This window comes from Cannabis sativa, chromosome 6 (assembly GCF_029168945.1).
Source record: "Cannabis sativa cultivar Pink pepper isolate KNU-18-1 chromosome 6, ASM2916894v1, whole genome shotgun sequence".
NCBI classification, from domain to species: domain Eukaryota; kingdom Viridiplantae; phylum Streptophyta; class Magnoliopsida; order Rosales; family Cannabaceae; genus Cannabis; species Cannabis sativa.
In genome coordinates this window covers 45,717,370-45,789,458 of record NC_083606.1, presented here as the reverse complement: position 1 = coordinate 45,789,458, position 72,089 = coordinate 45,717,370, and positions in this window count along the sequence as shown.

The window sequence follows — 72,089 nt, the reverse complement described above, 5'->3', positions numbered from 1 at the left end:
GAAAGCGAAGCTGTATTGTATTAAAAAATTTATTTGGAATCTAAAATTTAAAGTCAAAGACTTAAATTTATACCACATATAATGAGTAATTCTTTCTTGGACCACCACTACTAATTTGACTCTAAGTCTGATTTGCCCATAAAAGTAGGAGATTTCTAAGATTGAGGATTTATAGAATTTTGGGATTGAATTTCGGGAATATAATTATATGCGCCATTTAATTTCTTAAGAGAAAATATAGAATGACATGAAATGATTTATAGACTATTCATCCAATGATATGTTATTGAGCTAATTCGAAATGAATAAGCTAAGAGGAATTAGGATAATTTCGTATTTAAATAAGAATCCAACGATGCTTCGATTAGCGAGAGTCAAAGTAATCTTATTTATACAATCTTCTTGTTTCATATTGTAAATACTAGTCTAAGGTGTCATCAATTGATGAACAGCTAGATGTTGCATTTACAATATTTATCTTTCGAGATCTAACAATATTATGTTTGTCTAATGTTGACAATCCATTAGGGATTTATCTCATTATAACAACAAACCAAGTTAGACCAACAATGAAGATTCGAAATTAAACTACAATTTAATAACAGAAAATAACATGGTTCAATATAAATTCATACACAATTTAGAAATTATTAAACATATAGCAAGTAGGAATGACAAGTGAAAATAATATAACATACAATCCTAAATAATTTCCAAGGTCTTCAACAAACTGATATCAGTGTCCCATTTAGGCGAGAGTCTGTGATACCATCCATTGAATAGAGTTGTCAGCTCATCTAAAATGATAAACATTCTACCAACCTTTTATTCGATCAAGATTACAATCTAGTGTTGTCCCGTTTAGGCGGGAGTCAAGGTCATTCTACCTTATGAGCTTCCACCATTGTTTCATACTTTTGTAAGTCAAATACAGTCGCCACCATTAGGGTGATCAATACTAATATAAAACACTTACAAATAATACTTATCTTTTGAGGTTCTACGGTCTTAAATTGCTAATGAACGTTCCTCCATTAGGGAGGATTACTCACTAAAATAAGAACTATATAGAATCAACAATGGAGATCGAATGTCCTAATAATAAAGCTCATTATTTAAAGTGTATTTTCTTCTATTATTTATTTTAATCTATTTATTTTAAATATATATTTATTTAACTGATATATATTTATAAATTATACTTAGATGGATATGAAAATAATGTGAATTATTTCCATCTTAGTGATAATTTCTAATAAATATTAAGAACATTATTTAATTTAAGTTGTTTCAAAATTAATTTAAATTAATTTACAACTCAGATTTAATTTTCTATAAATATATATTACATTTCAAAAAAAAAGAAGTATATAAGAATACTACTTTCGAAAAATGCTTTAAAATAAAATAAACATAAATCATGAAAAAATTATTCTAATTTTATGTTTGCCCAAAATTAATTAATAAAAATTAATTTTCAACAAAAAAGTAATTTTCCTATTTAATTAAATATTTAAGAAAAATTTCAAATATTTAAGTATCATGATTAAGAATCAACTTAAATATTAATTTTCTATTTAATTAAATATCACTAGAAAAATACTTCAAGCAAAACAGATAATTTCCTTTAATTAATTAATTAGTTCATTGACTAATTAATTCTTTTTCTAATTATAATATATTTTAGTTCATTTACTTTAATTAATCATTAAATGAAAAAAATCATTGATTTAAATTGGTCCAAAATTAATTAATAAATAATTTTCAACTTTAATCTATTTTTCAAATAAAATTCGAAATTTCTGCATTTAAAAAAAATGCCATTTCGAAAATAATAAAAAAAATTAATAAAATAAAATATATTTAGAAAATTATTCAAATTTAAGTTATTCTGAAATTTTAAAGAAATAATTTCCAACTTAAAATAATTTTCTATTTAATTAAATGTCATGAAAATGACAATATTTAAGTATCATGATGAAAATCAACTTAGATATTGAAATTTTTAATTTAATTAAATGTATTAAATTCAAGAAATAAATAATTAAATATAGAGGAGACTTAATTATTAATTCTAGTTTAATACTAGGAAAAATACACTTAACTTAGATTGTACCAAAATTAATTATTAAACAATTAATTTCACAATCTATGATATTTTCCTAATTAAATATTAGAAAATATAATTAGTACTAGAAATTACTATCTAGAATATATATCATTAACTAAGTGTTTTTCTAAAATTAACTTTAAAATATTAAAATGAAAAAAAAAATTCATATATTTTAAAAGTTAATTATGTTGCTAATTCAATTTTAATTAGGTTATACTAATATAATTAACCTAATACAATTATTTAAATAAGGCAAATGGGCCTTCACAATTGGGGTAGTTCAAGTGAGGGGGAGCTGGGTTCAGTATGTCGTACCCACTTCTATTGGCCCCCAACTCTCACACAAGGCCCAAAAGAGAGGAATTTAACCTTTAAATAAACAATTGTTATTCATTGAATAAGCCCAAATATAATTGGGCCTAAATAAAATTACTTATGTCAAATTTTATTTTAACAACCTAGTCCATTTACTTAGTAAGAACTTAAATGGACTTCCTATATGCATCTAAGCCCAATAGCAAACATATAGGCTCACACAGGTCAAATAATTTGGATGGGCCCTATCATGGTACTAGGTTTACACAGATGAAAGAAGTACAAAATTTACCTATTACAAATTATTTTTAAGATCTATTGACAATTGGACTATGATTAAAATCAGATCATTGGATCTGTCAACAATTTAATCATACCAATTTAGATCAAATAAATAATAAGTTTGTTAAAAAAAAGTTTGGAATAAATAATATAAAATTAAACAAACATTGTCCATGTAACAAATGTGAAAGTAAGATATTAATATAATTAAATTATTATTCTTAAACTAACCAACTAAATTTTAAAAAATTTAGGGTTGTTAAAACAAACCTTAAAAATCTCAAAATTTAAATTTAAAATATCTAGGTTTATTTCAATTATTTTTATCAAATTAAATTAAATATCAAATAAGATCAATGATTTGAAAAAAAAAATCTTCAATATCACTTTCAAATCTTATAATTTAATAAAATTAAAATAATAAAATAAACCAATTTTAAAATAGATATGGTCAGATAGTTATTATTTTAAGAATAAAAATAATAAATAATTAATAATTACCATAATTATATGTCAAAATATCTCAAATTAAGCAATATTCAAATTTCTACAAAAATATCTAAGTTATTTAAATATTAAAAATATAAAATTTATAAATTTCCAATAAGTAAAAAAAAATGATATAGAAAATAATATCATTTTTAAACTTATAATTTATAAATAATTAAATATTTAACAAAATAACAAATTTTTGAATTTGAAAATATTATGGTTGAAATATCTATAAAAATATCTAGGTTAATTTCAAATTTATTAATTATTTAATTTGTCATATAAGATAATTTTAATATAATATTTCAAATAAAAAAGATAAAGTTATCTTTTAATTTAAAATATGTTAGATATCAAAATATCTAATCTTATAATTAAATAATATATAAATATTAAAGAAATTAACAAATTTTTAAATCTGACCATAAAATAAAATAATGAATTTTTAAATTTAAACCTCAAAATATCATGATTAATAATAATTTATTGAAAAATAAATATTATCAATTTAAAATATGATATTTAAGTTCAAATATATTTAAAATAATATTTTATATTAATTTTGGGGTTTGAAAAAAAAAAACAAAAATCCGAAATTGGGAAAGAAATCCCTAAAAAATCAGATTTTGGGGTTGAGGCAGCAGCTAGGTTGCACGTGCAGCCTTCACAGGCTGCAAATTCCCCTATAACGCTCGCGGACAGAGGAGTTGCTGTTGGAATTTATTTTATTAGGATCTTAGATCTACTCACAAGTATGTTATTTAACACGCTAAATATGAACTTTCTAAAACTATAAATTAAACACATATAAAGTTAAGAAAACCTTACATTGATGCAGCAGAATTAATGTCTCCTTCCACTCAGATCTCTAACCCTTGTATCCTTTCTGTAGCAGAGTATAATCAAGATCTGAGCCCGAATGTCCTTCTTCTTCAAGTTTGATCCTTCACAGTCTTCCAATCTATGATTGAGTTACTGCTTGTTGTGTGTGGGCACTTACTCTTTCACTAGGGTCACGAAATTTATGAAAGGAAAAGAGAAGGATGATTTCGGCCAGGTATAGAAAGTAGGGAAGGCGCAGTTTTTCTGAAGAGAGAAATTTCTATCAGTAAACTAATGAAAAGCATGTGATTTGACTCAGCCATCACTTTTTATTTATAGGCAACTACTAGGTTTAGGTTAGGAATTATTTGGCATTCAAATAATGAAAAAATCAATTTGAAACTCCACAATTAGTGGCCGGCCATGGTGTAGTTATGGGCCCCACTTGATTTTGCAGTTTTATCAAATTTTATTTCTATTTTCTCAAAAACGCGAATTTTCCAATTCGAACCTTTTAAATGTCAAAAATAATCATTTAATAACTAAAATAGATTATTAAATAATATTGTCATTTAATTTAATTATTAACTAGACATATAAAGTCCATTAATAAATAAATAAACCTAGAATCTCTTTTCTTTACAATTTCACCCCTGTTTAGTGAAAATTCATAAAATTAGACATAGTCTAACTTTAGAATTATAATTGATCAATCACGAATCAATTAATGAGTCTTACAAGCAGAATGTTCTCAACTAGAATGGGGACCATGGATCTATATGCTGAGCTTCCAATAAGTGAACTAAATTTACCAAGTAAATTCCTACTTATTAATTTTTCGTTGAATCCACTTTTAGAACTTAGAATTGCACTCTCAAACTTATATAGAGCATATTGTATGTTCCACGATATCAATACACTATCTCATTTAACCATTGTTATAATCTTATTGTGATTTAAAGATCCTCTATATAGATGATCTACATCGAGATGGGATATCTTTACCGTTCTCACCCCTCAATGTATTTTGCCCCTTAAAACACTTAGCTACCTGTAAATGGTGTTTAGTGATCTAATAAATAGTCAGTTAAACAAGAGCTCATCCATTTACTTCTATTTGCTAAGCTCGAAGGGAATCATCACTTGGCTTCTATACACCAGTAGAAGCTATAGATTCCATATTTATGTTCAGCACTCCCACTCCATCATACTATCATTTTCCCAAAATATACGTATCACCCTGACCTAAAAGTAGGCTTAACTAATAAATCAAAGAACATGAATAGCACTCCTGAGTTGAGCCTAAGCATATCAGGATTTAGATTCTTTTAATCTTAAGATCAACTACTGATATTGACTTGGAAAGATATATATATAACGGTAAGTTTGTAATATCTTAACTTAGTTGCAATATCGGTCCAGTCCAATGTATACTCCATACATTCGAAACTAGTATACTTTACTAATGTCCTGGAAAGAACATAACACTTACTCCAAGTGTAAGTATACATCATCGCTGATTATCACATTAGTGTAAACCCAATAACACTGATGAAACAGGAACCAAGTCTTTTGATTCATATGATCACAATCACATTCCACTGTGTTGATGATACTATAACTGTGAATAAACATATGATCTGGATTAAACTGATTCTGTGTGTGTGAATGTAATAAACATATTAAACCGTTAGCATGTAAAATTCATGCAAACATCAATCACTTCAAATTTCTTATATTGATAACTAATCAGATTGTAAAGAGTTTTATTTAGGGCATAAAACCCAACAGTTGCAACCTCCTTGATCGAGAAATCTCGGTCAGCTGCACTGTGCGTGTGCGGATGAAGTGGGCGGGCAGGAGGATCAGACACGGGTGTTTGAGCGAGTGAGCATACCGTGTCTTTAGACACGATTCCCAGCTTCCGCGCGCGTATAGGCTTCTTGTCCGAAGCCTGGTGCGTGCGATGCACCAAATCAAACCCGAAACTTTAAAAAATCAAATCTTTTTAAATTTTTATCGGAATCGAACTCCGTAAAAAATAAAATTGCTTAATTTTTCACAAGGAATTCAAATAAAATATTTTGAGAAATAGAAAAAAAATATTTAACATGGAAAAAAAATTCTGTACAGCACATAAACCACATGAAACCATCCAAATCAACACACAACATCGTTTTAATTCATATTTCATGAAAGTAAATCATTACCATGGCTTTGATACCAGTTGTTAGAAATATTTGACCAGGATCTAGATTTACTACCATGTATGTTTCATTAACATCCTAATATGAATTTTAAAACAATGAAATAAACACATACAAAGATTAGGAAACCTTACATTGGGTGCAGCGGAATATAATGACTCCTTCCGTTCAAATCTCTAGCCCTTGATTCCTTTCTGTAGCAGAGCATCACCAAGATCTGAACCTAGATCTCTTTCTCTCCTTCTTGTTGGTTGGATTCTTCACAATCTTCCACACTATGTTTGAGATACCACTTGATGTGTGTGGGCACTCACTCATTCACTCAAGGTTCGAAATTCAAGAGAAGAAGAAGAAGAGAGGGTGGCAGCTATGAATAGAATAGGAGGCTCAGGTTTTTCTCTGAAAGAAATTAGATGCAAGTCTTACTTTCCTAAAGCCCTCACTTTCTATTTATAGAAAGCCATCTAGGTTTAGGTTAGAATTGTATGACATTAAAATAATTAAAATATAAATGGTAAAATACTTGCATAGTGGCCGGCCATGATATGGATAATGGGCGTCACTTTGCAATTTTGCCATTTTGTCATTTTCAATACCATTTTCTCAAAAAATACCAATTTAAATGCCAATTTTAATTATTTAATAACTAAAAATTAATTATTAAATAATATTATCATTTAATATATTTATTAATTTAGACATATAAAGTCTCTTAATTAATAAATAAACATAGAATCTCTTTTCTTTACAATTTCGCCCTTGCTTAGTGAAAATTCATAAAGTAGACATAGTCTAACTTTAGAATTATAATTGATTAATTAAAATCAATTAACTGAGTCTTACAAGCAGTATGGTCTCAACTAGTATGGTGACCATGGGCCTATATAACCGAGCTTCCAATAAGTCGAACCGAATTTACCAAGTAAATTCCCTAACTTATTAATTCCTTATTGAATCCACACTTAGAACTTGGAATTGCACTCTCAGTCATATAGAACGCTCTATATGTTCCACGATATAAATACATTATTAGTTATCCAGTGTTATAATCCTAATTTAATCAATGACCCTCTAATAGATGATCTACATTGAATAGGCACTAAATTACCATTACACCTTCAATGTATTTTATCCTTAAAACACTTAGCGCCGTATAAATGATATTTCAGCGAAGTGAAATGAGATCTCAACCATTTATCTTTGTTTAGCCAAGCTCGAAGGATATCATCGTTTCACTTTTAAATTCCTATAGAAGTACTTATAGACTCCATATTTATGTTAGCGCTCCCACACAATTATACTATCATGTTCCCAAAATGTACGTATCACCCTGACCCAAAAGTAGGCTTAACTAACAAATCAAAGAACATGTATAATACTCTCGAGATCGAACCTAATCATATCAGGATTAAGATCATTTGATCTAGGATCAACAGGTGATATTGAATTGAATAGATATTACGGTAAATTTTAACAAATCTAATCAAAGTTCAATATCGGTCCCTTCCGATGTATACTCCATACATCCGATACTGGTAAACTTTGCCAATGCCCTGGAAAGGACATAACACTTATCCAATGTGTAAGAATACCTATCGCTGATTATATCATGCCAGTCTAAATCCAGTGAACTAACAAATCAGGGAATAAACTTTCGAACATATAATTAAGATTATATTCCACTGTGCTGACAACACTATAGTCATTAACAAATTCATATGTTCTGGACTTAAATAGAATTCATACATTATATGCATATAATCATGAAATAAATCATGTGAACCATGCAACATAAAATGTTATTTTTGATCTTTATTAATAAGTAAATCTGATTATATTGAAATGGGTTTTATTTAGGGCACAAAACCCAACACATAGTAGCTTGCCGACTACGATCGTCAATGACTGCTTGCTGAGCCCTCAGCATTTCCATCTCCTTGTCCCTCCATTCGGCGAACATGTGCCTTTACTCTTCAAACGTGAGGTTCACCGCAGTATGGAGTTCCTCCTGATCATGATGCAGGGTGTTGGTATGACCCTACTGTTGGGTTTTATGCTCTAAATAAAACTCTTTACAATCTGATTAGTTATCAATATAAGAAATTTGAAGTGATTGATGTTTGCATGAATTTTACATGCTAGTGGTTTAATATGTTTATTACTTTTACACACAGAATCAGTTAAATCCAGATCATATGTTTATTCACAATTACAGTATCATCAACACAGTGGAATGTGATTGTGAACATATGAATCAAAAGACTTGGTCCCTGTTTCATCAGTGTTATTGGATTTACACTAATGTGATAATCAGCGATGATGTGTACTTACACTTGGAGTAAGTGTTATGTTCTTTCCAGGACATTAGTAAAGTATACTAGTTTCGAATGTATGGAGTATACATTGGACTGGACCGATATTGCAACTAAGTTAAGATATTACAAACTTACCGTTATATATATCTTTCCAAGTCAATATCAGTAGTTGATCTTAAGATTAAAAGAATCTAAATCCTGATATGCTTAGGCTCAACTCAGGAGTGCTATTCATGTTCTTTGATTTATTAGTTAAGCCTACTTTTAGGTCAGGGTGATACGTATATTTTGGGAACATGATAGTATGATTGAGTGGGAGTGTGCTGAACATAAATATGGAATCTATAGCTTCTACTGGTGTGTAGAAGTCAAGTGATCATTCCCTTCGAGCTTAACAAATAGAAGTAAATGGATGAGCTCTTGTTTAACTGACTAATTATTAGATCACTAAACACCATTTACAGGTAGCTGAGTGTTTTAAGGGGCAAAATACATTGAGGGATGAGAACGGTAAAGAAATCCCATCTCGATGTAGATCATCTATATAGAGGATCTTTAAATCACAATAAGATTATAACAATAGTTAAATGAGATAGCATATTGATATCGTGAAACATATAATATGCTCTATATAAGTGTGAGAGTGCAATTCTAAGTTCTAAGAGTGGATTCAACGAATAATTAATAAGTAGGAATTTACTTGGTAAATTTAGTTCACTTATTGGAAGCTCAGCATATACATCCATGGTCCCCATTCTAGGTGAGAACATTCTGCTTGTAAAACTCATTAATTGATTCGTGATTGATCAATTATAATTCTAAAGTTAGACTATGTCTAATTTTATGAATTTTCACTAAGCAGGGGTGAAATTGTAAAGAGAAGAGATTCTAGGTTTATTTATTTATTAATGGACTTTATATGTCTAGTTAATAATTAAATTAAATGAAAATATTATTTAATAATCTATTTTAGTTATTAAATAATTAGTTTTGGCATTTAAAAGGTTAGAATTGGAAAATTGGTGTTTTTGAGAAAATAGATATAAAATTTGATAAAACTGCAAAATCAAGTGGGGCCCACTAACACACCATGGCCGGCCACTATTTGTGGGATTTCAAATTAATATTTTCATTATTTTAATGCCAAATAATTCCTAACCTAAACCTAGTAGTTGCCTATAAATAGAAAATGATGGCTCAGTCAAAACAGACACATCATTAGTTATCTGACAGAAATTTCTCTCTTCAGAAAAACTGAACCTTCCCTACTTTCTATACCTGGCCGAAATCCCTCTTCTCTTTTCTTCTTCATAAATTTCGAACCCTAGTGAAAGAGTAAGTGCCCACACACAGCAAGCAGTAACTCAATCATAGATTGGAAGACTGTGAAGGATCAAACTGAAGAAGAAGGACATTCGGGCTCAGATCTTGATTATACTCTGCTACAGAAAGGATACAAGGGTTAGAGATCTGAGTGGAAGGAGACATTAATTCCGCTGTATCAATGTAAGGTTTTCTTAACTTTATATGTGTTTAATTTATCGTTTTAGAAAGTTCATATTTAGGGTGTTAAACAACATACTTGTGAGTAGATCTAAGATTCTGGTAAAATAAATTCCAACAACTGGCCTCAGAGCCATGGTAATTGATTTACTTGCATGAAATTTGGACTTTAAAACGATTATTTTTTATTTGGATGGTTTCATGTTGTATTGAGTGTTATATGATGATTGATTGATGTTTGTGAATTTTGTGAAAAATAATTAAAATTTTGTTTCTGGAATTATTTTTATTGTATAGTATGGAAAAAATTAAGCAAGTTACTTTTTTACAGAACTCAATTTCGATTTAATTTGAATTAGTTATGATTTTTTGAAGAATCGAAAAAAGATAAGGTGACTGTGCACCTACACGCGCGCGGATTCAGACAACAACGACTGAGCTTGCTGTCTGAATCCCTCATGCGCACGCTTTGTTGTCTGAATCCCTCATGCGCACGCGGATCACTTGTCTGAAGCCTCCCTACGCGCGCGCAAAGGCTGCAGATCCCCTTGTCCGGCGAGGTTACTCGGCCAGTCACCCAGGATGCGTGCGCGGACGGTATGCAACGCATACTGTCCGTACAACTCCCAAAATTTTCGTTTTTCTTCGTTTTTTCATGCTTTTTCATGGATTTTAGTTCCGATTTTTTGTGTAGTTTTGTATTTATACATTTACTATTCCTAATTCAACTCTAATTATCATAATGAATTAATTTAATATTTTTTTTAATTTAATTCATGATATTAGTGTATTTTGAATTTGAAATTAGTAAATATCTATCTTTTTTGCTTAATTATCTATCTTATTTTTAAATTTGATTATATCTTATCTTATTTTTAAATTTAAGGTCAGATATTAAATTTTTTAAATTAATTTTTTTAAAATATTTTGACCTAACTATAATCATGTAATTTTAAATAGATGTAAGATATTTTGCTAACTTTTAAATTTTGTTATTTTATTTATTTAAATTAAATTTAAAATCTGAAAAAGATATTTAAATTATCTTTTCTAATTTTCATTTAACTTTTATTTATAAAATAACATTTAATTTTTAAAAGTAGTTAGAAAATTTTGAAATGATATTTAAGTTAGTTGAAACCTAATTTTTCAAAATTGTAGGTTTAATTTTAATTTTATTTTTAAAAAATAATTTCGAAATTTAAATTTTATTTTTATTTTTTTCGAAAAATAAATTAATAATATTATTTATTTTATTTTTCAAAATTAAATATTTTTTTAATTTAATTAATTTCAAAATTCATTTATTTAAAATTAAATAAATCCTACTTCCAACTATCCAGCTAACCTTGTTGCACGAGTATGTGGTTTTAGCTTGTGTGTAAGTTTTCAAAACCTATTATTACTTGATTGCAAATAGCCATGGTTAACTTGTTGATAGATCCAATGATCTGATTTTAACTCATGGCTCCCTAGGTCAAGTTAATAATTTGTAACAGGTAAATTTTACAATCTTCTTTCATCTGTGTATGACCTAGCAACATGATAGGATCCATCCAAGTGAGTACCTGTGTGAGCCTATGTGTTTATTTTATTATATAGATGCATATAGGTTGTTGCTAAATAAAATGTCACATCATGATAGATTTTATTTATGTCCATTTAGTTATTGGACCTATTCAATTAATAACAGTTATTTATTTTAAGGTTAAATTCCTCTCTTTTGGGCCTTGTGTGAGAGTTGGGAGCCATAGAAGTGGGTACAACATACTGAACCCAGTACCCCTTCACATGAACTACCCCAATTGTGAAGGCCCATTTGCCTGATTTGAATAACTGTACTAGGTTAATTATATTAGTTTGACCTAATAAAATAGAATTAGCAACATAATTAGCTTTTAAAATATATGAAAATTTATTTTCATTTTAATATTTTAAAGTTAATTTTAAGAAAAACACTTTTAGTTTTAGATATTATTTCTAGACAAACTATTTGTATTTTTCTTGTAATTAATTAAATATAGAATTTTAACTAACTAGATTCTTTCTGGAACTTATTTAATTAAATATTCCTATTTAAGTTATAAATTAGTTGTATCAACTGATTTTTCTTATCTAACTTAAATTTGAATATTTTATTTAAATTTTAAATTAAGTTGAGGAATCCTAGGCATTAGTTATTAAAGATTCTTAAGATATTTTTTAAATTAATATCTTTTCGAATATTAACTTAAAATGGAATATTTTAGATATTTTTTAGGTTCTTTTCGAATATTAACTTAAAAAGATATCTTCAAATTAAGTGGTTATAACTTAATTTTTGATATTTTATTAAATCTAAATTTTAAATTATTTAAGTTTTAGATTTTTTCTATATAACTTAAATTAGATAATTTTCAAATTTTTTGTTGAAAAGATACTTAGTCAAATAAGATATTTTCTAGATAGTTATTTCTAGACTATTTATTATTTCTAATATATAAATAGGAAAAATATTATACATTGTGAAATTAATTATTTAAATAATTAATTTTGGTACAATTTTATTTAAGTATATTTTTTCCAAGTATCAAACTAGAAATTAATAATTAAGCCTTCTCTACACTTAATTATTTATTTCTTGAATTTAATACATTTAATTAAATTGAAAAATTTAAATATCTAAGTTGATTTTCATCATGATACTTAAATATTTATTTTTCATGATACTTAATTAAATAGAAAATTATTTTTAGGATGAAATTTAAATTTTCAACTTAAATTTAAATAATTTTCAATATATATATATTTTTCTTTATTTTATTAATCAATTTCAAAATTTGCATTTTAATTATGCAATTTTTTTGAATTTTTTTTCTTGAAAAATAGATTGAGTTGTAAATTAATTATTTTTTTAATTAATTCTTGGGCCAACTTAAATCAATATTTTTTCATTTAATTGATTAATTTTAAATAAATGAATTTAACATATTTATTATTAGAAATTGAATTAACTAGTTAAAAGAAAATCTAGATAGGTGATATATTTGCTTGAAGTATTTCTTTTCTATTTTTTATTATTTTCAAAAATTGTATAGTAATTATACTTTATTTTTCGAATACAATAAATATATTCTCAAGGAAATTTTTAAGTTGCTAATTAATCTAATTTAATTCAACTTAAATTAATTTCCTTAATATTTATATTTAAGATTATAACTAAGATGGAAGTAATTAATTTTATTTCATATCACCATCTAAGTATAATTTTATAAATATTATATTAAATTCTTATTTTGAATTTTAATTCTATGTTCGAATTTAATGAATATATTTATTAGAATAATATAGAAAATACATTTTAAAGAATGAGCTTTATTATTATTAAGATATTCGATCTCCATTGTTGGTTTTACATCACGTTTGTTTTAGTGAGTAATCCTCCCTAATGGAGGAACGTTTATTAGCGATTTCGCACCGTTTAATCTCGAAAGATAAGTAGTTTGTAAGTGTTTTATATGGTATAGATCACCCTAATGGTGGCGACCATATTTGACTTACAAATTGCGAAATAATGGTAGTAGCTCATAAGATAGAATAGCCTTGACTCTCGCCTAAACGGGACAACGCTGGATTCCAATCTTGATCGAATAAAAGGTTGCTAGAATGTTTAACATTTTAGATGAGCTGACAACTCTATTCAATAGATGGTAGCTTTGACTCTCGCCTAAACGAGACACTGATATCAGTTTGTTGAAAAACCTTGGAAATTATTTAGGATTGAATTTTTTAAGTATTTTCTCATATCATTCCTACTTGCTATGTGCTTATAATTTATGAATTGATTTTGTGTTAAACCATTATTAATTTCTATTTGTTGATTTCTATTATTTTGTAGTATCCTGTATTATCAAAATGAATCCCATGTTATCACGGTTGACTGAAAATAAGCTGAATGGATCTAACTTTACAAAGTGGAATGAGAACATTAATATTGCTCTCATAGGAGAAAGTGCCTTGTTTGTTTTAACTGAGCCGTCACCTAAAGTGCCTGGGGACAATGCATCCAAAGCTGTGAAAGAAAAGTATGAGCGTTGGCAGATTGCAAATGACAAAGCTCTATACTTTATGCTTTCTAGCATGGTTGACACCCTCAAAACTCGATTTTCTAAAACCGAGAAGGTTGCTGAAGTTATGACGAAGTTAAATGAGCTATTCGGTAAGGCATCACTTCAGTCACGCTTTGACGCGACTAAGAAGTACATTAATGCACGGATGGAACCTCATCAAAACGTGCGTGGCCATGTTCTCCTCATGTCGAGTTATTTCCAAGAAGCCCAGGATCATGGTGCTGAAATGGACAGTGCTACTCAAGTAAGCCTTATCTTGAATAGCCTGACTCTAGCATTTCTACCATACACATCAAATTATGTCATGAATAAGAAGGAAATTGACTTTCATGAATTAGTCAATGACCTTCAAACTTATGAAAATTTGATTGGACGACCCAAGAAGAAAGGGAGTAAACCTCATAATCCTGGGAATGGTAATGGGACGAACAAACCTGAAGCAAATGTTGCCTCTGCTTCGAAACCCAAATCGAAGAAGAAGTGGAAGAACACCAAGAAGCGAACAAAAGCCACGAAGAATAAAAAGGCTGCTCCTTCTGGTGATGCTACGCTTAAAGGAAAGTGTTTCTACTGCAATGAAAAAGGTCACTGGAAACCCCAGTGTCCTAAATTTCTTGCAAAGAAACAAGGTATTTCTATTTATAAACTTTAAGAGTTTTAGTGAATTATTATCCACTTGGATTTATGATTCTGGACTAACTTTGTTTATTTGTTTTCTTTTTCTTATAGGCCAAGCTACTTGAACTCAGATGAGTTGGATCAGAAAGCTGGACCAAGGGTGAAATCATCCAGATGAAGATGAAGCTCTTCAATTTATTTTTGAATTAATTGTTTTAGTTTAAAGACAATTTGGATTTCAAATTTTAGTTAGGGATATTTATCCCTGTTTCTCTCATATTGTTGCAATACATTTTTTTTTTATTATTAATAAAGTTTCTAATTTTCGAAATTTAACAATTGCAATTTATGAGAATGAGCTTCATTTATTTTATCTTCATCAACTATTACCACATTATATTTATATGTTTGTATGTGTAAGTGTTTTTATTATTGATGCAAATTCTATAATATTTACAACTCTTCATAGAGTTATATTGAACAAACACTAGAAATTAATTCTATGTTTATTAATAATTGTTAATTCTAATACAATTATTAATAATTAGTTTAATAAAAGGATCTTTTGATCTGATAGGGGTGGAGAAAAGTTAAGAAAACTATGCAGTTCAACGATCTTTTATATCTAATGAACTCTGGATAATATTCAACTCCACATAAACTCTATCACACTTAGAGAATCATGATCTTTACAACCTTTAGGGGTGGATCATAATCTCTATATACTTAAGGGTAAAGTTTATCCACAGTACCCTATATGTATATACTTAGGGGTGGAGTATATTCCACAATTGCCTATGTAACACATATTTTCTTTAAACATGGGAGTAATATAATGATTAGCTATTATCAATATAAATTCTTGATCTTGATTGTATGTTCCATTTCGATTTTACTGTTGTAAGTAAAAGTTTGATACCCATGAAATTTCTTTGGAAAAGTTTCACACTACCTTAATTGAGTGGGAGAATTTTAAAGTTCTATACCCATCTTCATTAGGTTGACACTTGTGATAGATACTTAAGAACACTACTGAAAAGCAAATCTAACCATTCACATGGATAGGTATAGCTTATCAGATTATGAAAATAAGACAAAAGAACTCTAGTCCAGTCCATTCGAATGACTTGAACCTAGAATTCTTAATCCTCATAAAATTTTATGGTATCTTAATTTTGATTACTTTATCTCTTGCGTGTATTTTTCACTTCAAATACTAGTCTGCTATGTTGATGACTTAGTCTTAACTTAAAGTTTCAGACCAATACAAAAGTCACAACTAGGTAACTCTCCAAACAATCAGAGGTTAAAAGTATTATTTAACCAGACATCTGCTATTGAGTGGGAGCTATCTGAGATGTAATCAAATAGGGAACATTAGAAGATATTCAAAGAAAGATTTATGAAAGTGATCTATATGTTAGATATTAAGGAACTGTGTATCAGTTGTCCTTGTATCTCACCATCTAATTTCGAGGTTTCATGAGATGGTGCTGTTGGAAATTATTTTACCAGGATCTTAGATCTACTCACAAGTATGTTGTTTAAACATCCTAAATATGAACTTTCTAAAACGATAAATTAAACACATATAAAGTTAAGAAAACCTTACATTGATGCAACGGAATTAATGTCTCCTTCCACTCAGATCTCTAACCCTTGTATCCTTTCTGTAGCAGAGTATAATCAAGATCTGAGCCCGAATGTCCTTCTTCTTCAAGTTTGATCCTTCACAGTCTTCCAATCTATGATTGAGTTACTGCTTGCTGTGTGTGGGCACTTACTCTTTCACTAGGGTCACGAAAAAGATGAAGGAGAAAAGAGAATGATGATTTCCGCCAGGTATAGAAAGTGGGAAGGCTCAGTTTTTCTGAAGAGAGAAATTTCTGTCATAAAGCCTTATTCTAAGATGTGTATTTGACTGAGCCATCACTTTCTATTTATAGGCAACTACTAGGTTTAAGTTTAGAATTATTTGGCATTAAAATAATGAAAATATTAATTTGAAAAATCAACTTAAGTGGCCGGCCATGGTGTTGTAATGGGCCTCACTTAATTTTGCAATTTTATCAAATTTTATCTCTATTTTCTCAAAAACGCCAATTTTCCAATTCTAACCTTTTAAATGCCAAAACTAATTATTTAATAACTAAAATAGATTATTAAATAATATTGTCATTTAATTTAATTATTAATTAGACATATAAAGTCCATTAATAAATAAATAAACCTAGAAAACTCTTTTCTTTACAATTTCACCCCTGCTTAGTGAAAATTCATAAAATTAGACATAGTCTAACTTTAGAATTATAATTGATCAATCACGAATCAATTAATGAGTCTTACAAGCAGAATGCTCTCAACTAGAATGGGGACCATGGATCTATATGCTGAGCTTCCAATAAGTGAACCAAATTTACCAAGTAAATTCCTACTTATTAATTCTTCGTTGAATCCACTCTTAGAACTTAGAATTGCACTCTCACACTTATATAGAGCATATTGTATGTTTCACGATATCAATATACTATCTCATTTAACCATTGTTATAATCTTATTGTGATTTAAAGATCCTCTATATAGATGATTTACATCGAGATGGGATTTCTTTACCGTTCTCACCCCTCAATGTATTTTGCCCCTTAAAACAATTAGCTACCTGTAAATGGTGTTTAGTGATCTAATGATTAGTCAGTTAAACAAGAGCTCATCCATTTACTTCTATTTGCTAAGCTCGAAGGGAATCATCACTTGACTTCTATAAACCAGTAGAAGCTATAGATTCCATATTTATGTTCAGCACTCCCACTCAATCATACTATCATGTTCCCAAAATTTACGTATCACCCTGACCCAAACGTAGGCTTAACTAATAAATCAAAGAACATGAATAGCACTCCTGAGTTGAGCCTAAGCATATCAGGATTTAGATTCTTTTAATCTTAAGATCAACTACTGATATTGACTTGGAAAGATATGTGTAACGGTAAGTTTGAAAAATCTTAACTTAGTTGCAATATCGGTCCAGTCCAATGTATACTCCATACATTCGAAACTAGTATACTTTACTAATGCCTTGAAAGAACATAACACTTACTCCAAGTGTAAGTACACATCATCGCTGATGATCACATTAGTGTAAATCCAATAACACTGATGAAACAGGGACCAAAACTTTTGATTCATATGATCACAATCACATTCCACTGTGTTGAGGATACTGTAATTGTGAATAAACATATGATCTGGATTTAACTGATTTTGTGTGTATGAATGTAATAAACATATCAAACATATTAAACCATTAGCATGTAGAATTCATGCAAACATCAATCACTTCAAATTTCTTATATTGATAACTAATCAGATTGTAAAGAGTTTTATTTAGGGCATAAAACCCAACAAACTCCCACTTGCACTAATATAAAACAAACTGCGCAAATAGGTCAATCTGATGTCTTGATCTTCAGATCAAGTGTAGTATATTTGAATCCACCCAAACTTCTAGAAACTAGTTCATAAAAACTCTTATGAAACATCCTTTACTATATGCTTTACTTATCAAGGGATACTGAAATCTTTACTGTTTTAAAAGTACATCTGAATAAACAGAAGACATATCTCTCATATTTTAAAATATGTAATTGAGATAATACAGTGTAGACTTTTCTTCAGTGATATAACTTTCTGGTATTTTCGAATAGACCAAGTTATAATTCTTCTCTGGTAGAGCTTGAATTATTATACAATAATTCCTCCACCCCCAAAGTAAGCACCATCTTATAGAAATCGAAATTAGATGGTGAGATACAAGGATAACTGATACACAGTTCCTTAATATCTGACATATAGATCACTTTCATAAATCTTTCTTGAATATCTTCTAATGTTCCCAATTTGATTACATCTCAGATAGCTCCCACTCAATAGCAGATGTCTGGTTAAATATTACTTTTAACCTCTGATTGTTTGGAGAGTTACCTAGTTGTGACTTTTGTATTAGTCTGAAACTTTAAGTCAAGACTAAGTCATCAACATAGCAGACTAGTATTTTGAAGTGAAAAATACATGCCAGAGATAAAGTAATCAAAATTAAGATACCATAAAATTTTATGAGGATTAAGAATTCTAAGTTCAAGTCATTCGAATGGACTGAACTAGAGTTCTTTATCTTATTCTCATAATTCTGATAAGCTATACCTATCCATGTGAATGGTTAGATTTGCTTTTCAGTAGTGTTCTTAAGTACCTATCACAATTATCAACCTGATGAAGATGGGTATAAGTGTGAAACTTTAACAAAGAACTTTCAAACGTATCAAACTTTTACTTACAACAGTAAAAATTAAATGGAACATACAATCAAGATCAAGAATTTATATTGACAATAGCTGATTCATTATATTACTTCCATGTTTAAACAAGATATGTGTTTCATAGGGAATTGTGGAATAGACTCCACCCCTAAGAATACATATAGGGTACTATGGATAACCTCCACCCCTAAGTATATAGAGATTATGATCCACCCCTAAAGGTTGTAAAGATCATGATTCTCTTAGTGTGATAGAGTTTATGTGGAGTTGAATACTATCCAGAGTTCATTAGATATAAAAGATCGTTGAACTGCATAGTTTTCTTAACTTTTCTCCACCCCTATCAGATCATAAGATCCTTTTATTAAACAAATTCTTAATAATTGTATGAGAATGAACAATTATTGATAAACATACAAATAATTTCTAGTGTTTATATAATATAACTCTATAAAGAGTTGTAAATATTATAGAATTTGCATCAATAATAAAAACACTTACACATACAAACATACAAATATAATGTGGTAATAATTGATGAAGATAAAATTAATGAAGCTCAATCTCATAAGTTGCAATGGTGATTTCGAAAATAAAAAACTTTATTAACAAAAAAAATGTATTGCAACAATATGAGAGAAACCGGGATAAATATCCCTGACTAAAATTTGAAATCCAAATTGTCTTTAAACTAAAACAATTAATTCAAAAAATTGAAGAGCTTCATCTTCATCTGGATGATTTCACCCTTGGTCCAGCTTTCTGATCCAACTCAATTGAGTTCAAGTAGCTTGGCCAATAAGAAGAAGAAAACAAATAAACAAAGTTAGTCCAGAATCATAAATCCAATTGGATAATGATTCACTAAACTTTTAAAGTTTATTGATGGAAATACCTTGTTTCTTTGCAAGAAGTTTAGGACACTAGGGTTTCTAATGACCTTTCTCATTGCAGTAGAAACACTTTCCTTTAAGTGTAGCATCACCAGAAGGAACAGCCTTTTTATTTTTCATGGCTTTAGTTCGCTTCTGGGTGTTGTTCCACTTCTTCTTCGATTTGGGCTTTGAAGCAGAGGCAACATGTGCTTCAGGCTTCATCGTCCCATTACCATTCCCAGGATTGTGAGGTTTACTCCCTTTCTTCTTGGGTCCTCCAATCAAATTTTCAGAAGTTTGAAGGTCATTGACTAATTCATGAAAGTCAATTTCCTTCTTATTCATGACATAATTTGATGTATATGGTAGAATTGCTGGAGTCAGGCTATTCAAGATAAGACTAACTTGAGTAGCACTGTCCATTTCAGCACCATGATCCTGGGCTTCTTGGAAATAACTGGACATGAGAAGAACATGGTCACGCACGTTTTGATGAGGTTCCATCCGTACATTAATGTACTTCTTAGTCGCGTCAAAGCGTGACTGAAGCGATGCCTTACCGAATAGCTCATTTAACTTCGTCATAACTTCAGCAGCCTTCTCAGTTTTAGAAAACTGAGTTTTGAGGGTTTCAACCACGCTAGAAAGCATAAAGTATAGAGCTTTGTCATTTGCTTTCTGCCAACGCTCATACTTTTCTTTCACAGCTTTGGATGCATTATCCCCAGGCACTTCAGGTGACGGCTCAGTTAAAACAAACAAGGCACTTTCTCCTATGAGAGCAATATTAATGTTCTCATTCCATTTATTAAAGTTAGATCCATTCAGCTTATTTTCAGTCAACAGTGATAACATGGGAATCATTTTGACAATACAGGATACTACAAAATAATAGAAATCAACAAATAGAAATTAAATAATGGTTTAACACACAAAATCAATTCAGAAATTATAAGCACATAGCAAGTAGGAATGATATGAGAAAATACTTTAAAATTCAATCCTAAATAATTTCCAAGGTTTTCAACAAACTGATATCAGTGTCCCGTTTAGGCGAGAGTCAAAGCTACCATCCATTGAATAGAGTTGTCAGCTCATCTAAAATGTTAAACATTCTAGCAACCTTTTATTCGATCAAGATCAGAATCCAGCGTTGTCCCGTTTAGGCGAGAGTCAAGGCTATTCTTGTTGGGTTTTATGCCCTAAATAAAACTCATTACAATCTGATTAGTTATCAATTTAGAAGTGAAGTATGTTTACATGTATGTTATATGTTTATGGTTTAATACATATACTTCATATATGCACAAAATCAGTTAAATCCAGAACATATAGTTATTCACAATTACAGTATCGTCAATACAGTGGAATGTGATTGTGATTATATGATTCAAAAGATTTGGTCCCTGTTCATCAGTGTTTTGGATTTACACTGATGTGATAATCACCGATGAAGTATACTTACACTTGGAGTAAGTGTTATGTTCTTTCCAGAACATTGGTAAAGTATACTGGTTTCGAATGCATGGAGTATGCATTGGACTGGACCGATATTGAACTTGGTTAAAGATATCGTAAACTTACCGTTGTATCTTTCCAAGTCAATGTCAGAAGTTGATCTTAGATTAAGAGAATCTAAATCCTGATATGCTTAGGCTCAATCTCAGGAGTGCTATTCTTGTTCTTTGATTTATTAGTTAAAGCCTGTTTTATGTCAGGATAATACATATATTTTGGGAACATGATAGCATAACTGAATAGGGAGTGCTAAACATAAATATGGAAATTTATAGCTTCTACTGGTGTATAGAAGTAAAGTGATGATTCCTTTTGAGCTTAGTTAAATAGAAGTAAATGGATGAGCTCTTGTTTCAGTGACTATATATTAGATCACTAAAACATCATTTACAGGTAACTAAGTGTTCAAATGGGCAAAATACATTGAGGGGTGTAAACGGTAAATTGGTCCTGTCTCGATGTAAATCATCTATATAGACGATCTCTAAATCACATTAAGATTATAACAATGGTTAAATGAGATAGCATATTGATATCGTGAAACATATGATATGCTCTATATAAGTCTGAGAGTGCAATTCCAAGTTCTAAGAGTGGATTCAACGAGGAATTAATAAGTTAGGTATTTACTTGGTAAATCGGTTCAACTTATTGGAAGCTCAGAATATAGATCCATGGTCCCCATTCTAGTTGAGACTATACTGTTTGTAGGACTCTATAATTGATTTATGATTAATCAATTATAATTCTAAAAGTTAGACTATGTCTAATTTGTGAATTCTCACAGTTTAGGGATGAAATTGTAAATAAGAGGGTTTCTAGGTTTAATTATTAATTATGAGACTTTGCATGTCTGAATTAATAATTAATTTTAAATGGAAATATTATTTAATAATCTATTTTAGTTATTAAATAATTGGTTTTGGCATTTAAATGATTAGAATTGGAAAAATGGCATTTTTGGAGAAATAGAAATAAAATTGAGGAAACTGCAAAATCAATGTGAGGCTCATTCACACCATGGCCGGCCACATCATTGTATTTTCCCAATTATTATTTTTCAATTTAATTTTTCATTTAATTGCTAATCAAAGCGTAGCCTAAATAGGAAAGTGGTGAATCACACTAAATAAGGCAGTTATTCAATTACACAGTAAAAGAGGAAACTGTTTATTTGGAAAGTTGTGATCTTCCCTTTTCCTATTTATAGCAGCCCCTCTCCTCTCTTTGTATGCATGAGTTTGCTTGAGAAAACTTTGCTCTGCAAAGTGTGTCACACGAAATCAAGAGAGAAAAACAAGAGAGAGATTTCGAAATCCCTAGTGAGAGAGAAGTGCCCACTCACATCATTCAGTATCTCATCATAGTTTGGAAGACTGTGAAGGATCACATCCAACTGAAGAACTTTCGGGCTCAGATCTTGATTATACTCTGCTACAGACAGGAATCAAGGGTTAGAGATCTGAGTGGAAGGAGACATTAATTCCGCTGCAATCACTGTAAGTTATTCTTAACTTTTATGTGTTTAGTTCATCGTTTTAGAAGTTCAATATTAGGTTGTTAAATCAACATACTTGCAAATAGATCCAAGATCCTGGATAAATATAATTCCAACAACTGGCACCAGAGCCATGGTAATTGATTTGCTTGCAAGAAATTTGGACTTAAAACGATTTGCTTGTGATTTGGATGGTTTCATGTTGTGTCATATTGATGTTTGTGAATTCTAAAAAAAATAATTGATTGTCTGTATCTTGAATTATTTTTATTGGATAGTTTGGAAAATTCTAAGCAATTTACTTTTTTACAGAACTCTATTTCGATTTAATTTGAATTAGTTATGAAGTTTTGAAAATCGAGAAAAATCTGGGTGGTGATCACCCTACCCACGCGCGCCGAAGGGCTGCTTGCAGCCTCCCTGCACCGAGGAACCTCGGCTGATCTCCTCCCCTGCGCGCGCGGATGGTATGCAACGCATACCATCCGTACAGTGTGCTATTTTCTTCGTTTTCTTCGATTTTTCATGCCATTTCGTGGAATTAAATTCCGATTTTTTGTGTAGTTTTGTATGTTGATTTTTGTTTTTCAAATTTCAAATCTAATTATCAGAAATAAATTAATTTTAATTTTTAAAATTAATTTTAGATATTAGTGCAATTTGATTTTGAAAATAAGGAAAAATCAAGTTTTGCTTACCTTTTTCTTATTTCCTTTAAAATTTGATTATTTTTATTTTTTTAAGGTCAGATATTAATTTTTTTTGGTAACTTGACCTTAATTAAAATAAGATCATAATAATCATGATAATTTTAAAAGAGGAAATAAGGTATTTTTGTTAACTTTTAAATTTTGTTATTTTTTTAATTAAATTAAATTGTAAAATAAGAAAAGGGTATGTATTTACCATTTTCTATTTTATTATTTAATTTATTAAATAACATGAAATTTAAAAGGAAAGTTAGCAATTTATTTTGAAATGACATTTAGGTTACCCAAAACCTAATTTTTCAAAATGGTAGGTTTAATTTTAATATTATTTTTCGAAATATAGATTTAAAATTAAATAAATCCTACATCCAACTATCCAGATCTAACCTTGTTGCAGGAGTATGTGTTTTAGATTGTTTGTAAGTTTTTTTTTCTAAAACCTATTATTACTTGATCTAAATTGCCAGGGTTAACTTGTTGATAAATCAAATGATCTGATTTTAACCCATGGTTCAATTGATGATAGATCAAGTAGATAATTTGTAACAGGTAATTTTTACAAACTTCTTTCATCTGTGTATGACCTAGTGACATGATAGGATCCATCCAAATCTGTGTGCCTGTGTGAGCCTATATGTTTAATTTCTATTATAGATACATATAGGTTGTTGTTGCTAAATAAAATGTCATAACCTGACAGATTTTATTTAGGCTCATTTAGTTAATGGGCCTATTCAATCAATAACAGTTGTTCATTTTAAGGTTAAATTCCTCTCTTTTGGGCCTTGTGTGAGAGTTGGGAGCCTTAGAAGTGGGTGCGACATACTGGACCCAGCCCCCCCTCACATGAACAACCCCAATTGTGAAGGCCCATTTGCCTGATTTGGATAACTGTGTTAGGTTAATTATATTAGTTTGACCTAATAAAATTGAATAGCAACATAATTAATTTCTTCAAAATTAATTTAAGAAAAACATAGTTTAATGAATTTCATTTCTAGATAAACTATTTGTATTTTTCTTGTATTTAATTAAATAAAGAATTTTAACTAACTAGATTCTTTTCTGAAACTTACTTTATTATTTCATTAAATATTCTTATTTAATTTATGAATTAGTAATTACTAATTTTTTTTAATAACTTAAATTTGAATATATTTTGATAATAATGTTAAGCTGAGGAATTCTAGGAATTAGTTATTGAAGATTCTTAGAAGATATTATTTTAAGTTGGTTTTAAACTTAAAAAGGGAATATCTTTAAATTAGGTAGTTACCACCTAATTTTGATATTTAATTAAATGATGTTTGGAAAATTTTAAGTTTGTAAATTATAGATTCTTTCTATAATAACTTAAATCAGATATTTTCTAGATCTTGAAAAGATACTTAGTAGAATTGAGATATTTTCTAGATAGTTATTTCCATACTAATTATTATTTCTAATCTAGCAAAATATCATTGATTGTGAAATTAATTGGTTAATAATTAATTTTGGTACAATTCAATTAAGGATATTTTTCCTTGTATTAAATTGGAAATTAATGATTAAGCCTTCTCTATACTTAATTATTTGTTTCCTGAATTTAATACATTTAATTAAATTGAAAATTAAATGTCTAAGTTGATTTTCATAATGATACTTAGATATTATTATTTTCATGATATTTAATTAAATAAGAAAATTATTTTAAGTTGGGTATTTCCATAACAACTTAAATTTGAATAATTTTCATAATATATTTTATTTATTTTATTAATCATTTTTCAAAATAGCATTTAATTATGCAAGATGATTTTGAATTTATCTTGAAAGATAGATTGAAGTTGTAAATTAATTATTTTAATTAATTTTGAATCAACTTAAATCAATGATTTTTTCATTTAATGATTAATTTAAAATAAAGGAACTGAAATATATTATTAGAAATTGGATTAATTAGTCAAGAAAATCTAGATAGATAATATTTTGCTTGAGGTATTTTTTCTAAGTAAAGTTTGATTTATTTTAAATGTATTTCGAAAATTGTATATTTTTGGAAATACAATATATATATATATTTGTTGAAAATTTTAATTTGAGTTGCAAATTAATTTAAATTAATACAACTTAAATTAAGTAATTTTCTTAATATTTGTTGGAAAATTAACACTAAGATGGAAATAATTCATTTTATTTTCTTAACCATCTAAGTTTAATTTTAAAAATATTGAATTAAATTTTATTTAGATTCTATTCTAAATTTAAAATTTAATAAATATATATATAGATTTAAAATAAATAAATAATAGAAAAAAATACAATTTAAATAATGAGCTTTATTATTTTGAGATATTCGATCTCCATTGTTGGTTTTACATAGCTATTGTTTTAGTGAGTAATCCTCCCTAATGGAGGAACGTTCATTAGCAAGTTAGCGCCGTTTAATCTCGAAAGATAAGTAAGTTTGTAAGTGTTTTATATTAGTATTAACCACCCTAATGGTGGGTACTGTATAAGACTTACAAACATATGAAACAATGGTAGAAGCTCATGAAATAAGAATGACCTTGACTCTCGCCTAAACGGGACAACGTCGGATTCTCCTTTCGATCGAATAAAAGGTTGCTAGAATGTTTGCTATTCTAGATGAGCTGACAACTCTATGTAGGGTTTTATGCCCTAAATAAAACTATTTACAATCTGATTAGTTATCAATATAAGAAATTTGAAGTGATTGATGTTTGCATGAATTTTACATGCTAATGGTTTAATATGTTTAATATGTTTATTACATTCATACACACAAAATCAGTTAAATCCAGATCATATGTTTATTCACAATTACAGTATCCTCAACACAGTGGAATGTGATTGTGATCATATGAATCAAAAGACTTGGTCCCTGTTTCATTAGTGATATTGGATTTACACTAATGTGATAATCACCGATGATGTGTACTTACACTTGGAGTAAGTGTTATGGTCTTTCCAGGACATTAGTAAAGTATACTAGTTTCGAATGTATGGAGTATACATTGGACTGGACCGATATTGCAACTAAGTTAAGATATTACAAACTTACCGTTATACATATCTTTCCAAGTCAATATCAGTAGGTGATCTTAAGATTAAAAGAATCTAAATCCTGATATGCTTGGGCTCAACTCAGGAGTGCTATTCATGTTCTTTGATTTATTAGTTAAGCCTACTTTTGGGTCAGGGTGATACGTATATTTTGGGAACATGATAGTATGATTGAGTGGGAGTGCTGAACATAAATATGGAATCTATAGCTTCTACTGGTGTATAGAAGTCAAGTGATGATTCCCTTCGAGCTTAGCAAATAGAAGTAAATGGATGAGCTCTTGTTTAACTGACTAATTATTAGATCACTAAACACCATTTACAGGTAGCTAAGTGTTTTAAGGGGCAAAATACATTGAGGGGTGAGAACGGTAAAGAAATCCCAACTCGATGTAAATCATCTATATAGAGGATCTTTAAATCACAATAAGATTATAACAATGGTTAAATGAGATAGTATATTGGTATCGTGAAACATACAATATGCTCTATATAAGTCTGAGAGTGCAATTCTAAGTTCTAAGAGTGGATTCAACGAAGAATTAATAAGTAGGAATTTACTTGGTAAATTTGGTTCACTTATTGGAAGCTCAGCATATAGATCCATGGTCCTCATTCTTGTTGAGAACATTCTGCTTGTAAGACTCATTAATTTATTCGTGATTGATCAATTATAATTCTAAAGTTAGACTATGTCTAATTTTATGAATTTTCACTAAGCAGGGGTGAAATTGTAAGGAAAAGAGTTTTCTAGGTTTATTTATTTATTAATAGACTTTATATGTCTAATTAATAATTAAATTAAATGACAATATTATTTAATAATGTATTTTAGTTATTAAATAATTAGTTTTGGCATTTAAAAGGTTAGAATTGGAAAATTGGCATTTTTGAGAAAATAGAGATAAAATTTGATAAAATTGCAAAATTAAGTGAGGCCCAATAACACCATATGGCCGGCCACTTAAAAGGCTTTTTCAAATTATTATTTTCATTATTTTAATGTCAAATAAATCCTAACCTAAACCTAGTAGTTGCCTATAAATAGAAAGTGATGGCTCAGTCTCATAACAAGTTTTCAGATCATCTTTCTGACAGAAATTTCTCTCTTCAGAAAACTGAGTCTTCCTCACTCTCTACCTTGGCCGAAATCTCTCTCTCTCTTTTCCCTTCATCTTTTTCGTGACCCTAGTGAAAGAAGGAGATTCGGGCTCAGATCTTGATTATACTCTTCTACAGAAAGGAATCAAGGGTTAGAGATCTGAGTGGAAGGAGACATTTATTTCGCTGCATCAATGTAAGGTTTTCTTAACTTTATATGTGTTTATTTTATCGTTTTAGAAAGTTCATATTTAGGATGTTTAAACAACATACTTGTGAGTAGATCTAAGATCCTGGTAAAATAATTCCCAACAACTGGCCTCAGAGCCATGGTAATTGATTTACTTACATGTAATTTGGACTTTAAAACGATTGTTTGTATGTTCTTTGGATGGTATCATGTTGTATTGAGTGTTATTTGATGATTGATTGATGTTTGTGAAATTTTCGTGAAAAATAATTGTGATTTCGTTTCTGGAATTATTTTTATTGGATATGATGGAAAAAATTAAGCAAGTTAGCCTTTTACAGAACTCAATTTGGATTTTATTTGAATTAGTTATGATTTTTTGAAGATTTGACAAAATCGGGGTTGGGCTGATATTTTCCTGCGATCGCAGAACTGTCCGTACAGTTTCGAATTTTTTCTTTTTTCTTCAATTTTTCATACTTTTTCATGGAATTAATTTCCAATTTTTTGTATGGTTTTGTATATATACTATTACTATTCCTAATTCAATTCTAATTATCATTTTGAATTAATTTAATTTTTTTTAAATTTAATTCAAGATATTAGTGTAATTTGAATTCGAATAGAATTAGTATTTATCTTTTTGCTTAAAAATCTATCTTATTTTAAATTTGATTATATTTTTTTAAATTTAAGGTCAGATTTTATAAGATATTTATTATATCTTTTAAGATATTTTAAAAATATCTAATCTTTTAAGATATTTTAAAAATATCTTATCTTTTAAGATTTTTTTTAAAATCAAATCGTTTTAGATATTTTGACCTTATTTAAATTTAAATAAGATATTTATAATCATTTAATTTTAAATAGATATAAGATATTTTACTAACTTTTAAATTTTGTTATTTTATTTATTCAAATTATATTTAAAATCTGAAAAGATATTTCTTTTATCTTTTCTATTTTTTATTTAATTTTTTATTTTTTAAAATAACATTTAATATTTAAAAGTAGTTAGTAAATTTTTGAAATGATATTTAGGTTGGTTGAAACCTAATTTTTCAAAACAGTAGGTTTAATTTTAAATATTTATTTTTTAATAAATTTGAAATTTAAATTTATTTTTTTATTTTATTTTCGAAATTAATTAAATTTTTTTTTTCGAAATTAATTAAAATATTTTTTTATTATTTAATTATTTATTTTTTCGAAATTATTTATTTAAAATTAAATAAATCCTACTTCCAACTATCTAGCTAACCTTGTTGCAGGGGTCTATGTTTTTAGCTTGTGTGTAAGTTTTAAAAACCTATTATTACTTGATTGCAAATAGCCATGGTTACTTTTTGCCAGATCTAATGATCTGATGGCTCCCTTGGTCAAGTTAATAATTTGTAACAGGTAAATTTTACAATCTTCTTTCATATGTTTATTTTATTATATAGATGCATATAGGTTGTTGCTAAATAAAATGTCACACCATGATAGATTTTATTTAGGTCCATTTAGTTATTGGACCTATTCAATTAATAACAGTTATTTATTTTAAGGTTAAATTCCTCTCTTTTGGGCCTTGTGTGAGAGTTGGGAGCCATAGAAGTGGGTACGACATACTGAACCCAGCACCCCCTCACATGAACTACCCCAATTGTGAAGGCCCATTTGCCTGATTTGAATAACTGCACTAGGTTAATTATATTAGTTTGACCTAATAAAATTGAATTAGCAACATAATTAACTTTTAAAATATATGAAAATTTATTTTTCATTTTAATATTTTAAAGTTAATTTTAAGAAAAACACTTTTAGTTTAGATATTATTTCAAGACAAACTATTTGTATTTTTCTTGTATTGAATTAAATATAGAATTTTAACTAACTAAGATTCTTTCTGGAGCTTATTTAATTAAATATTCCTATTTAAGTTATAAATTAGTTGTAACAACTGAATTTTTCTATCTAACTTAAATTTGAATATTTGATTTAAATTTTTTAAATCAAGTTGAGGAATCTTAGGCATTAGTTATTAAAGATTCTTGAGATATTTTTTAAGTTAATATCTTTTCAAATATTAACTTGAAATGGAATATCTTAGATATTTTTTGGTTAATATCTTTTCAAATATTAACTTTAAAAGATATCTTCAAATTAAGTGGTTACAACTTAATTTGTGATATTTAATTAAATCTAAATTTGAAATTATTTAAGTTTTAGATTTTTTCTATATAACTTATATTAGATATTTTTCAAATTTTGAAAAGATACTTAGTCAAATAAGATATTTTCTAGATAGTAATTTCTAGACTACTTATTATTTCTAATTTTTAAATAGGAAAATTATACTTTGTGAAATTAATTATTTAAATAATTAATTTTGGTACAATTTTATTAAGTATATTTTTCCTAGTAATAAATAGAAATTAATAATTAAGCCTTCTCTACACTTAATTATTATTTCTTGAATTTAATACATTTAATTAACTTGAAGAATCTAAATATCTAAGTTGATTTTCATCATGATACTTAAATATTTATTGATTTTTCATGACACTTAATTAAATAGAAAATTATTTTTAGGTTGAAATTTAATTTTTTTTTTCAACTTAAATTTATATAATTTCCAATATATATATTTTTCTTTATTTTATTTATCAATTTCGAAATTTGCATTTTCTTTATGCAATATTTTCGAATTTTTTTTGAAAAATAGATTGAGTTGTAAATTAATTATTTATTTTAATTAATTCTTGGACCAACTCAAGTCAATGATTTTTTAATTTAATTGATTAATTTAAAATAAATGAATTTAATATATATATATATTATTAGAAATTGAATTAACTAGTCAAAAGAATATCTAGATAGGTGATATTTTTGCTTGAAGTATTTCTTTTCTATTTTTATTATTTTCGAAAATTGTATATTTTTATATACTTTAAATTTTCGAACCCAATAAATATATTCTCAAAGGAAATTTTTAAGTTGCTAATTATTTATTTAATTCAACTTAAATTAATTTCCTTAATATTTATATTTAAGATTATTACTAAGATGGAAATAATTAATTTTATTTCAATCACCATCTAAGTATAATTTTATAAATATTATATTAAATTCTTATTTTTGAATTTTAATTCTTAATTTTGAATTTAATGAGATTTATTTATTAGAATAATAAAGAAAATACATTTTAAACAATGAGCTTTATTATTATTAAGATATTCGATCTCCATTGTGGGTTTTACACCGCGTTTGTTTTAGTGAGTAATCCTCCCTAATGGAGGAACGTTCATTAGCAATTTCGCACCGTTTAATCTCGCATGATAAGTGGTTTGTAAGTGTTTTATATGGTATAGATCACCCTAATGGTGGCGACCATATTTGACTTGCAAATTGCGAAACAATGGTAGAAGCTCATGAGATAGAATAGCCTTGACTCTCGCCTAAACGGGACAACGCTGGATTCTGATCTTGATCGAATAAAAGGTTGCTAGAATGTTTAACATTTTAGATGAGCTGACAACTCTATTCAATGGATGGTAGCTTTGACTCTCGCCTAAACGGGACACTGATATCAGTTTGTTGAAAACCTTGGAAATTATTTAGGATTGAATTTTTAAGTATTTTCTCATATCATTCCTACTTGCTATGTGCTTATAATTTCTGAATTGTTTTTGTGTGTTAAACCATTATTTCATTTCTATTTGTTGATTTCTATTATTTTGTAGTATCCTGTTTCGTCAAAATGAATCCCATGTTATCACTGTTGACTGAAAATAAGCTGAATGGATCTAACTTTAATAAATGGAATGAGAACATTAATATTGCTCTCATAGGAGAAAGTGCGTTGTTTGTTTTAACTGAGCCGTCACCTAAAGTGCCTGGGGATAATGCATCCAAAGCTGTGAAAGAAAAGTATGAGCGTTGGCAGAAAGCAAATGACAAAGCTCTATACTTTATGCTTTCTAGCATGGTTGACACCCTCAAAACTCAGTTTTCTAAAACTGAGAAGGCTGCTGAAGTTATGACGAAGTTAAATGAGCTATTCGGTAAGGCATCACTTCAGTCACGCTTTGACGCGACTAAGAAGTACATTAATGCACGGATGGAACCTCATCAAAACGTGCGTGATCATGTTCTCCTCATGTCCAGTTATTTCCAAGAAGTCCAAGATCATGGTGCTGAAATGGACAGTGCTACTCAAGTTAGTCTTATCTTGAATAGCCTGACTCCAGCATTTCTACCATACACATCAAATTATGTCATGAATAAGAAGGAAATTGACTTTCATGAATTAGTCAATGACCTTCAAACTTATGAAAATTTGATTGGAGGACCCAAGAAGAAAGGGAGTAAACCTCACAATCCTGGTAATGGTAATGGGACGATGAAACCTGAAGCAAATGTTGCCTCTGCTTCAAAGCCCAAATCGAAGAAGAAGTGGAAGAACACCAAGAAGCGAGCAAAAGCCATGAAAAAGGCTGCTCCTTCTGGTGATGCTACACTTAAAGGAAAGTGTTTCCACTGCAATGAAAAAGGTCATTGGAAACCCCAGTGTCCTAAACTTCTTGCAAAGAAACAAGGTATTTCCATTTATAAACTTTAAGAGTTTTAGTGAATTATTATCCAATTGGATTTATGATTCTGGACTAACTTTGTTTATTTGTTTTCTTCTTTGTATAGGCCAAGCTACTTGAACTCAATTGAGTTGGATCAGAAAGCTGCACCAAGGGTGAAATCGTCCAGATGAAGATGAAGCTCTTCAATTTTTGAATTAATTGTTTTAGTTTAAAGACAATTTGGATTTCAAATTTTAGTTAGGGATATTTATCCCTGTTTATCTCATATTGTTGCAATACATTTTTTTTATTAATAAAGTTTTATTTTTTTTTTCGAAATTCACTATTGCAAATTGTGAGATTGAGCTTCATTTATTTTATCTTCATCAATTATTACCACATTATATTTGTATGTTTGTATGTTTAAGTGTTTCTATTATTGATGCAAATTATATAATATTTTCAACTCTTCATAGAGTTATATTATATAAACACTAGAAATTATTTCTATGTTTATCAATAATTGTTCATTCTTATACAATTATTAAGAATTTGTTTAATAAAAGGATCTTATGATCTGATAGGGGTGGAGAAAAGTTAAGAAAACTATGCAGTTCAACGATCTTTTATATCTAATGAACTCTTGATAGTATTCAACTCCACATAAACTCTATCACACTAAGAGAATCATGATCTTTACAACCTTTAGGGGTGGATCATAATCTCTATATACTTAGGGGTGGAGGTTATCCATAGTACCCTATATGTATATTCTAAGGGGTGGAGTCTATTCCACAATTCCGTATGAAACACATATCTTGTTTAAACATAGAAGTAATATAATGAGTCAGCTATTGTCAATATAAATTCTTGATCTTGATTGTATGTTCCATTTCGATTTTACTGGTGTAAGTAAAAGTATGATACCTTTGAAAGTTCTTTGTTAAAGTTTCACACTACCTTAATTGAGTGGGAGAATTTTAAAATTCTATACCCATCTTCATTAGGTTGATAATTGTGATAGGTACTTAAGAACACTACTGAAAGCAAATCTAACCATTCACATGGATAGGTATAGCTTATCAGAATTATGAGAATAAGATAAAGAACTCTAGTTCAGTCCATTCGAATGACTTGAACCAAGAATTCTTAATCCTCATAAAATTTTATGGTATCTTAATTTTGATTACTTTATCTCTGGCATGTATTTTTCACTTCAAATACTAGTTTGCTAAGTTGATGACTTAGTCTTAACTTAAAGTTTTAAGACTAATACAAAAGTCACAACTAGGTAACTCTCTAAACAATCAGAGGTTAAAAGTATTATTTAACCAGACATCTGCTATTGAGTGGGAGCTATCTGAGATGTAATCAAAGAGGGAACATTAGAAGATATTCAAGAAGGATTTATGTAAGTGATCTATATGTCAGATATTAAGGACCTGTGTATCAGTTGTCTTTGTATCTCACCATCTAATTTCGAAATTCTATAAGATGGTGCTTACTTTGGGGGTGGAGGAATTATTGTATAATAATTCAAGCTCTACCAGAGAAGAATTGTAACTTGGTCTATTCGAAAATACCAGAAAGTTATATCACTGAAGAAAAGTCTATACTGTATTATCTCAATTACATATTTTAAAATATGAGAGATATGTCTTCTGTTAATTCAGATGTACTTTTAAAACAGTAAAGATTTCACTATCCCTTGATGAGTAAAGCATATAGTAAAGGATGTTTCATAAGAGTATTTATGAACTAGTTTCCAGAAGTTTGGGTGGATTCAAATATACTACACTTGATCTGAAGATCAAGACATCAGATTGACCTATTTGCACAATTTGTTTTATATTAGTGCAAGTGGGAGTTTGTTGGGTTTTATGCCCTAAATAAAACTCTTTACAATCTGATTAGTTATCAATATAAGAAATTTGAAGTGATTGATGTTTGCATGAATTTTACATGCTAATGGTTTAATATGTTTAATATGTTTATTACATTCATACACACAAAATCAGTTAAATCCAGATCATATGTTTATTCACAATTACAGTATCGTCAACACAGTGGAATGTGATTGTGATCATATGAATCAAAAGACTTGGTCCCTGTTTCATCAGTGTTATTGGATTTACACTAATGTGATAATCAGCGATGATGTGTACTTACAATTGGAGTAAGTGTTATGTTCTTTCCAGGACATTAGTAAAGTATACTAGTTTCGAATGTATGGAGTATACATTGGACTGGACCGATATTGCAACTAAGTTAAGATATTACAAACTTACCGTTACACATATCTTTCCAAGTCAATATCAGTAGTTGATCTTAAGATTAAAAGAATCTAAATCCTGATATGCTTGGGCTCAACTCAGGAGTGCTATTCATGTTCTTTGATTTATTAGTTAAGCCTACTTTTGGGTCAGGGTGATACGTATATTTTGGGAACATGATAGTATGATTGAGTGGGAGTACTGAACATAAATATGGAATCTATAGCTTCTATTGGTGTATAGAAGTCAAGTGATGATTCCCTTCGAGCTTAGCAAATAGAAGTAAATGGATGAGCTCTTGTTTAACTGACTAATTATTAGATCACTAAACACCATTTACAGGTAGCTAAGTGTTTTAAGGGGCAAAATACATTGAGGGGTGAGAACGGTAAAGAAATCCCAACTCGATGTAAATCATCTATATAGAGGATCTTTAAATCACAATAAGATTATAACAATGGTTAAATGAGATAGTATATTGGTATCGTGAAACATACAATATGCTCTATATAAGTCTGAGAGTGCAATTCTAAGTTCTAAGAGTGGATTCAACGAAGAATTAATAAGTAGGAATTTACTTGGTAAATTTGGTTCACTTATTGGAAGCTCAGCATATAGATCCATGGTCCCCATTCTAGTTGAGAACATTCTGTTTGTAAGACTCATTAATTGATTCGTGATTGATCAATTATAATTCTAAAGTTAGACTATGTCTAATTTTATGAATTTTCACTAAGCAGGGGTGAAATTGTAATGAAAAGAGTTTTCTAGGTTTATTTATTTATTAATAGACTTTATATGTCTAATTAATAATTAAATTAAATGACAATATTATTTAATAATGTATTTTAGTTATTAAATAATTAGTTTTGGCATTTAAAAGGTTAGAATTGGAAAATTGGCATTTTTGAGAAAATAGAGATAAAATTTGATAAAATTGCAAAATTAAGTGAGGCCCAATAACACCATATGGCCGGCCACTTAAAAGGCTTTTTAAAATTATTATTTTCATTATTTTAATGTCAAATAAATCCTAACCTAAACCTAGTAGTTGCCTAGAAATAGAAAGTGATGGCTCAGTCTCATAACAAGTTTTCAGATCATCTTTCTGACAGAAATTTCTCTCTTCAGAAAACTGAGTCTTCCTCACTCTCTACCTTGGCCGAAATCTCTCTCTCTCTTTTCCCTTCATCTTTTTCGTGACCCTAGTGAAAGAGTAAGTGCCCACACACAGCAAGCAGTAACTCAATCATAGATTGGAAGACTGTGAAGGATCAAAACTTGAAGAAGAAGGAGATTCGGGCTCAGATCTTGATTATACTCTTCTACAGAAAGGAATCAAGGGTTAGAGATCTGAGTGGAAGGAGACATTTATTCCGCTGCATCAATGTAAGGTTTTCTTAACTTTATATGTGTTTATTTTATCGTTTTAGAAAGTTCATATTTAGGATGTTTAAACAACATACTTGTGAGTAGATCTAAGATCTTGGTAAAATAATTCCCAACACTCTATTCAATGAATGATAGCTTTGACTCTCGCCTAAACGGGACACTGATATCAGTTTGTTGAAAACCTTGGAAATTATTTAGGTTTGAATTTTTTTTTTGTATTTTCTCAAGTCATTCCTTCTTGCTGTATGCTGATAATTTCTGAATGAGATTTTGTGATAAACCATAACTGATATCTATGTATTATCTTATAGTATCCTGAATTGAAATGTCAAATCCCATGTTGTCACTCTTAACTGAAAATAAGCTAAATGGGTCTAACTTCCCAAAGTGGAGAGAGAACATTCATATTGCTCTCATAGGTGAAAGTGCCTCGTTTGTGTTGACTGAGCCGTCCCCTGAGCAGCCAAGTGACAATGCAACCAAAGCTGTAAAAGAGAAGTTCGAGCGTTGGCATAATGCTAACAATAAAGCTCGTTCCTTCATGCTTTCCAGCATGGTTGACACCTTGAAAACAAGGTTTGCAAACACTGTCACGGCTGCAGAAATCATGACGCAGTTAACTGAGCTATTTGGTATGGCATCTATTCAGTCTCGTTTCGACGCGACTAAGAAATTCATCAACGCACGGATGGAACCCCATCAGAATGTGCGTGATCACCTTCTCCAGATGGCTAGTTATTTCCAAGAAGCCCAGAATCATGGTGCTGAAATGGATCAGACTACTCAAGTGAGTCTCATCTTGAATAGCCTGACTCCAGATTTTCTGCCCTACACATCAAATTATGTCATGAATAAGAAGGAACAAGACTTTCATACTTTAGTCAATGACCTTCAGACATATGAAAATTCGATTGGAGGTCCCAAGAAAAGAGGGAATAAACCTCAGAATTCTGGAAATGGTAATAAGACAAGTAATCCTGAGGCACTTGTTGCTTCTACTTCCAAATCCCATCATAAGAAGAAGTGGAAAAATGCCAAGAAGCGAGCTCAAGCTGCGAATGCAGCTAGAAACAAAAATGCTGGAGCTTCTGGCAATACACAAAAAGGAAAATGTTTCTACTGCAATGAGAAAGGCCATTAGAAATCCCAATGTCCTAAGTATCTCGCAAAGAAACAAGGTATTTTCTTTATAAACTGATGTGTTTTTAGTGAATTATTATGCTTTTGGATTAATAATTCTGGACTACTAACCTTGTTTATTATTCTTCTTATAGCTAAAGCTTCTTAAACTCGGGTGCTGTCTTAACGAGTTGGATTAGAAAGCTGGATGGTGGATGGAGATTGTCTATAATAAAGAAGAAGCTCTTTCATTTGAATTAATTGTTTAGTTTTTCAAACAATTTGGATTTCAAGTTTTGGGATCTTAACTCCCTGTTTGGTTCTCATAAATATTGCAAACATTTTTTGGTTTATAATAAAATATCTTTTTCAATTATATTGCAATTTATGAGTTGAGCTTCAGTTCTTTATTTTATCTATTACCGATTATTATATTTATTATGTTTGAATGTGTATGTGTTTTTATTATTGATGCAAATTCAAAGCGTATTTAAACTCTTTACAGAGTTATTACTACATAAACAATAGAAGTTATTTCTATGTTTATGAATAATTGTTGGTTTCCAAAACAATTATTTGAGAATTGGTTTAATAAAAAGATCTTTTGATCTAATAGGGGTGGAGAAAAGTTAAGAATAATATGCAGTTCAAACGATTTTTTATCTAATGGACTTTGGATTATATTCAACTCCACAGACTCTCTATCACACTTAGAGATTTACAACCTTTAGGGGTGGACCATAATCTCTATAAACTTAGGGGTGGATTTTATTCTACAGTACCCTTTGTGACACATAATTTTAAACATGGAAACAATATAATAAATGAGCTATTATCAGAATAAATTCTTGATCTTGATTATATGTTCCAGTTTAGATTTACTGTTGTAATAGTTATTGATATCATTAAAGTTCTTTGATAATGTTTCACATTACCTTGGTTGAGTGGGAGAATATTAAAATTCTTTACCCATCTTCTTTTGGTTGATAATTGTGATAGGAACTTAAGAACACCTCTGATAAAAACAAAGTCTAACCATTCACATGGATAGAAATAACTTATCAGAATTATGAGAATAAGATAGAAGAATTCTTGCATAGTCTATTCGAAAGACTGATTCAAGATGTCTATTTCTCATAAAATTTTATGGTATCTTGATTTGATTGCTTAAATCTCTAGCAAGTATTTTTCACTTCAAATACTAGACTGCTATGTTGTTGAACTAATCTTAAAGAAACTTACAGTTTCGGCTTAAGATAATAAGTCACAATGAGATGTTCCCAGAAACAATAGTAAAAGGTTAAAAGTTTCTAACCAGACATCTGCTATTGAGTAGGAGCCATCTGAGATGTAATCAAATGGGGAACATTAAGGGACAATCAAGAAAGATTTACAAAAGTGACGTATATGTTATTAAGGAACTATGCATTAGTGGTCCTGATATGCACACCGACTCATTGTGAGATGGTGGTTACTCTGGGGGTGAAGGAATCATTATAGAAGAGTGTTAAAACCCATCTATAATACTTCAAGCTTCATCAGAGAAGATATAACTTTGTAAATTCAAAATTACTAGAAAGTTATTTTACTGAAGAAAATTCTACACTGCTTTATCTCAATTCCAAATTTTAAAATTTGAGAGATATGTCTTCTGGTAGTTCAGATGTACTTAATGGGCAGTAAGGATTTCAGTATCCCTTGATGAGTAAAGCATAAGTTAGGAAGGTTTCATGTGTCTCATGAACCTGATTCCAGATATATGGGTGGATTCAAAAGATACTACACTTGATCAGAGGATCAAGGCAAAAGATTGATTGTAATGCACTACTTGTTTTATGTTAGTGCAAGTGGGAGTTTGTTGGGTTTTATGCCCTAAATAAAACTCATTACAATCTGATTAGTTATCAATTTAGAAGTGAAGTATGTTTACATGTATGTTACATGTTTATGGTTTAATACATATACTTGATATATGCACAAAATCAGTTAAATCCAGAACATATAGTTATTCACAATTACAGTATCGTCAATACAGTGGAATGTGATTGTGATTATATGATTCAAAAGATTTGGTCCCTGTTCATCAGTGTTTTGGATTTACACTGATGTGATAATCACCGATGAAGTATACTTACACTTGGAGTAAGTGTTATGTTCTTTCCAGAACATTGGTAAAGTATACTGGTTTCGAATGCATGGAGTATGCATTGGACTGGACCGATATTGAACTTGGTTAAAGATATCGTAAACTTACCGTTGTATCTTTCCAAGTCAATGTCAGAAGTTGATCTTAGATTAAGAGAATCTAAATCCTGATATGCTTAGGCTCAATCTCAGGAGTGCTATTCTTGTTCTTTGATTTATTAGTTAAAGCCTGTTTTGAGTCAGGATAATACATATATTTTGGGAACATGATAACATAACTGAATAGGGAGTGCTAAACATAAATATGGAAATCTATAGCTTCTACTGGTGTATAGAAGTAAAGTGATGATTCCTTTTGAGCTTAGTTAAATAGAAGTAAATGGATGAGCTCTTGTTTCAGTGACTATATATTAGATCACTAAAACATCATTTATAGGTAACTAAGTGTTCAAATGGGCAAAATACATTGAGGGGTGTAAACGGTAAATTGGTCCCGTCTCGATGTAAATCATCTATATAGAGGATCTCTAAATCACATTAAGATTATAACAATGGTTAAATGAGATAGCATATTGTTATCGTGAAACATATGATATGCTCTATATAAGTCTGAGGGTGCAATTCCAAGTTCTAAGAGTGGATTCAACGAGGAATTAATAAGTTAGGGATTTACTTGGTAAATCGGTTCAACTTATTGGAAGCTCAGAATATAGATCCATGGTCCCCATTCTAGTTGAGACTATACTGTTTGTAGGACTCTATAATTGATTTATGATTAATCAATTATAATTCTAAAAGTTAGACTATGTCTAATTTGTGAATTCTCACAGTTTAGGGATGAAATTGTAAATAAGAGGGTTTCTAGGTTTAATTATTAATTATGAGACTTTGCATGTCTGAATTAATAATTAATTTTAAATGGCAATATTATTTAATAATCTATTTTAGTTATTAAATAATTGGTTTTGGCATTTAAATGGTTAGAATTGGAAAAATGGCATTTTTGGAGAAATAGAAATAAAATTGAGGAAACTACAAAATCAATGTGAGGCCCATTCACACCATGGCCGGCCACATCATTGTATTTTCCCAATTATTATTTTTCAATTTAATTTGTCATTTAATTGCTAATCAAAGCCTAGCCTAAATAGGAAAGTGGTGAATCACACTAAATAAGGAAGTTATTCAATTACACAGTAAAAGAGGAAACTGTTTATTTGGAAAGTTGTGATCTTCCCTTTTCCTATTTATAGCAGCCCCTCTCCTCTCTTTGTATGCATGAGTTTGCTTGAGAAAACTTTGCTCTGCAAAGTGTGTCACACGAAATCAAGAGAGAAAAACAAGAGAGAGATTTCGAAATCCCTAGTGAGAGAGAAGTGCCCACTCACATCATTCAGTATCTCATCATAGTTTGGAAGACTGTGAAGGATCACATCCAACTGAAGAACTTTCGGGCTCAGACCTTGATTATACTCTGCTACAGATAGGAATCAAGGGTTAGAGATCTGAGTGGAAGGAGACATTAATTCCGCTGCAATCACTGTAAGTTATTCTTAACTTTTATCTGTTTAGTTCATCGTTTTAAAAGTTCAATATTAGGTTGTTAAATCAACATACTTGCAAAATAGATCTAAGATCCTGGATAAATATAATTCCAACAATTCTATCTCATGAGCTTCTACCATTGTTTCGCAATTTGCAAGTCAAATATGGTCGCCACCATTAGGGTGATCTATACCATATAAAATACTTACAAACCACTTATCATGCGAGATTAAACGGTGCGAAATTGCTAATGAACGTTCCTCCATTAGGGACGATTACTCACTAAAACAAACGCGGTGTAAAACCCACAATGGAGATCGAATATCTTAATAATAATAAAGCTCATTATTTAAAATGTATTTTCTTTATTATTCTAATAAATAAATCTCATTAAATTCTAAATTAAGAATTAAAATTCAAAAATAAGAATTTAATATAATATTTATAAAATTATACTTAGATGGTGATTGAAATAAAATTAATTATTTCCATCTTAGTAATAATCTTAAATATAAATATTAAGGAAATTAATTTAAGTTGAATTAAATAAATAATTAGCAACTTAAAAATTTCCTTTGAGAATATATTTATTGAGTTCGAAAATTAAGTATAAAAACTATACAATTTTCGAAAATAATAAAAATAGAAAAGAAATACTTCAAGCAAAAATATCACCTATCTAGATTTTCTTTTGACTAGTTAATTCAATTTCTAATAATATATGTATTTTAAATTCATTTATTTTAAATTAATCAATTAAATGAAAAAATCATTGATTGAAGTTGGCCCAAGAATTAATTAAAATAAATAATTAATTTACAACTCAATCTATTTTTCAAAATAAAAAATTCAAAAAATATTGCATAATTAAAATGCAATTTTCGAAATTGATTAAGAAAATAAAGAAAAATATATATTGAAAATTATTTAAATTTAAGTTGAAAAATTAAATTTCAACCTAAAAATAATTTTCTATTTAATTAAGTGTCATGAAAAATCAATAAATATTTAAGTATCATGATGAAAATCAACTTAGATATTTAGATTCTTCAAGTTAATTAAATGTATTAAATTCAAGAAATAAATAATTAAGTGTAGAGAAGGCTTAATTATTAATTTCTATTTAATACTAGGAAAAATATACTTAATAAAATTGTACCAAAATTAATTATTTAAATAATTAATTTCACAAAGTATAATTTTCCTATTTAAATATTAGAAATAATAAGTAGTCTAGAAATTACTATCTAGAAAATATCTTATTTGACTAAGTATCTTTTCAAAAAAAAATTTGAAAAATATCTAATTTAAGTTAGATAGAAAAAATCTAAAACTTAAATAATTTCAAATTTAGATTTAATTAAATATCAAAAATTAAGTTGTAACCACTTAATTTGAAGATATCTTTTTAAAGTTAATATTTGAAAAGATATTAACTAAAAAATATCTAAAATATTCCATTTTAAGTTAATATTTGAAAAGATATAACTTAAAAAATATCTTAAGAATCTTTAATAACTAATGCCTAGGATTCCTCAACTTAATTTAAATTTAAATAAAATATTCAAATTTAAGTTAGATAAGAAAAATCAGTTGATACAACTAATTTATAACTTAAATAGGAATATTTAATTAAAATAAGCTCCAGAAAGAATCTTAGTTAGTTAAAATTCTATATTTAATTAAATACAAGAAAAATACAAATAGTTTGTCTAGAATTAATATCTAAACTAAAAGTGTTTTTCTTAAAATTAACGTTAAAATATTAAAATGAAAATAAATTTTCATATATTTTAAAAGTTAATTATGTTGCTAATTCAATTTTATTAGGTCAAACTAATATAATTAACCTAGTACAGTTATTCAAATCAGGCAAATGGGCCTTCACAATTGGGGTATTTCATGTGAGGGGGTGATGGGTTCAGTATGTCGTACTCACTTCTATGGCTCCCAACTCTCACACAAGGCCCAAAAGAGAGGAATTTAACCTTAAAATGAATAACTGTTATTAATTGAATAGGTCCAATAACTAAATGGACCTAAATAAAATCTATCATGGTGTGACATTTTATTTAGCAACCTATATGTATCTATATTAAAACAAAATAAACATATAGGCTCACACAGGCACACTTTGGATGGATCCTATCATGTTGCTAGGTCATACACAGATGAAAGAAGATTGTAAAATTTACCTGTTACAAATTATTAACTTGACCAAGGGAGCCATCAGATCATTAGATCTGGCAAAAAGTAACCATGGCTATTTGCAATCAAGTAATAATAGGTTTTAAAAAACTTACATACAAGCTAAAACCACATACTCCTGCAACAAGGTTAGCTGGATAGTTGGAAGTAGGATTTATTTAATTTTTAAATAAATAATTTCGAGAAATAAATATATAAATAATTAAAAAAAATTTAATTTAATTTTCGAAAAAATAAATAAAAAAAATATTTATTTCGAAAATAAAAAAAAAAATTTAAATTTTGAGTTTTTTTAAAAAAAATATTTAAAATTAAACCTACTATTTTGAAAAATTAGGTTTCAACCAACCTAAATATCATTTCAAAATTTGCTAACTACTTTTACAAATTAAATGTTATTTTAAAAATAAAAATTAGAAAAGATAAATGAAATATCTTATCAGATTTTTAAATTTAATTTAAATAAATAAAATAACAAAATTTAAAAGTTAGCAAAATATCTTACATCTATTTAAAATTACATGATTATAAATATCTTATTTTAAATTTAAATAAGGTCAAAATACCTAAAAAGATTTAATTTTAAAAAAAATATCTTAAAAGATAAGATATAATTAAAAATATCTTAAAAGATAAGATATCTTAAAAATATCTTAAAAGATTTTATAAATATCTTATAAAATCTGACCTTAAATTTAAAAAAATAAGATATAATCAAATTTAAAAATAAGATAGATTTTTAAGCAAGAAGATAGATACTAATTCTATTCAAATTCAAATTACACTAATATCTTGAATTAAATTTAAAAAATATTAAATTAATTCAAAATGATAATTAGAATTGAATTAGAAATAGTAATAGTATATATACAAAACCATACAAAAAATCGGAAGTTAATTCCATGAAAAAGCATGAAAAATCGAAGAAAAACGAAAAAATTGTGAACTATACGGACAGATTTGCGATCGCACGAAAATATCAACACAGCCCCGATTTTTTCAAATCTTCAAAAAATCATAACTAATTCAAATAAAATCCAAATTGAGTTCTGTAAAAAGCTAACTTGCTTAATTTTTTCCATACTATCCAATAAAAATAATTCTAGAGATAAAATCGCAATTATCTTTCACGAAAATTTTACAAACATCAATCAATCATCAAATAACACTCAATACAACATGATACCATCCAAAGAACATACAAACAATCGTTTTAAAGTCCAAATTTCATGTAAGTAAATCAATTACCATGGCTCTGATACCAGTTGTTGGAAATTATTTTACCAGGATCTTAGATCTACTCACAAGTATGTTGTTTAAACATCCTAAATATGAACTTTCTAAAACGATAAATTAAACACATATAAAGTTAAGAAAACCTTACATTGATGCAGCGGAATTAATGTCTCCTTCCACTCAGATCTCTAACCCTTTTATCCTTTCTGTAGCAGAGTATAATCAAGATCTGAGCCCGAATGTCCTTCTTCTTCAAGTTTGATCCTTCATAGTCTTCCAATCTATGATTGAGTTACTGCTTGCTGTGTGTGGGCACTTACTCTTTCACTAGGGTCACGAAAAAGATGAAGGAGAAAAGAGAATGATGATTTCGGCCAGGTATAGAAAGTGGGAAGGCTCAGTTTTTCTGAAGAGAGAAATTTCTGTCAGAAAGGCTTATTCTAAGATGTGTATTTGACTGAGTCATCACTTTCTATTTATAGGCAACTACTAGGTTTAGGTTTAGAATTATTTGGCATTAAAATAATGAAAATATTAATTTGAAAAATCAACTTAAGTGGCCGGCCATGGTGTTGTAATGGGCATCACTTAATTTTGCAATTTTATCAAATTTTATCTCTATTTTCTCAAAAACGCCAATTTTAAAATTCTAACCTTTAAAATGCCAAAACTAATTATTTAATAACTAAAATAGATTATTAAATAATATTGTCATTTAATTTAATTATTAATTAGACATATAAAGTCCATTAATAAATAAATAAACCTAGAAAACTCTTTTCTTTACAATTTCACCCCTGCTTAGTGAAAATTCATAAAATGAGACATAGTCTAACTTTAGAATTATAATTGATCAATCACGAATCAATTAATGAGTGTTACAAGCAGAATGTTCTCAACTAGAATGGGGACCATGGATCTATATGCTGAGCTTCCAATAAGTGAACCAAATTTACCAAGTAAATTCCTACTTATTAATTCTTCGTTGAATCCACTCTTAGAACTAAGAATTGCACTCTCAGACTTATATAGAGCATATTGAATGTTTCACGATATCAATATACTATCTCATTTAACTATTGTTATAATCTTATTGTGATTTAAAGATCCTCTATATAGATGATTTACATCGAGATGGGATTTCTTTACCGTTCTCATCCCTCAATGTATTTTGCCCCTTAAAACACTTAGCTACCTGTAAATGGTGTTTAGTGATCTAATGATTAGTCAGTTAAACAAGAGCTCATCCATTTACTTCTATTTGCTAAGCTTGAAGGGAATCATCACTTGACTTCTATACACCAGTAGAAGCTATAGATTCCATATTTATGTTCAGCAGTCCCACTCAATCATACTATCATGTTCCCAAAATATACGTATCACCCTGACCCAAAAGTAGGCTTAACTAATAAATCAAAGAACATGAATAGCACTCCTGAGTTGAGCCTAAGCATATCAGGATTTAGATTCTTTTAATCTTAAGCTCAACTACTGATATTGACTTGGAAAGATATGTGTAACGGTAAGTTTGTAATATCTTAACTTAGTTGCAATATCGGTCCAGTCCAATGTATACTCCATACATTCGAAACTAGTATACTTTACTAATGTCCTGGAAAGAACATAACACTTACTCCAAGTGTAAGTACACATCATCGCTGATTATCACATTAGTGTAAATCCAATAACACTGATGAAACAGGGACCAAAACTTTTGATTCATATGATCACAATCACATTCCACTGTGTTGACGATACTGTAATTGTGAATAAACATATGATCTTGATTTAACTGATTTTGTGTGTATGAATGTAATAAACATATCAAACATATTAAACCATTAGCATGTAGAATTCATGCAAACATCAATCACTTCAAATTTCTTATATTGATAACTAATCAGATTGTAAAGAGTTTTATTTAGGGCATAAAACCCAACAGGTGCTTACTTTGGGGGTGGAGGAATTATTCTATAATAATTCAAGCTCCACCAGAGAAGAATTATAACTTTGTATATTCGAAAATCCAAGAAAGTTATATCACTGAAGAAAAGTCTACACTGTATTATCTCAATTACATATTTTAAAATATGAGAGATATGTCTTCTGTTCATTCAGATGTACTTTTAAAACAGTAAAGATTGCAGTATCCCTTTATGAGTAAAGCATATAGTAAAGGATGTTTCATAAGTGAATTTATGAACTAGTTTCCAGAAGTTTGGGTGGATTCAAATATACTACACTTGATCTGAAGATCAAGACATCAGATTGACCTATTTGCACAACTTGTTTTATATTAGTGCAAGTGGGAGTTTGTTGGGTTTTATGCCCTAAATAAAACTCTTTACAATCTGATTAGTTATCAATATAAGAAATTTCAAGTGATTGATGTTTGCATGAATTTTACATGCTAGTGGTTTAATATGTTTATTACTTTTACACACAGAATCAGTTAAATCCAGATCATATGTTTATTCACAATTACAGTATCGTCAACACAGTGGAATGTGATTGTGAACATATGAATCAAAAGATTTGGTCCCTGTTTCATCAGTGTTATTGGATTTACAGTAATGTGATAATCAGCGATGATGTGTACTTACAATTGGAGTAAGTGTTATGTTCTTTCCAGGACATTAGTAAAGTATACTAGTTTCGAATGTATGGAGTATACATTGGACTGGACCGATATTGCAACTAAGTTAAGATATTACAAACTTACCGTTACACATATCTTTCCAAGTCAATATCAGTAGTTGATCTTAAGATTAAAAGAATCTAAATCCTGATATGCTTGGGCTCAACTCAGGAGTGCTATTCATGTTCTTTGATTCATTAGTTAAGCCTACTTTTAGGTCAGGGTGATACGTATATTTTGGGAACATGATAGTATGATTGAGTGGGAGTGCTGAACATAAATATGGAATCTATAGCTTCTACTGGTGTATAGAAGTCAAGTGATGATTCCCTTCGAGCTTAGCAAATAGAAGTAAATGGATGAGCTCTTGTTTAACTGACTAATTATTAGATCACTAAACACCATTTACACGTAGCTGAGTGTTTTAAGGGGTAAAATACATTGAGGGGTGAGAACGGTAAAGAAATCCCATCTCGATGTAGATCATCTATATAGAGGATCTTTAAATCACAATAAGATTATAACAATGGTTAAATGAGATAGCATATTGATATCGTGAAACATATAATATGCTCTATATAAGTCTGAGAGTGCAATTCTAAGTTCTAAGAGTGGATTCAACGAAGAATTAATAAGTAGGAATTTACTTGGTAAATTTGGTTCACTTATTGGAAGCTCAGCATATAGATCCATGGTCCCCATTCTAGTTGAGAACATTCTGCTTGTAAGACTCATTAATTGATTCGTGATTGATCAATTATAATTCTAAAGTTAGACTATGTCTAATTTTATGAATTTTCACTAAGCAGGGGTGAAATTGTAAAGAAAAGAGATTCTAGGTTTTTTTATTTTTTAATGGACTTTATATGTCTAGTTAATAATTAAATTAAATGACAATATTATTTAATAATCTATTTTAGTTATTAAATAATTAGTTTTGGCATTTAAAAGGTTAGAATTGGAAAATTAGCGTTTTTGAGAAAATAGAAATAAAATTTGATAAAACTGCAAAATCAAGTGGGGCCCACTAACACACCATGGCGGGCCACTATTTGTGGGATTTCAAATTAATATTTTCATTATTTTAATGTGAAATAATTCCTAACCTAAACCTAGTAGTTGCCTATAAATTGAAAGTGATGGCTCAGTCAAAACAGACACATCATTAGTTATCTGACAGAAATTTCTCTCTTTAGAAAAACTGAGCCTTCCCTACATTCGATACCTTGCCGAAATCCCTCTTCTCTTTTCTTCTTCATAGATTTCGAACCCTAGTGAAAGAGTAAGTGCCCACACACAGCAAGCAGTAACTCAATCATAGATTGGAAGACTGTGAAGGATCAAACTGAAGAAGAATGACATTCGGGCTCAGATCTTGATTATACTCTGCTACATAAAGGATACAAGGGTTAGAGATCTGAGTGGAAGGAGACATTAATTCCGCTGCATCAATGTAAGGTTTTCTTAACTTTATATGTGTTTAATTTATCGTTTTAGAAAGTCCATATTTAGGGTGTTAAACAACATACTTGTGAGTAGATCTAAGATCCTGGTAAAATAAATTCCAACACCTACATGATTCGAAGAGCAGCATGTAGATTCTGGATTTTAGTGTCATCTCCAAGGGTTGTTTAAACATTGGTAGCAGGCGGAACGGCTGTGTTATGAATGCCCTAGTTTGCTACTGAACTAGTATTCCCAGTCTCTTGCACACAAGGCACGATTTCATCCACAAGAGTCGTCACACTGTGACCCGCATTTGATGGTTGTCTGATATTTACGATTGGCGGAACCCTTGTGTTTCATGGGTTCTGTAGTGCAGGATCCACCGCCTATGGATTCGCTGGATCGACCTGTTGGAAATATTTTACCAGGATCTAGATTTACTACCATGTATGTTTCATTAAAAGGGTTCAAGAAAACCTTACTTTTGGGTGCACCAGAGTATAATGACTCCTTCTGTTCAGATCTCTAGCCCTTGATTCCTTTTTGTAGCAGAGCATCACCAAGATCTGAATTTGGATCTCTTTCTCTCCTTCCTTGATGGTTGGATTCTACACAATCTTCCACACTATGATTGAGATACCACTTGATGTGTGTGGGTACTACTCTATCATTAGGGTATTTCGAAATTGTGATTCTCTTAGAGAAGAAGAAGAAGAGGGTCGGCTATATATAGAGAAAAGGAAAAGCTCAATTTCTGAAAGAGGCAGTTTCCTGAATTACTGAATAATTGCTTAACTGCCTTATTTGGTGTGAGCCAAAACTTTCTATTTATAGACAACTGCTAGGTTTAGGTTAGTAATTAATTGGCATTAAAATAATGAAAATAATAATTGGAAAATGCATGCACAAGTGGCCGACCTAAGGTGTTACTGGGCCTCACTTGGATTTTGCAATTTTCACAATTTTATTTCTATTTTCCAAAAATGCCAATTTTCCAATTCTAACCATTTAAATGCCAAAACTAATTATTTAATAACTAAAATAGAATATTAAATAATATTTCATTTAATATATTATTAATTAGACATATAGAGTCTCTTAATAAATAAATAAAACCTAGAATCTCTTTTCTTTACAATTTTGCCCTTGCTTAGTGAAAATTCATAAAGTAGACATTGTCTAACTTTAGAATTATAATTGATTAATTAAAATCAATTAACTGAGTCTTACAAGCAGCATGGTCTCAACTAGTATGGGGACCATGGGCCTATATAACCGAGCTTCCAATAAGTCGAACCGAATTTACCAAGTAAATTCCCTAATTTATTAATTCCTTATTGAATCCACACTTAGAACTTGGAATTGCACTCTCAGTCATATAGAACACTCTATATGTTCCACGATATAGATACGGTATTAGTTATCCATTGTTATAATCCTAATTTGATCAATGACCATCTAATAGATGATCTATATTGAATAGGAACTAAATTACCATTACACCTTCAATGTATTTTATCCTTAAAACACTTAGCTCCGTATAAATAATATTTCAGCGAAGTGAAATGAGATCTCAACCATTTATCTCTGTTTAGCCAAGCTCGAAGGATATCATCGTTTCACTTCTAAATTCCTAAAGAAGTTATCGACTCCCTATTTATGTTAGCGCTCCCACTCAATTATACTATCTTGTTCCCAAAATGTACGTATCACCCTGACTGTTCAAAAGTAGGCTTAACTAACAAATCAAAGAACATGTATAATACTCTTGAGATCGAACCTAACCATATCAGGATTAAGATCATTTGATCTAGGATCAACATGTGATATTGAATTGAATAAATATTACGGTAAATTTTAACAAATCTAATCAAAGTTCAATATCGGTCCCTTCCGATGTATACTCCATACATCCGATACTGGTAAACTTTGCCAATGTCCTGGAAAGGACATAACACTTATCCAAGGTGTAAGAATACCTATCGCTGATTATATCATGCAAGTCTAATTCCAGTGAACTGACAAATAAGGGAATAAACTTTCGAACATATAATTAAGATTATATTCCACTGTGTTGACAACACTATAATCATTAACAAATTCATATGTTCTGGACTTAAATAGAATTCATACATTATATATACATAATCATGAAATAAATCATGTGAACCATGCAACATAAAATGTTATTTCTGATCTTTATTAATAAGTAAATCTGATTATATTGAAATGAGTTTTATTTAGGGCACAAAACCCAACAAACTCCCACTTGCATTAATATAAAACAAAATGTGCATTTCAAATAATCTCAACACCTTGATATACAAATAAAGTGTAGTAGTAGTATACTCCTTGTAATAGGATCTGACAGGTTGAATTAACCACAACCTTTTCTCCACCATTAATCTTCCTTAATCACAAAATGCTTGATATTGTGAAATTCCTCTCTATATGTCTACTCTCTCGGGATATTAGATTCTATACTTTGGGCAACTACTTTTTGGGTAATCAGGAAATAACACTAGTAGTTAAGAAAAGTCAGAACGGTGCCACAAATGTATAGAACTTTCCTTAGACTGAATAAGTACCTTTCCTGCAACTTTAACATTCAGTCTCACTCTGGTAGACTAAGAGACTTCAGATAGGCTTTTACACTTCTCCAAAATCACTACTCCACCCCCAGAGTAATCACCATCTTATCAGCAGACTTTCTAGCACAAAGGCAAGTCTAGAAATCTTATGTGGTGTAGTCTAAGAGTTTTAAACACACCCTTATCGACTAACATATAGTTTCTCTTCTAAATCTTAAGATTTACTTGATTGTCTTCCAATATTCCTCTATTAGATTAGTCTGATACCTACTCATTACTCCCACTCAACAGCAGGTGTCTGGTCTAAGGCATACTAAAGCATATCTGAGACCTCTCACTGTTGATTTAAGAAATTCTTTCATGACTTTATCTTTTCTGGAATAGTTGAGACTTTTCCTTAGATAAATAAAATCTATGTCTAAAAGTCGAGAAGCTTCTATAGATTGCCATTAGAAAAGAAAATGCTTCATCATCTTAACGAAGTAAGCTGCTTGCACTAGAGTAAGTAATTAACTAGGTATACCATGAGCCATAAGTTTAGATACCTATAATACTAGGAATAGGAAGTTTTGTTAAGTCCATTGAATAGACCTATTAACGAAAATTTCCTTTTATGTCCTTGTAATAGAAAACTTTAGGTTTCTCCATGTGAATGGATCAAACCATAGTTCTCTTGGCTTTTCTTCTTAGTTTCTTATCTTGACAATCCATTACTTGTTTAAACTCACAATGGATTTTAATCACTAGTGTCTCACAAGTCATAAGAAGTGAAGTTCCTTGAAACTCTCCCACTACGACAAGGTACCGTGAATTATGTCTAAGAAAACTAAATGGTATTGACCTCTTCGGTTGTGTCAAGACAACAGAGGCAGTGGGATCATCATATGTCAAATAAGATGATAGAACACTTTTGGAATCAAGAAAAAAATATCTCCTTTATTTGCTACTTTATTTTTAGACTTAGTCATTTTTCCTAGAAAAGTTGTATTTGTTTAAACAAACACTTTCTTTTCTAATGACTATGGGATGGCCCACTCCTAATCACTTAGAATAGCTAACAAGCATGTAAACCATGGTATTTCGATTAGGTCATCCATGAATCTAGTAATGGTTTACACTAAGTTCCCAACCATTGCATCATTCTGAAATTGTATTACCATAGAAGAACTTAGGCAACGATTAGTAACTAATCATTAATATGTAACTCGAATTTCTGGGCAGGTAAGTTTAGATATTATTCAAAATCAACTTAATGATCTTTGAACTGCATATCTACTAACTATTTCTCCACCCCTATCAGGTCGCAAGATCTTTAACCACTTACCTTAATGGTTTATCACCATTGCTAGAAATTCATGAAATTTTTCAAACATTTCAAATTTCTTTTGCATAAGGTAATATCTAGAGTAATTGTTTTAAGAATACAACGAAAAACTCATATCCACCCCTGAATGTACATCCATCTGCGAATGAGATAAACTTACTTTCAGTGGATATAGGCATATTAACTCTTTGCAGAGATTGATCTTGTCAAAACCACTATTAACAAGATACAAATGTCATAGATTTATAAAATATGGTTGTGTCTTTTGACGATTCAGTTTTAGTTATATCAAAGAGTTCTTAGAATAGTGCAAGTGGATTTTGGTCACAGAATACTAAACTCATATTCCTTACTAACACACAGTTTGAATCCATTGATAGAAAGTGGTTATTAAACACTTGTGAAAGTGTAACTGTATAATGAGTAATTCTTTCTTGGACCACCACTACTAATTTAACTCTAAGTCTGATTTTCCCATACAAGTAGGAGATTTTTAAGATTGAGGATTTATATCATTTTGGGATAGAATTTTGGAAATATAATCATATGCGTCATTTAATTTCTTAAGAGAAAATATAGAATGACATGAAATTATTTATAGACCATTCATCCAATGATATGTTATTTAGCTAATTTGAAATAAGCTAAGAGGAATTAGGATAATTTCGTTTTTTAATAAGAATCCAATGATGGTTCGATTAGCGAGAGTCAAAGTAATCATATTTATACAATCTTCTTGTTTCATATTGTAAATACTAGTCTAAGGTGTCATCAATTGATGAACAACTAGATGTTGCATTTACAATATTTATCTTTCGAGATCTAACACTATTATGTTTGTCTAATGGTCAACAATCCATTAGGGATTTGTCCCATTAGAACAACAAACCGAGTTAGACCAACAATGAAGATTCGAAATTAAACTACAATTTAATAACAGAAAATAACATGGTTCAATATAAATTCATACACAATTAAGAAATTATTAAACATATAGCAAGTAGGAAAGACATGTGAAAAATACAAAACATGCACATCTTAAATAATTTCTAAGGTTTTCAACAAACTGATACAGTGTCCTGGTAGGCGAGAGTCAAAGTATCATTCATTGAATAGAGTTGTCAGCTCATCTAAAATGCAAACCATTCTAGCAACCTTTTATTCGATCAAAATAAGAATCCAACGCTGTCCCGATAGGCGAGAGTCAAGGTTATTCTCATTTTATGAGCTTCCACCATTGTTTCATGTTTTATAAGTTTATCTCTAAGTAGTCACCGTAGGGGAGAGTCTAATAGAGACGAAAACTTACAAAACACTTATCAAATGAGATCTTACGGTGTTAAGTGCGTTCAAGGAATAACCATCCATAAGGGGGACGAAGTCTAGCGTCTCGAGGTTATATTGAAAACATTTAACTATTGTAAGACCAACAACGGAAATCGAATAACCTTATAACTAAAAAGCTCATTATTTTAGAGAGTTGTATTTTCTTCTAATATTTATTTCAATCTATTTATTTAAAATATATATTTATTTAACAAAAATTTCCAATCTATAATGAAAAATTCTAAATATAAATTTTAATTTAATATTTATAAATTATACTTAGATGGATATGAAAATAACATGAATTATTTCCATCTTAGTAATAACTTCCAATAAATATTTTAAAAAATATTCAATTTAAGTTGTTTCAAAATTAATTTAAATTAATTTACAACTCAAATTTAATTTTCTATAAATATATATTGCATTTCGAAAAATTGAAGTATATATAAGAATACATTTTTCGAAAATGCTTGTTAAAATAAAATAAAATAAAGGCTGGAAAAATTATTCTAATTTTATGTTGGCCCAAATTAATTAATAAAATTAATCTACAATAAAAATATAATTTTCCTATTTAATTAAATATTAAAGAAAAATTTTAAATATTTAAGTATCATGATTAAGAATCAACTTAAATATTAATTTTCTATTTAATCAAATATCACTAGAAAAATACTTCAAGCAAAACAGATAATATCTATCTAGACTTTCATTAACTAATTAATTCATTTTCTAATTATAATATATTTTAGTACATTTATTTTAATTAATCATTAAATGAAAAATCATAGATTTAAGTTGGTCCCAAAAAAAATTCAACTTTAATCTATTTTTCAAATAAAATTTGAAATTCTGCATTAAAGAAATGCAATTTCGAAATTGTGGGAAAAGGATTAATAAAATAAAATAAAATAAAATATATTTTGAAAATTATTCAAATTTAAGTTATTCTGAAATAAGATTTCAAACTTAAAATAATTTTTCAATTTTAATTAAATAACATGAAAATAATAATATTTAAGTATCATGATGAAAATGAACTCTGATATTTTGATTTTCAATTTAATTAAATGTATTAAATTCAATAAATAAATAATTAAGTATTGAGGAGACTTAATTATTAATTCTAGTTTAATATTAGGAAAAATATACTTAACTTAGATTGTACAAAAATTAATTATTAAACAATTAATTTCACAATCTATGATATCTTCCTAATTAAATATATAATTAGTACTAGAAATAACTATCTAGAAAATATCTCAATTTAATTAAGTATCTTTTGAAAATTTGGAAAATATCTAATTTAAGTTGTTATAGACAGAATCTAAAATAACCAACTTAAAAAATTTCTAAATAAAATTTAATTAAATATTAAAATTAAGTGGTAACTACCTAATTTAAGAATATTCCACTTTGTTTAAAGTCAACTTAAAAAATATCTTAAGAATCTTCAATAACCAATTCCTAGAATTCCTCAACTTAATTTTGAAATTCAAAAGATATTAAAATTTAAGTTGATAAATAAAATTAGTTAGAAATAACTAAGTTACAACTTAAATATGAATATTTAATAAAATAATTAAAATAAGCTTCAGAAAGAATCTAGTTAGTTATAATTCTATATTTAATTAAATATAAGAAAAATACAATAGTTTATCTAGAAATTAATTCATTAAACTAGGTGTGTTTTTCATAAATTAATTTAAAAAAAATGAAATTAATTATGTTGCTAATAAATTTTATTAGGTTAAACTAATTTAATTAACCTAGCATATTTATCCAAATCAGGCAAATGGGCCTTCACAGTTGGGGTAGTTTATGTGAGGGGGAGCTGGGTTCAATATGTTGTACCCACTTCTATTGCCCCCAACTCTCGCACAAGGCCCAAAAGAGAGGAATTTAACCTTAAAATGAACAACTGTTATTAATTGAATAGGCCCAAAAACTAAATAGGCCTAAATAAAATCTATCATGGTGTGACATTTTATTTAGCAACAACCTATATGCATCTAAACATAAAGTAAACATATAGGCTCACACAGGCACACAGATTTTGATGGATCCTATCATGTTACTAGGTCATACACAGATGAAAGAAGAATGTAAAATTTTACCTGTTACAAATTATTTACTTGACCTATTGACAATTGAATCATGGGTTAAAATCAGATCATTGGATCTGTCAACAAGTTAACCATGGCAATTTAGATCAAGCAATAATAGGTTTTATAAAACTTATACATAAGCTAAAACACAAACTCCTGGAACAAGTTGACTTTGGATAGTTGGATGTAGGATTTATTTAATTTTAAATTAATTAATAAAAAAAATTTCGAAACTAATATTTAAATAAAAAAATATTTTCGGTTAAAAAAAATTAACAATAAACTTACAATTTTGAAAAATTAGGTTTCAGCTAACCTAAATATCATTTCAAAAAAAATTTGCTCACCACCTTTTAGATTTCATGTTATTTTATAAATTACATATTCAATAAAATAAAATGATAAATACATACCCTTTTCTGATTTTATAATTTAATTTAAGTAAAAATAACAAAATTTAAAAGTTAGCAAAAATATCTTATTTCTATTTAAAATACCATGATTATAGTAATCTTATTTTAAATCTAAATAAGGTCAAATTACTTAAAATAGAATATTTTATAAAAGGAATTTAATATCTGACCTTAGATTTAAAAATAAGATAAAATAATCAACTTTTAAAAAATAAGAAAAGAAGTAAGCAAAAATAGATTTTTACCTATTTCCAAATTCAAATTACACTAATATCTAAAATTAATTTTTTAAAAAATTAATTTATTTCTGATAATTAGATTTGAAATATGAAAAGTAAAAATCAAAATACAAAACTACACAAAAAATCGGAAGTTAATTTCATGAAATAGCATGAAAAATCGAAGAAAAACGAAAAAATTTTGAGCTGTACGAAGCACACCATCCTGGTGCACATTCTTGGGCGCAAGGGGCTACTTGGGCGCACAAAGGGTGCTGCCAGCAGCCAGCCGCGCGCACAAGGGTGTGTCACCACCCCCGGTTTTTTCAAAACTTAAAAAAATCATAACTAATTCAAATAAAATCAAAATTGAGTTCTGTAAAAAAAGAAATTGCTTAATTTTTTCCAAACTATCCAATAAAAATAATTTTAGAAAAGAAAATTCAATTACTTTTCATAAAATTTCACAAGCATCAATCAATCATCATATAACACACAGATCAACATGAAACTATCCAAATCAACACATATCATCGTTTTAATTCATATTTCACGAAAGTAAATCATTACCATGGCTCTGGTGCGAGTTGTTGGAAATATTTTACCAGGATCTAGATTTACTACCATGTATGTTTCATTAACATCCTAATATGAATTCTAAAACAATGAAATAAACACATAAGGGTTCAAGAAAACTTTACATTGGGTGCAGCGGAACATAATGACTCCTTCTGCTAAGAGGGTCGGCTATATATAGAGAAAATGAAAAGCTCAATTTCTGAAAGAGGCAGTTTCCTAAATTACTGAATAATTGCTTAACTGCCTTATTTGGTGTGAGCCAATACTTTCTATTTATAGACAACTACTAGGTTTAGGTTAGTAATTAATTGGAATTAAAATAATGAAAATAATAATTGGAAAATGCATGCACAAGTATCCGATCTAAGGTGTTAATGGGTCTCACTTGGATTTTGCAGTTTTCACAATTTTATTTCTATTTTCCAAAAATGCAAATTTTCCAATTCTAACCATTTAAATGCCAAAACTAATTATTTAATAACTAAAATAGATTATTAAATAATATTATCATTTAATATAATTATTAATTAGACATATAGAGTCTCTTAATTAATAAATAAAACCTAGAATCTCTCTTCTTTACAATTTCGCCCTTGCTTAGTGAAAATTCATAAAGTAGACATAGTCTAACTTTAGAATTATAATTGATTAATTAAAATCAATTAACTGAGTCTTACAAGCAGTATGGTCTGAACTAGTATGGGGACCATGGGCCTATATAGCCGAGCTTCCAATAAGTCAAACTGAGTTTACCAAGTAAATTCCCTAACTTATTAATTCCTTATTGAATGCACACTTAGAACATGGAATTGCACTCTCAGTTATATAAAACGCTCTATATGTTCCACGATATAGATACGCTATTAGTTATCCATTGTTATAATCCTAATTTGATCAATGACCCTCTAATAGAAGATCTACATTGAATAGGAGCTAAATTACCGTTACACCTTCAATATATTTTATCCTTAAAACACCTAGCTCTATATAAATGATATTTCAGCGAAGTGAAATAAGATCTCAACCATTTATCTCTGTTTAGCCAAGCTCGAAGGATATCATCGTTTCACTTCTAAATTCCTATAGAAATTATAGACCCCATATTTATGTTAGTGCTCCCACTCAATTATACTATCATGTTCCCAAAATGTAAGTATCACCCTGACTGTTCAAAAGTAGGCTTAACTAACAAATCAAAGAACATGTATAATACTCTTGAGATCGAACCTAACCATCTCAGGATTAAGATCGTTTGATCTAGGATTAACAGGTGATATTGAATTGAATAGATATTACGGTAAATTTTAACAAATCTAATCAAAGTTCAATATCGGTCCCTTCCGATGTATACTCCATACATCCGACACTGGTAAACTTTGCCAATGCCCTGGAAAGGACATAACACTTATCCAAGGTGTAAGAATTCCTATCGCTGATTATACCATGCCAGTCTAAATCCAGTGAACTAATAAATCAGGGAATAAACTTTCAAACATATAATCAAGATTATATTCCACTGTGCTGACAACACTATAATCATTAACAAATTCATATGTTCTAGGCAGAAATAGAATTCATACATTATATATATAATCATGAAATAAATGATGTGAACCATGCAATATAAAATGTTCTTTCTGATCTTTATTAATAAGTAAATCTGATTATATTGAAATAAGTTTTATTTAGGGTACAAAACCCAACACAACCATGCCCCTACGAGTCTGTACCACCATCGTACTTGTGATTAGATTTGGAATAAAGAGCGATCCATGAGTTCAACTCTCAATGAGAGCATTAAAATGTTGACCTCGCTTTTAGCCAACGAAAATGAGTCTGATTTGTAACCGACAAGTAATTTAATACGAATAAAATATAATAAAGCAAATAAAGACACAAGAATTTTATAGAGGTTCAGCCCCGAGCAGTTCGGTATAGCCTAATCCTTGTTATTTGTATTGACTTAAGAACAAGGAGAATGATTACTTTTCTTAGAGCTCTTACAATATTATCTCTGGATATGAATTCTTAGATAAAATGTTTCTGACTTTTTGCCCAGTGAGTATAGATCACTAATTATAGGGTTATAAGCTTGGAGGGGAAGTTTTGCTCTTCTGGTTACAATTGATATACGTAGAAAGATTGCATAGTAAATACAGAATACACTAATCGTGGGATTTGGAGAGCTTGCCATATCTCTGTTAATCTGATCCCAAAGTTATAGGGATTTCTTTGATGACTCACGATGCGAAAGCTAAATTGGCTAAGTGTTGGCATGTTACTGCCCGGCTAAGAAGAATTCCTCCGAACAAATGTGCGTGGTGTCCTATTTGGCATATTTCTTGCGAGCAGGTACCCAGAGTTGAATCCACGTGTCACCATTGTGTGATGCCACGATAGAGTTCAAAAATTGGGATAACAATATGTATATTATCTTGTAATTAGAATGCTAGCACTTTCCATGCTTTTTGTCTAGTAGCTTTTCTTGCTGAGTCATTGTGACGCACAAGTGCTTCATGGTGCAGGTATGAAGAATAACAATTGTGTTCGACCATGAGTCAGAGATCACTCAGTAATGTACATATCAGCCGTGGTGTCTTGGCTTCCGTGAAGTAGGATCAATCCCTTTTCTATGATTGGAAATGTAACCTAATTTTGTTATAACGGTTTTGTAATTAGTTTTAAAATAATTTTATTAGCAGGGGATCCCCATATTAAGACAGTATTTTGAATAAAAGTTTTAATCAAACCACACTTTTTCCTAAACTAATAGATTAATAATAATAAAATTACAAAAGCACACATGTGGCATCCCTGAGAGTCAGGACGTTACAGACGGGCTCCTTGGAGAAGAAGGGTCTGGATATCATATTTTTTTGCCCAAGAATCTGCTCGTTGCTTCTCTTTTTCAACTTCATCTTCGAGATTCTTAATGCGTAAGCTATTCTGGCGCATGTCCTCTTGCAGGTTGTTGAGCTGTTGGATTTGGTCAGTGATGGTCTCAGACTTAGCCACCATGCGTGCCTCAGCTACATCCTTCTCTTTTGTGGTATTAGTCAAGTCCATTCGAAGGGAGCGTACCTCCTTCTTGGCTTCTTGTACTGACTTTGCAATCTCCCGCTCAATTTGGGCCTTGTGATCTAAATACTTCTTTAGGTATTTGGCATCCTGTTTCTCTTCCTCGGCTGCCAGCTTAGCCTTCCAATCCTCCTGAGTCCTCTAGTTGCTGGAGGCTACCTAGGTTTCAGCCTGCTCAATACGGGCACGTAAAGCCTCATTTTTGGCAGTCAAGGACAGAACCTTGCCACAAAGTTGGTTTAGCTCTATGGTCACATTCCCTAATTTTTTGGTGGTCCTCTCTAGGAACAGTACCATCTAAAGAATAAAAGATAGGGATAAATTACTAATAAAATACTAGGCCTATAAAAGGGTAAAAAGATTTGTATGGCAACTGAGAATAAATTAGAGGGTTAAGACTTACCCCTACCGCTTGCTGCCTTGTGGATATGGACAGAGTGTATAAATTAGCACTGTTGCTTATCGCCCACTTCTTCAAAGTAAGCTCGCTCACACTGCAGCCTATACTGTCTATCATTTCACAGCGTAAGGGCGATCTCTCTACCCACCGTAGGTACCAAATTATGACTCACGACAGACAGATCTAATACAGGGCCTAGAGGCAGAGGCTGGCAAATTCCCGCTCATGGATCTTCCTTAGAATGGCGGCCTTTGCGAGATATTCGTGGCTGGCAGGCGGCATCATGGGAAAGGAAAATCCCAATGAATGATCCTTACCTTTTGCGACGGACTAAGGTGGAGGAGAGGTAGACTGACATGCCACTATCTGCAAGTGATGGGGAGATAGAGACTACTGCTGTTGCGGTAGGGATACTCGCTTAGACGGTGATTGTGGCAGATGTTGTTGTTCTAGGTGTTGGAGTTGTTATAGTTATCGTGGTTGTTGATATTGTTGTAATTATTGCTGCTGTTGGGGTTGGTGTGGTTGTTGCGGTGGCTCTTGTTGCTGTTGTTGGTACTGTTTCCAGTGTTGAGACAAAGATAGCTTAGTCAACGGTACGTCAGTCGCCCCAGATTTTGGGACCAAAGATTTTATTCTCTTCACGCCGGGGTCGGGGGAAGTCCTTGATCCCTTACACTATGACTTGGCTAGGGTCCCCTTTGGGGAAAAGATGAGTTCGTCCAGGCTGTCATTTTAACCCCTCACATTTAGTACGGTGTCCAGGACTAACTCTCTTCTAGGAGGGATGACTTGGGAGGATTGTTCTCCCAGAGCAGCAAAAACCTCATGAGCTTTCTGGGAGGTGCCAGACCTTTTTCCCCCACTAGCCGGCGCGGAATGGCCAGGTGTGGTGTGCCTAGTCTTGGCAGGAGGAGGAATCTCCTTGACGTCTGACGATGAGGAAGTTAATGGAGGAGGTGGTTTGCGAGTCCCCGAAGCCTTGGTCTTGGTCTTTTTCTTGTCCTTCTCTTGGGATTTTCTGGCCTCGTCCATAGCAGTCGTAATCTGGTTATTCCAAGACTTCAACATCTCGGATTTTGATGTGTACGCACAACAAGAAAACAGTATGGGTAAAAAAAAAACCTTCACAAGACATACAATCATAGTAAACAATAGCAACAACAGAAAAAAGAATTTAGTGAAGTAGCTTATGCGTGGGTGCAACCATTCAGTAAAGTGCTATAACATTGTCCCCGAGCAAAAGCTAAAATGCTCCTATCACCCATGAAGCTACCATATTCCTCAAATTCTGATAGGGACATAACCATCAAAGGGTAAACTCAGACGGTGTCCGAAGGAGTCCCCAAGTTACTAGGTCTCCTAATTATTTGGTCTACCCTTTCTATGTACTCCTCCATGTGAAATCTATGGCAATTTATGCCTAGGAAATATTTTTCAAATCCTCCCTAATTCCTCTTGGACATGCGACTCAGGCTTGGGGTACGGAGGATGCGGAAGGGTCCATTATCTCTTCTCGAAGTACTGGAACCTGGTGCCCCCACGTCAAGGTATGCAACAGCAAATCTCTCTACGATTTCTTCTTCCTCAGACAGAGGATTAGGATGGTGCGACACCCATTCGAAGCGTAGGGAATGGTCATTATAATAGCCAAGCTCGTGGCAATCGCTTGCTTCACTTCCTTAGGGGTTGACATTGTTCCCGAAGATTGACAGGGTCAATGCTTTGGAACTTGGTGATCAAGCTAGACCTACAAAGAAGTTCAGTTGTCACCAAGCCCTCAACCTTCAATTGCTCTTCTGAGAAGGACCTTTACTGACCCTCTTTCCTGACTATCTCCTTAGTTCAAATACTCTGAAGGGGAAGTTCAGCTGCAGGTCAAAAATGTTAGCCCATACACAGAAATTGACAATGTTTGAAAAAAAAAACTCTAAATGAACTGCTAGAATACCTGGGAGTAGGAAGTTCAACTGAATCGATGGTACCCTACTGGTAGAAACCCAAAGGAAAAGAACTAATATTCTTGGAGGTCATGGGTGCGATCCATTTGACAAAACAGAACAGTAGGAGTCTGGGTGCTTATCTAGTTGGAAGAACCCCAGCTTTGACCTATCTATCCTCATGGGATTGGCCTTGACACAGTAAAAGTAAAGGATCTCCTCTGGGGAAGGAACCTCCAGTTTATTAATTTTGCAAAACACATACCACCCGACCAAGAGTCTGTATGATGAAGGAATCATCTGAAAGGGCGCAATCCTAATTTTCACAATTAGGCTCGCGAAGTAAGTTCTCAAAGGGAGGTGAGCGCCACTGTAACTATGGGACCAACTCCATGCACTAAACCCATCAACACTGGCAGATGCAGACTCCCCAAGGACGAAAAGCCTGTGCCACATCAATACAGGAGCGTTATGGAGGTAGCAACTTCAGAATACGCTTGCAACATCCCATAAGATCAAAAGCAATTAGCTTTTTGGTCCATCTCCCATACGGACTCAGGACGGACCTACACTGGTGAAGGAATTTTCCCCCTTTCGCTGCTCCTGTTATGTACAAGAAGACCTCTCTCACCAGTAGATTCACTTTCGGGAAAGATTTCTAAGGCCCCCGCAAGGTGAGGTGTTGCCATGGAATAACCTTGATTTTCGCCTACCAGGACATTGCTAGATTCCTATTTTAATATAAATTGTTCTTTGGTTTTCCTCTTAGTTTTTCTTTTATGAAATTGCTTAACATATAACATCGAACAAGAAGTTTTATAAATCATCTGTTTATAATGTCACTCTATTTTCTTTTATAAAAATGAGTAGCGCAGATGACTATATTCCAAATATTCTATCCTGTAATAATATAAATCATCGATCTTAGAAAATCTCCTACTTTATATGCTTACAAAAGGCAACATAAACATGGAGTTGAATTAGTACTTTAGTGGTGGTAAAAGATAATTACTCATTAAATATTTGGCATAAATTTAGATCTTTGACTTTAAATTTTAGATTCCAAATAAAAATTCAATTTCAGTTTCTAGATACAATGAACACTACGGTATAACTTTCACAAGTTGTTAAAATCTATTTTTTGTCAATGGATCCAAACTGTATGCTAAATGATCGGATTATGAGTTTTATATTCTGTGACCAAAATCTACTTGAACTATTCTAAGAACTCTTTGTTGTAACTAAATTAAGGAATCATTAAAATACCACAACCACACTAATACATCTAAGGCATTTGTATCTTGTTCATAGGCTTTTGGACAAGATCATTCTTTGCAAAGAGAAATCATGCCAATATCCACTTAGAAGTGTTCCCATCTATATTTGAACATATGAATACACATTCAGGGGTGGATATGAGTTATCATTAAATTCTTAAATGATCACTCTGTTGGAAATTATTTTACCAGGATCTTAGATCTACTCACAAGTATGTTGATTAACACCCTAAATATGAACTTCTAAAACGATGAAATAAACACATATAAAGTTTAGTAAACCTTACATTGGGTCCAGCGAAATAATATGACTCCTTCCGTTCAGATCTCTAACCCTTGTATACTTTCTGTCGCAGAGTATTATCAAGATCTGAACCTGGATCTCTTTCTCTGATTCTTTAGTGTTGAAACTCCTTCTTGCTGAAAGTCTTTCTTCACGATCTTCCTTACTATGATTGAGGTATCACTTGCTGTGTGTGGGCACTACTCTAACACTAAGAAATTTCGAAATTGAAGAGGGAAGAAAGAGAAGAAGGTGGCGGCTAGGTATAGAGAGAGAAGGCTCAGGTTTTTCTCTAAAGGAAAAAGTAGAAAATTTAGTGTAAATTTCCTGAAGCCTTCACTATCTATTTATAGCATTCCACTAGGGTTAGGTTTGAATTATTTGGCATTAAAATAATGAAAATATCAGTTTGAAAAACCATCCCAAGTGGCCGGCCATGTTGTGTAATGGGCCTTACTTGGATTTTGCAGTTTTCCCAAATTTTATTTCTATTTTCTCAAAAATGCCAATTTTTAAATTCAACCATTTAAATGCCAATTCTAACTATTTAATAACTATAAATAATTATTAAATAATATTGTCATTTATCATATTTATTAATTGAACCATACAATGTATCATAATTAACAAATATGCCCCTAAAACTCTTTCTTTACAATTTCGCCCTTACTTAGTAAAAAATTCACAAATAGACATAGTCTAATTTGAGAATTATAATTGATTAATCAAAACCAATTATATGAGTCTTACAAGCAATATTATCTCAACTAGTGGGGGGGACCATGGGTCTATATAACAGAGCTTCCAATAAGCAGATCAAGAATTTATAACCTAAATTCACTGACTTATTAATTCTTCGTTGAATCCACGCATACAACTTAGAATTGCACTCTCAGTATATAGAATGCTCTATATGTTCCACCATATAGACACATCATTAGTTATCCATTGTTATAATCCTAATTTGATCAATGATCCTCTATATGAATGATCTACACTGTAAAGGGATTAGATTACCGTTACACCCTACAATATATTTTATCCTTAAAACACTTAACCCCGTATAAATGATATTTCAGCTTATGTGAAATGAGTAATCCACCATTTATTTTCGTTTGGTCAAGCTCGAAGGAGATTATCCTTCGCTTACTATTCGCCAGATAGAAGCTATAGATTGCATGTTTATGTTAGCGCTCCCACTCAATTGCACTACCTTGTTCCCAAAATGTACGTATCACCCTGACCTAAAAGTAGGCTTAACTAACAAATCAAAGAAGACGAATAGCCTCTTGAGATTGAGCCTAATCATAACAGGATTGAGATAATTTGATCTAAGATCAAGTAGGCGATATTGACTTGAATAGATATTACGGTAAGTTTAATAAATCTAAGTCAAAGTTCAATATCGGTCCCTTCCGATGCATACTCCATGCATCCAACCTGAGCTTTACTTTAACCAATGCTCTGGAAAGAATATAGCATTTCTCCAAATGCAAGTAAACTGTGTTGTAGATTATCATATCAGTAAAACCCTGTGTCCGATAAATCTAGGAAACTTTATTCACATAGTCATGTTTACTTTCCAAAGTGTTGATGTAAAGCCCGCTTAGTTAATTTGGAAATTAGCAGTTGTTTATGTTTAATCATGAAAATTATTTATAGCTATTTTAATAATTTATCGCTGTTATTTATGGAATTCAGAATGCATGATTATGTCATCAGTAGTTTTTATATTTCGCATTTCCGGTGTCCGGTATTTTGGAACTCGGCGTTTGGCTCAGTAGAAATCACAACTTAGTATGTTAGTATTTTGGGGACGGGTTTTAGACATTGGGAATGTCGGGAATGGCTGGGAATTTAGAATTTCCCAAAAATACCCCTTTAGTATGATTTCTGTGATTTTATGGTGGAGGGGCAAAATGGTCTTTTTGCCCCATTAGTGTTTTGTCTTTTGTGATTTTATGACATGAAAAATAATTATTTATTTAATGGTTATTTGGCTGAAATGGATTTAACATATGCTAGTTGATTTATATCCCTTTTTCACAAAATTCTACACTTAGTCAAAAAAATAGAAATTTTCAAGAAAACTCTCTCTCTTTTCCTCTCCACTTTCGGCTGGGTATTTGGGGTGCAAAGCTGGGTTTTTCTTCAATTTTCAAAGCTTGATTCAACCTTAATTTGTGAGCTCTTGATTGTGGTAGGTGATTCTAACTCTTTCTCTTTATTTTCTTGGATAAAAATGGTGAAAATGTGAGTAAATGCATGCTTGCTTGAGGTGTTGTTGCTGCTGTGTTTGTGATATGATTTCTGAGGTTTAAATCTTGTTCAATTGAGTAGAATAGAGCTGGTTATGATGCATGCTAGTTGTGTTGTTCAAAGTTTTGATTTTTAGCTCAAAAATATGGTTTTCAAAGAGAAATGTCTATGTTCTGTTGCTGTGATATTGTTGATGTTTTTGATTGTTTCCAGAGGTTTAGTTAAGCTTGTTTAAGTAAGTTTAGATGGATTTGATTGCATGCTAGCTAGGTTTGCTCAAGTTTGAGTTTAGAACTCAAAGCTTGAGCTCTAATGGTGATTTTTGTGTATGTGGTTTCTGGGTGGTTTTGTTGCCTTAGAAATGTTCTAGGGGAGGTATAGAACAGGTCTGGAAGGTTTCATGTGATTTGGGGTTGAATTGTGCAAGTTATGAATTTTTGAGGTTGCTGCGAGGAACCGGAATTCGGTTGAGCATCCGGAATTCGGATGGGGTCTGAATTTCCCGAACCGGAATTCGGTTGGGCAACCGGTCTACGGTTGGGGGATTTTTCAGAACCCTAGTTTTCCTCGTTTTTAGGTTTTTAGGGGTAATGCCATGCTTTTTATCGATAGGGAAACTTTTAGTTCCAAGTTTTAGTCCCCGGGAAGTGATTTAGCGTGTCACTTATAGCGTTGTGATTTTTATGGTTTAGGAGCCGATGTCCGTAGTTCGGCTTCGGTTCCGGTCGGGTTGACGGCACACACGAAATCGGAATCCGGGTAAGATTAGTATAACAGTATGCATATGTAGATTACATGTTTAGCGTGCATGTAGGAAGCCTGCTAGATTACATTAGATATGTATTTAGGCTTCGAACCATCCAACCTGTCACGTCGGTACGGTGGAGTATGACCGGCGGCGGAGTATGACCGGTTCGGCCGATCAGCCGACACTTGGTTGGTGGTTCGGTGCAATTGACCTATCCCGTCGGTACGGTGGAGTATGACCGACGGCGGAGTATGACCGGTTCGACCGATCAGGAGGATACTTGTCAATAGTACCGTCCCCTGAACGTTCAAAACTCAGTACCATGTTGGACATGGCAGTAGTGCTCAGTACCATGTTGGACATGGCAGTAGTGCTCAGTACCATGTTGGACATGGCAGTAGCGGGACTCAGTATCGTGTTGGACACGGCAGTCAGTTTTATGTATGATATTATTATGCTTTTCTTGCGAGTACGTCGACTCACAGTTTATGTTCATGTGTAGGTAAAGGCAAGGCTGTAGCTGATGGACCGTGAGCGAGCTTATGAGATTTTACATGTCGGGGCGGTTAGGCCTGGAGCGTACGATCCTCGGGACAGCACGGCTGAGATTTTTTGTAACTGTCGTTACACGACTTTATTTTGATGTAAAAGTTAAACAGTTAAAACGTTTGTAAATGATTTTATAAATCGGGATCCCGAGACTTTTGTAATATGTTTTACAAGTTTAATCAAAAAGCAAAAAAATTTAATTAATCGCGTTTTTCCATAAACCTCGTTGATTAGCAACGAGCTGCACAGTACGTTTAAAAATCACGTAATACGCCTAAGGTAGTTAGGGTGTTACAATTTGGTATCAGAGCCGCCAGGTTGTCTTCCGAAGATCGTCACGACATGTACAATCATCATCAGCAGTTAGCTCGGTTCACGGTTCAGTAAGCCTTTATTGCTTTAGTAGTTTATTTTATTCAGTTATGAAAAAGAAAAGCCTGTTAGGAAGCATGTTAGTAGCCTGATAGTAGAATAGGCGCATGTTTCATTTCTAATTTCCAAATTAAGCGGCATTAGTAAGCTCGCCTTGAATACGACCTGATATGCCAACTCTTGGTTTCGCAGGCGGTTCTAACTAGATGGACGCCAGGCGGACTACCAGGAGTCAGGGCAACTCCGTAGGGTCGAATCAGGGACAGGGAGCTCAGTTTCCCCCACCTGCTAGGGGCCGAGGCAGAGGTCCCCGAGGCAGGGCTCGTGGCCGGGGTGATGAGAACCCGCCACAGGCTGCCCAGGCTCCCCCAGCCGATCAGGGAGCCCCGAATTGGGAGTTGCGGTTTGCGGAGATGCAAGCCCGGATTGAAGAGCAGGACCTCGAGATTCAGAGGTTGAGACAGCAGGGTGCTCCTGCAGTTCCTGTGCCCGTAGTTCCAGTGGCACTTGCCCCTGCTGCCCAGGCCGAGTTAGTGGTGGCGGCCCATAGATTGGAACCATTGTATGAGCGGTTCCGGAAGCAAGCACCTCCGGTATTTCTGGGAGGTCCGGACGTGATGAAAGCCGAGCAGTGGCTGACGGTGATTACCAGAATCCTGAATTTTATGGGTATCACCGGTAACGACAGAGTGGTGTGCGCCACGTTTCAGTTCCAGGAGGACGCCCTGGTATGGTGGGACATGGTGTCTCAGATCCATGACGTCACCACCATGACTTGGGAGAGGTTCCAAGAACTCTTCAACGCGAAATACTATAATGAGGCGGTCACAAGCGCCAAGAGGAAAGAGTTCGTTCACCTGACCCAGCGGGAGAACATGAGCGTCACTGAGTATACTACTCAGTTTGACCGGTTGGGGAGGTTAGCCTCGGGAATTGTGCCGACTGACTTCAGCAGGAAGGAGAAGTATCTGGACGGGTTGAATCCCAAGATCAGGCATGACCTGATGATTACCACCGACGACAGCACCACCTATGCTCAGATTGTGGAGAAGGCACTGCGAGCTGAGGGCGCAGTGGGGTGCATGTCAGATTCAGTCAGTACTCCGGTTGGTGGCGGGGCTCCTACCCCTCCTGCATCAGGCTATAGCAGGGGGAGTAGTGGTTCTGCCATTGATCAGAGGAAGAGGGCACCCACTACTTCCGGCGGCTCGAGTCAGAACAAGAGGTTCCGGGGAACCAGAACAGAGGGAGTCGTCCTGGTGGTACTGAGACCCGATTCTCCTATCCCGAGTGCCCTAGCTGCAAGAGGCATCATCGGGGTGAGTGCAAGGGGCAGGGATGCTTTCATTGTGGCATGCACGGACACTTCAAGAGGGAATGTCCCCAGCTCCGGCCAGAGGCACCGAGAGCTCCAGCGATACCCACTCCAGCCAGGGTATTCGCTATCACGCAGGCTGATGCAGATGCCAGCCCATCAGTTGTTACAGGTCAGCTTTTTATTAACAACTCGCTTTGTTCAGTGCTGTTTGATTCTGGGGCTACACATTCTTATGTGGCGGCCAGAGTCTTTAGTAAGTTGGGTAGACCCTTTGATAGATATGAATCAGGGTTTGGAACCCTGTTACCTGGCGGAGAATTGGTTATCTCCAATAGGTGGATTAGGTCTATGCCAATCAGGATAGATGGTAGAGAGTTAAGCGGCCGATCCGATAGAGATGAGCTTAGTCGAATTCGATATTATTTTAGGAATGGATTTCCTATCTAAATATTCGGCGAGCATTGACTGTAAGAGGAAGATGGTGGTCTTCCAACCGGAAAGTGAAGAACCGTTTGTATTTGTGGGTTCGGTTCAGGGATCTCGGATCCCAGTGATCTCGGCTATGTCAGCGAGAGAATTATTGCACGGTGGGTGCTTAGGGTTTCTGGCCGTGGTGGTGGACACCACTCGGCCAGACACCATTCGGCCAGAGGACATCAGAGTGGTTCGGGAATTTTTGGACGTTTTTCCCGAAGAACTTCCAGGGTTACCACCTCAGCGGGAGATTGACTTCGTGATTGACTTGGCACCAGGGGTGGATCCGGTCTCCAAAGCCCCGTATAGGATGGCTCCAGCTGAACTTAAGGAATTAAAGATTCAGCTCCAAGGGTTGCTTGACATAGGGTTCATTCGGCCCAGTGTGTCACCACAGGGAGCCCGGTTTTGTTCGTCAAGAAGAAGGATGGATCTATGAGGATGTGCATCGACTACAGAGAGTTGAACAAGTTGACGGTGAAGAATAAATATCCATTACCTAGGATCGATGACTTGTTCGATCAGCTTCAGGGGAAGACGGTCTTTTCTAAGATTGATCTCCGCTCGGGTTATCATCAGTTGAGAATCCGAGAGGAGGACATTCCGAAGACGGCTTTCCGCACTAGGTATGGACACTACGAGTTCCTGGTTATGTCATTCGGACTAACCAATGCTCCTGCAGCATTCATGGACCTGATGAATAGAGTATTCAAGGATTTCCTCGATATCTGTGTGATCGTGTTTATCGACGACATCCTCGTGTACTCTCAGTCAGAAGAGGAGCATGAGTTACATCTTCAGATGGTACTGCAACGACTTCGAGAACATAAGCTCTACGCCAAGTTCAAGAAATGTGAGTTCTGGTTGTCTCAGGTGTCCTTCCTAGGGCACATTGTGAGTAAAGATGCGATCAAGGTGGATCCCGGGAAGATTGAATCCGTCAGGGATTGGCCGAGACCGAAGACAGTGACAGAGATCAGAAGCTTCTTGGGATTAGCTGGGTACTACCGTAGGTTCGTGGAGGGGTTCTCCAAAATTTCAATGCCCCTAACCGAGCTTACAAAGAAGAATCAGCGATTTATCTGGTCAGATAAATGCGAAGCTAGTTTTCAGGAGCTGAAACAGAGGTTGATTACGGCTCCGGTACTAGCTTTGCCTTCGGACAAGGAGAAGTTCGTAGTCTACTGTGACGCATCCAAACAGGGTTTGGGGTGCGTATTGATGCAAGCCGATCGGGTTATCGCTTATGCCTCCCGTCAGTTAAAGGATTATGAATAGCGATACCCGACTCATGATTTAGAATTAGCCGCGGTGGTTTTTGCACTGAAGATTTGGCGGCATTACCTGTATGGAGAGAAGTGTGAAATCTATACCGACCATAAGAGTCTCAAGTATTTCTTTACTCAGAAAGATTTGAACATGAGACAAAGGCGTTGGTTGGAATTAGTGAAGGATTACGATTGCGAGATCCTCTATCATCCCGGAAAAGCCAATGTAGTGGCCGATGCCCTGAGCAGAAAGGGTCCCGGGCAAGTAGCTAGCATGGTTCAGATCTCACCTCAGCTAGCAGAGGATATGGTTAGATCCGGCATTGAGTTTGTGGTAGGTCGGCTTCACAACTTAACGCTGCAATACCGATCCGTTGGAAAGAATAAAGGTTGCTCAGATGACAGATCCGGAGTTAGTGAAGATCCGAGATGAGGTATTGGCTGGTCAAGCCAAAGACTTTTCAGTGTCAGATAGTGGGATGCTTTTGTATAAAGCCAGGGTTTGTGTCCCGAACAGTGTGGACTTGAGAAACGAGATCTTTGAGGAGGCTCATTCTACCCCGTATTCTCTGCATCCCGGCACCACCAAGATGTACCAAGATTTGAAACCGTACTTCTGGTGGAACGGTATGAAGAAGAATTTGGTAGAATTCATATTGAGATGCCTCACTTGTCAGCAGATCAAGGCTGAACATCAGAGACCAGCAGGGTTGTTGCAGCCTCTAACCCTACCAGAATGGAAATGGGAGGATATTACTATGGATTTTTTGGTCGGGTTACCTAGGACCACGGGTATGTATGATTCCATCTGGGTAGTGGTGGACCGATTTACGAAATTTGCTCATTTTCTGCCGGTCAGAACAACATTTACAGTGGATCAGTTGGCAGAACTGTACGTCAGAGAGATAGTGAGACTTCACGGGGTACCGAAGTCTATAGTTTCGGAC